This window comes from Leptosomus discolor, chromosome 3 (assembly GCF_034619465.1).
Source record: "Leptosomus discolor isolate bLepDis1 chromosome 3, bLepDis1.hap2, whole genome shotgun sequence".
NCBI classification, from domain to species: domain Eukaryota; kingdom Metazoa; phylum Chordata; class Aves; order Leptosomiformes; family Leptosomidae; genus Leptosomus; species Leptosomus discolor.
The window spans coordinates 46,544,116-46,605,063 of record NC_141393.1 but is presented as its reverse complement, the minus strand read 5'-3'; the positions used below and the strand labels follow the sequence as shown (position 1 = coordinate 46,605,063).

The window sequence follows — 60,948 nt, the reverse complement described above, 5'->3', positions numbered from 1 at the left end:
CTTAATGTTTAACTGTGCAGGTAAGAACACTGGGAGGGAAAAGCAGGGAGGCACGTTGGCTCAGACAAACCAGGCAAGTTCTGGCATCTCCTGCTTCCTCTGCAAGGTGAAGATGATCTGAGGTGGCTGGAGATGGGGCAGCGACACCTCATCCAGCCTTGGGTCCCTTCCCAGCCTGCTCCCTGTGCGCATGGAGAAGCCCGCAGCAGCTGTGTGCAGCAGGGCCCCGGGGTGGAGGGCTGGGGCGGGCGGGGGGGTGGGGGGTGGGGGGGGGGTGGGGTGTCATTGCGCGTATCTGACCCCAGGAAGAGGTGTATGAGGAATTTGATGGCCTCACGCAACCATGGCTGTGTGCTAGTGCTTGAGCTGTTCCTCAGAGCAGTCTCTTTGGGGACCTGTGGGTTTACACAGCAACTGTACTCCCCTCCCATAACTGCTGGCTCTAAATTGAGGATAGTAATTCCCAACCCAGTGAAAGCCAGCGGAAGCAATTTGCCGCCCCACCATGCACATGAGCCTCAACATTGACCATGACTGTGGCAAAGCAAACCCCAGGCGCTTCCTGGGGCAGTGAGCCGTGCTGGGAAGTTATCATCTGCCAGGGTGCATCTCCAGCTGGGTGACCACAGGGCTGGAAAAGACTGCCAGCATGGCAGCACCGTGCCGTGTTGGGAAGAGAGGCATCTGTCTCCCTCACAGGCCTCTACGGCTCTGTGCTCCATCTCAGGCTGCAAGATGGAGAAGAAGCAGAGTAGAAAGAGATGGGCTAATGTTGCCTTCTTTTTAGCCTTGGTTATCTTCCCAGATGTGTTCCCTGCTGAGCTGTGGGAAGTTGTGCCTCCTGCTAAGAGGACAGGAGCAGCCTGAGAGGTGTCTCTTTGCTGGTGCCAGAGTCCCCATCCAGTCCCCTGCCCACGGCAGAACAGATCTGAGCAACACTGTTGACAAATTAGGAGACAAAGGGGTGTATATGTGTGTGTATGTGTGTGTGTGTATATGGGGGTGGGGATTGGAGAAGCCACTGAAATGACAGCAGGCTCTTGCTCTTTGGAAAGGCAGATCTGGTGTTAGAAAAAGGAGCGAGGAGAAAAAATGCCCAGGTTTTTGTGGAGGTGGTGGTGATAGAGGACGCATGCTAACCCAGATGTCACTGGAAGAGGTGCTGCTCCACAGCCTCCCCCTCCCCGCCTGATCCCAGGAAGCAAGGAACTGCTGCATTCATGCTGGAAACACTCCACTTATGTTAACATATGTACTTTATATGCCTAGGGTAGCTAAAAGTGCTGCATTCAGATCCCCGAGGAGGCAACTGCTGTCTGGAGTCCAAGCAGATGGATTTATTTGGCTGGCCCCATGTGCTCTCTCCGTATCTCACGGGCGCTGGGCTGCAACCCTGTCATGTTGCCCAGGAGATAGCGGCGCTGTGCTCCTTCGCTTTCATCCTCAGGGCAGCGATGCTGGAGGTCTTGCGGTCCGGCTCACTGTTCAGCTCGTAGCCGTTGAGGCCGGGGCTCATCCCGGCCGTGCCGAAGAGGCCGCCCATGTGAGTCTGTCCCACGTGGCTGCCGGGCCCGGAGACGCCGAGGAACTCGGAGACGCCACCGGCTGCGTGGGGATGAGCATGGGGGGACATGCAGGAGGGCACCGTCTCGCAGGGGACGACACAGGCGGGCACGGGGGAGGCGGCTCCGTTGTTGCCAATCCAGGAGGGGTTCTGGATCTGGGGGTGGGGGGTGGGGGGTGGGGGGCGTGGGGGGAAAGAAGTGTCAGGGCTGCCCTGCATGGGACACGGCTTGCAGCTGGCCTGGGGGGATAGAGCATGTCCAGCCACAGCCCCTTCCACCACCCCACAGAGCAGCCCTGGTACAAGGGGCAGCCAGTGTGATGGGATGTACACCATCATCTGCAGCTCCCCTGACGCCAGCAGGTCCTCTCCAAAATCTGTATGCCAGCCCGGACAGGGGCAGGGAGTGCAGGAGGCTAACTCACAGGGAGCAGGACTGTGCCCCTCCTCTGCCATGGTGTCTTTCTGTTCATCTCTTTCACCCTCCCAGCCATTTGTCTTTTGATTTTTTTGCACCATGAGTACTTTTTAGAGCAGGGATGCCCTCGGCACAGAAAACCTGGTGTCATCCACAGTGTTTCTGTGGGCCTACCCACAACAGAGGGAACAGACAGAATGGGATGCTGCGAGACTGCCGAACCGCCTTCCTGCCCCAGCTTGGGGCAGCTCTGCCTAGGCAAGGAGGCCAACCACATCCTGGGTTGCATCAAGAGAAGTGTGGCCAGCGGGTCAAGGGAGGTGATTCTCCCCCTCTACATTGGTGAGACCCTGCCTGCAGTACTGTGTCCAGCTCTGGGGCCCCCAGCATAGAAAAGACGTGAACCTGCTTGAGTGGGTCCAGAGGAGATGAATAAGTGGGTCATGAAGATGATTGGAGGCAGGAGCACCTCCCCTGTGAGGATAAGCTGAGAGAATAGGAGTGGTTCATCCTGGAGAAGAGAAGGCTCCAGGGAGACCTTCTAGCGGCCTCCCAGTACTTAAAGGGAAAGGTGGGGAGGGACCCTTGATCAGGGAGTGTAGTGATAGGATGAGGAGCAACGGCTTTAAACTGAAAGAGGGGAGATTTAGATGAGGTATCAGCAAGAAGTTCTTCACTGTGAAGGTGATGAGACACTGGCACAGGTTGCCCAGAGAAGCTGTGGCTGCCCCCTCCCTGGCAGTGTTCAAGACCAGGTTGGATGGGGCTTGGAGCAACCTGGTCTAGTGGGAGGTATCCCTGCCCATGTCAGGGGGGTTGGAACAGGATGATCTTCAAGGTCCCTCCCAACCCAACCCATTCTATGACTCTATGTTTCTATGACACACCCATTGGAGCCCAGCTGCCTGCAGTCCCCAGCACAGGCAGCTTCCCTGCCCCTATACCCAGCAGCACTCATTGCCCACCAGGGAAGCATCGCCCACCCTGCTGCAGAACAGAGCCTTGTGGGGCTGCCTCGAGCAGCCATCTGGGCTCCTATAGCATCACTCATAAAATGGTATTGCAGAAGAAAAGCAGGAGGGCTCAGTATTCGCCAGTGGGAGTAGGTGTGCTGCAGCAGTGGGGCAAATGGGCACGCAGGATGAAAGCGGGGAAGAGGTGAGCAGTTGGCTGGAGCAAGAGAGCAAAGGGCCCTTCATAACACCACCCCGCTGCACTGCTCACCCTTGGGGTCTCTCTGATCTCCTGCCTCCTGCAAATTGCTTTTCATTTTTTGGATCTCTAGGGCTGGGAGAGGAGGGCAGTATGGAGGGAGCAGTGTAAGTTACAAAGGCAAGAGAAGGGAGTGCTGAAAAGGCTGCTGAGAGTGTCCTCTGCATGAGAAGTTGCTTTGGCATCTCTCAGCTGTTTCATAAGGGCTTCTTGTTCAGTTCGGGGGAGACGCCAAGCAGGAGAGAGGTCAAATGCTGTTGGCGTGGCTGCAGCGGAGCTTTGGTGCAACACTGGCTCGGCAGGTAGCTGACAGTCGGGGTGTCGACGGGGGGAGGACTCCCAGCAGATTTGTGAGGACAAGTCATGTTCAGACCATCACACCTGCAGAACTGTGCCCTCGAGCCAATTCTGGGTGGCGGGAAGAGGAGTCAGCAGGATGGAGGGAGTGCTTTGTGGGGGCACAGCCTAGCCCTTGAGCTAACAAATGCCCATCCACCCTGGCATCGTCTGAAGGCAGTGTTGAGAAATGGGAGCTGGCCTCCTGCTTAGGAGGATACTGTGGTGACAGGTTTCCCAGGACAGGAAGCTAGCTGTGTCACCTGCCTCCTGGGCCAGAGCAGAAATGGTTTCAACAGGCCCCGGGAGCAGCCCCAGATGCCCCAACAAGGCTGTTCCCACCCTTCCTTTGGAGCACAAACCCACAAGTCCTTTGGGAAGCATCCCCAGACGTCACTGAGTGCACTGCGGGTACCACTGCCCATCGCCAGGAGACAGCTGTGGGAATTTGCCAGGGGAAAAATGCTTTTGTCCAACTGCCTAAAGAAGGGGCATGGAAATCTAGGCATGTCAACAGGAAGCCTTCCTGGGAACTACTGGGTTTTTAGGCATAAAATAGCCTTTTGGACCTTTTCCAAACCAGTGGGAAGTTAGTGGGCAGCAGCACATGTGATCGGAGAACGACAGCGTAATGGGATGTGCTGAGCAGGGTGACCTGTGCATGAAGGGTCTGCACTATGTCACACAGGGCTGGGCTTGGTGCCTGCTACAGAGATGGCTGCTCTGGACCAGGGCATAAGGGCAGGACACCCAGCTAAATAACTCCTGGCCCTTTAGTGCTTGGAAATATAGCCCCAGCATTCTTGCAGCCTTGCCTAGGGGCAGGGGGAAGAACCTGAGAAGCATAGCATCACTTGGTGGGGGGACTGGGACCAGAGGTGGTGTGTCTAGCAAGCACTGGGACAGACAGTGAAGGGCTGGGGGATGCACTCACCTGGGCATAGTTCTCAGCACGGGTGAGCAGGGGCAGCTCGTAGGCGGTGGAGAAGTGGGTCCGGACCTGCTGCATCTGTCCGAACCGCTCTCGCTTGCGCCATTTCGCTCGCCGGTTCTGAAACCACACCTGGGGAGAGGGCGAGAGGGGGGCTGTGAAGAAGGGATGCTGCCGGCAGTGGCTGGGAGCCTGGCAGCCCCAGGTAGCCCATGGGCAGGCAGGGCTTTGCCAGGCGGGTATGAGATGGCACGGGGACACAGAGCACCCCAGGCAAAAGGCAATGCCCATCTTTTGGTGTCTTGCCTGTCTGGGGACATTCATGGCTCTTGCCTCTCATAGCCCAGTTTGCCCTGGGCTAGCCCATCTTTCTCACACCCCTGAATCAGCATTAGGCAGGTGCTGCCTGCAGCTCTTGTGCTGTCAGCCAGTCCCACATGAGAAGTGTGAATATATCCCTGTGTACTGCTGCCAGGCTGAAACCAGCAGAGCTGGGACTTTCCCCAAGCCTAATCCTGGCTATGACGATGCCATTGGCTGAGAGCTTACGTTTCTCACTGAACTCTCTCACTGAACTTTATTTAACTGTGAAAAGAAAATAAAAAGTGTAACACTCCTTCCCTCCTTAGCTGCAGGAAGGACAAGTGCCCTTCTACAGCATAGTGTGTCCTTTGCTTTACACCTAGTTTTCTTTGCAGAGTTTGTGGCTCTGTGCTTCAGAGTGCTGCTCAGGTCCCTTCAAGGCAGAGGAAAGACCAAAACTCTGTTTCTGCTCTTATTTTTACTGGCTTGACATCAGTGTGGATTATTGCACTGTTGTCAGCACCATTGCTCCTGATTTGCATCAGCCCAAGAGAGATCAGAGCCTGGCCCAGTGTCTTCAAAGCCTCTTGAAGCTTGTGAGTCAGGGAAACACATCAATCAAGAGCCGCTTTGAAGGCACTGAGAGATGCAGGCGATCACCAGGGGCTGTGTTGTGCAGGTCACGCCAGTGCATGAAAGGAGCAGTCCTAGAGCCGCACGGTTCTGCTTCGAGTTTTACACGGTGACTCGGGGTGGGGGACGCATCACTAACAAACAGCCCAGCCCTGCCTGTGCCTGGCCGTGGGGCAGCTGGGGAAAATAGGCGCTGGGTGTGAAGCTCATGTCTTCACAGGATAGCGGGGTGAGAGGGGCACTCGGCACAGGGTGGGGTGGCAGGCTGGCTTTTGGGGAGCAGGAGAGTGGTGGTATTTGCAGGCTGCATCAGCACAGCTAGAAGCTGCTACAGGGAGAGACAGGCTGACTTTCTTGTGCTGGAAGAGTCATTTCAGGCTTTCCTGCTTCAGGTTCCCCCTCCCCACCATGCACGCGGTCTTGTGCTGGTCTCTTGCAGCTCCCCACCGCAGCCAGCCCCATGGTATGAGTGGGCAGCTGAGGGTCTGGCCAGGCACTGTTGTCTGCTCGGTGTGGGGAGCGGACAGTGCAGTGCCCAGGCATGTCCTCTTGACATGGGCTGCGGATGGTGTAGGGTTTAGTGCCCTGCCCTTTGGCCATGGCAATGCCACTGGCATGGGCCATCCACAAGCTAGCCAGACTGGCCACACCCCAAGCAGCAACCTGCCGTTAAACGCCCTGGCCCAAATCAAAAACCCTGTGAGGATTTTCAGTGGGTGTAAAAAGCAGCAGCAGAAAGGTCCTAACATTATCCCAGCTGAGCACAGGCTGCACATGAAGAGCGTCCTACTGGAGCAGGTTTGGTGCCCCAGGCATCGGTCTGCTTTTCTTCTACCTCTTCTTGGCACAGCTGCTCCAGCCCAGCTGCAGGCCAGTCCTAGGGCTGGCCCAGACCGTGCTGCTTTGATCTGCAGATTCAAAGTTAGCGGTGGTGACCCGGTTCCTCCTCGGGCAGAGGAGGCCCTGCTGTGCACAGAGGGGCGGAGAGCAGGTAGGGGATCAGAGCCCTGGCTGTGCGCAAGGCCAGGGCAAACATATGCCAGGCATATGCAGCCGTTCCCCTGCCTGGCGAAGGCACTGACTGGCCTACCTGCACTGCTGTGCAGGGGAGCCCACCTGAACATCCCACCCGATGGCATCCCTCCAAAGCCATCAGCACAGTGTCTGTGCGCTCGGCTTGCCTGGGAGAGGACAACAGCCCGAGGAGGTTTCCCACAGCCAGCCGAGGTGGAGCGGGGTCTCTGGCACAGGCTTTTGCTCTGCTGCTCCTCATTTATGCATTGAATTGAACTGGCACTGGCAGAGCAAAATAGTTTAAACTGGCAGTTCCTAAACTGCAATCCCCACATAGCTGGAGGGCTGGGAGGCTGTGACAAGTTGTTGTGTTGGGCTGAAAAAGAAGAGTGTCTTCAGTCCAGGTGCTGGTGCTGTCAGTGAGCCACTGCTCTGAAACACTTGTGACAAGGTTTGGACCACTTTTTAGAGTTCTCCTTTCTCCTGTGGTCCAAGTCCTTTTAGACTGCTTGGTATCTTGCAGTTAGGTCTCTTGAGGCCTCCACAGTGCTCCAGGGAAAAGAGGGCAGGCAAGGCAATGTATAATGCGAAGATGTCAGCAAAAAACCAATTAATCCTAAGTATTTCCTCAATCTTAGAAGACACCTGCTTTTAAAAAGCAGATCTAAGCCCCAGCAAAGGGTTCATTGCCTGTTGCCTTTCATCAAGGGAGGCTGCTATGGGAAGGGGATGTGACAGTGGAGGTTGCAGCAGCTCGTGCAGCATGTCCAGGTCAGGATGGGCTACTTTGTGCAGGGATAAGCAGTCGCTGTGGCCTGCATCTCAGTGTTAACGATCAGAGTGGGAATGTAGGGTAATGTCATGTATCTGACTCCTGCAGACAATGCTTTGATAAGCCCTGACGTACCAAATCAGCCCTATAAAAATCTACAGAACAGAAAATGTTTCATGTCTCCATAAACATTCAGCCATATGCTGGTACCTAAATCCACATGCATACAGAGCTGACGTGATGAGGGGGGTGGAGAGGCCAGGAACGGCCTGAGACAAAGAAAGCGGGAGGCTCCTGCTCGCTGCCTCACTGCTGCTACCCAGGCGCCCAGCCAGCACTGCCCCTGCCACCAAGCCCCATGTGCCCCACACAGGGCACGGGTGGAAGGGCTGAGCTGGGACCTCACCCAGGCCCCTCTGGACGTGGCTGGATTGTTACGGATTGCATCTCTGCCTATGTCCTTCCCCCAAATTAAAGAAAAAGGTGATTTCCTCCTCTCCTACCCTAGTGCAGTGGTGAAGGGTGAGGCTGGCCTCTGCAGGTGTGGTGGCAGGCTGGTGACAGCCACGGGGCTGGATCTGCCGGGTGCTCAAGCACCCCCTGGCTGTATCGTTTCCTCGATGCAGACAAGAACTGCTTGCCGCATTCGAGCCTCTTGTGCTTCCACTCTCCCCTGGCAGCATCCGTTCTCCCCGTCCCTGTCCTCTGGCCCTGCTGCCCTCCTCCCACCGTGCAACCTTCATCCATCTCTCTGTCTGTCTGTCTCCAGGACCCCATCCCTCTGTGAAAGGCCAGGCCGTCTCCCCTCTTCCTGGAGATGGCCACCAGCCCTTTGCTTTCCAGCCTGCAAGAACAGAGCCAGAATTCATCCTTGAGCGCTGAAACTGGACACCATTTTATCAGTGGCCTGGAATGGGAAATTGGAGCCTGGGATGAGAGAACTGAATAACTCGAGCTTGTTTTCATTTCATGTTTAATTTCCTGCAGGCTTAGCTCAGTCTTTCCGCTCCTTCCACCAGCCTCCCAGGGTTTTATGGGGGAAAAGGGATCAAGATATATTACTTCTTGCTTTGCTTTGCTTTTTTTCTTTTCTTTTTTTTTCCAAGGCGGTGATTTTGCTACAGCGGAGTTTGACATTTCCCTCTCACTTTCAAGCCCCCGCCGCATCACAGGCTCACCGCCGAAAACATTTCATTAACAGGCCCAGCAATCATAAGGCTGGCTCTGAGGGGGGCGGGCTGACGGGTTCTATTCCCTGGCTGCAAAGCCTCCTTCCAGCCCCATCTCTTTCTCCTCTGCCACAGGGCAGGCCAGGAGGCTGAGATACTCCCAACCTAAAAGAGATGAACAGTCGGGACCAGGCTGGCATGGGCTTGGGATGTGTATGCATGTGTGTGTGCAAGGGGAAGGAGCCATGTGTGAACACACATGTTTACCGTGTTTCTGTAGTGCCACCACCTCAGTCATCTGCTGCAGCTCTGGATGGGCTGGAAGAAGCTCAGGCAGTTGCTGGTAACAAGCAGGAGCTCCTTCCGGGGCTCTGCAGCCCCAGAGATGGAAGAGGAGGAGAAAGGAATGGGATATGCATGCTGCAAAGGACCTACATGAACACCGCGCCTGTTGCACACCCTTGCAAGTTTGTTTCTGAGCCCTAGCAGCCTTTCCCCGGCTAGGTGGCTCTGCCTCTGCGCAGGGCTTACGCACGGCTCCTGCTTCAGAAAACAGGGACACGCAGCAGCTTAATAGTACTTGGCAACAAGAGGCCAGGTTGTGGGTGGCAGGCAGGGAAGATGTTGCACTGCATCGCAGGGGGAAGTAGCTTTGACATTGTCGGATGCCAACACTGATGGCTGGAAACCAAGGCAGGCAGAGAAATTGAGCAGGAGAGGGGCCAGGCTGCGGGATGCCACGGCTCCACAGACAGCATGGCCCACCCTGTGGCTGCTGCTGGCATAAGCTCTTTTCCAGGCACTGAGATCTCCGGCAGCTATTTCACTAATGAAGCGTCAGCTTGGGAAAGGGATGGGAAAAAAACAGAGCTGCCACTTGCCTGTCTGGGCTCTGCATCTGCTCCTGCCTGCAGAGTGGCAGCTGGTTGTATCCCTCAGGGAGCCAAGCCTGGCCAGAGGGGACAACCTCCAGCCAAAAGCAGGCTCAGCCATGGGAGGGATCATCACATCTCAAACCTGCTGGACACCTCGCCTTCCTGCCCTTCCGCATTGCATCGTTCAGCCCCGCAGGCAGCTGAAGCTGGCCTCTGTGAAATTATCTCAGGACATTTGCCATCCTTTAGAAGACCATACCTTCCTTGGGAGAGGGGCTGTTGAGCTCCCCTCAAAGCCCATGGGGCTGCAGTAGGTGTATGCCCAGACACCCCACAGCAACCAGAGCCCCTGCCAGCTTGGTGGCGGGCGTCTGAGTATGTAGTGGCTGTTTGGCTTACAGGAGGAAAGCACTAAGGGGCTCGTGTGATTTCCACCCTCTGCCTTGGCCCTAGTTGGGCCCTTGGTCCTTGCAGTAGGCGTTTCCTTCACCATTGGTCTCCTGGGCTGCTGCCCCATGGCATGCTGATATGGTGAGGTCCCCACAGAGCAGAGGGGTGAGAGGCCAAAGCCAAGCCTAAACAAGCTATAACAGCCCAGAGCTGGAGACAAGTGCTAAGGTGATTCACTAATGCCCCAGCCCTGAAAGCCTCCCTCATGGGAAGTGCAACCCTGTGCCATCAGCAGAAGAGCCCCTTACCATCCCAGGCTGCATCCCTGTGCCTCCTGGGGGCTGCTGACAAAATGCTGAGGCTAAACAGCTCACTAGCTGGCAGCCCCAGCCCCCTGGGAACCCACGTGAAATACTGAGCACCTGGGGTGACCCTAAGCCTGCCCAGCAAGCACCCACAGCACTCTGCACGAGCCTGCTGGTTCTCGCTCTCCAGTCCCAGGGAGTCTGCTGTTCTACCGATGGCACAGCAGCCCTTCATCACAAGGCGGTGGCTGGATGCCAGCCCGCAGCCCGAGGGATGGGGTCCTTCCTGACAGGGCTGAGGGAACGAGTGAAATGCAAGTGCTTACCCCTTTCACCCTGTGCTAAGTGCTTGACGGACCAGGCCACTTAGACAAGTCCTTCAGCTGCTCCATTACACGAGCCCTGTCATCGCTGTCCCAAGTGAGAGGTGTGCGCAGGCAGTTGCAAGAGGACAGAGGCTGTTCTCGGCTGCCTGTGGCATTGGGCTGCGGGAGCACTTACCTTGGGGCACGGTGAAGTGTAAGAAGGACATGGACCTGCTTGAGTGGGTCCAGAGGAGGCCATCAAGATGAGCAGGGGCTGGAGCACCTCCCTCATGAGGACAGGCTGAGAGAATTGGGATTGTTCAGCCTGGAGAAGAGGAGACCTTCTAGCGGCCTTCCAGTGCTTAAAGGGGGCTACAGGAAAGGTGGGGAGGGATCCTTGATCAGGGAGTGTAGTGATAGGATGAGGGGTAATGGTTACAAACTGAAAGAGGGGAAATTTAGACTAGATATTAGGAAGAAATTTTTTATGATGAGGGTGGTGAGACCCTGGAACAGGTTGCCCAGAGAAGCTGTGGCTGCCCCCTCCCTGGCAGTGTTCAAGGCCAGGTTGGATGGGGCTTGGAGCAACCTGGCCTGGTGGGAGGTGTCCCTGCTCATGTCAGTGGGGTTGGAACCGGATGATCTTTAAGGTCCCTTCCAACCCATTCTATGATTCTATGAGCCTATAAAACCCCCAGGCTGTGCCCTCTGCCAGATTTCCTCCTGGGTGCCTGGGGAGGTACCCTGCGGTGTTATCCAGTAGTAAAGTGGGGAAAAAAACCCAAAAAAACCCTGTGATCATGGGTCATCTGTAATGAGCTTGTGGATTGCATCTGCCTCGCCTGCCCTGGCTCTGCTGGCCAGCGCTGCAGGCTAGCTGGGTTGTGCTAGATGCACACCCTGGCTCAGAAGAGAGTAGGAGGAACTCGAAGCCCTCCAGCACCTCATTCTCATTCCTGAGCGAAAGGAATGTCAGGCACTGGGCAGTCAGTAACCTGATGCTGCTTCGGGCCTCCCAGGAGACCCCATCAGCGCCGGTTATGTGTCTCGGGAAATCAAAGTCTGAGTCCAGTGGCAGAAGTAAAGCACTAATGTTTGTAGTGCTGCCTTCTCTGCCCGTGCTCAGAACCCTATGTCCAGGACCAATGGGAATTGCGCTGCTTTCTATTGAAATGCAGTCGTGTCTGGCCTGAAGAGAAACAGCTGTGAGGAAGAAGAGCACACCAGCCCTGAAAATCAATTTAGGCGAGCAGACAAGAAAAATCCTGCATCTAGCTGAAAGTGGAAGTAAATGTACAGACTAAAATGGACTTAGGCAAGGATGCTGGCCTGACTGCTTCAACTGTACACAACGATTAAAGGTTAGAGCAGAGGGCGAGCTGGGCTGCCTGGGACCTGGGAGTCTTCTGGTATAAGAGATACAATCAGATGTCTCCACAGACCAGCTATTCTTGATGCTAATGCAGGTTCTGGCGGTGGTGAGCTGAGAAATGCCTGCAGATGGAAGTCACAGGATTAGCTAGTCTGGAGAATGAGAGCCTAATCTTCAACAGGACCTTTGATGGTCATCAAGGTGGATGTCTGCTCCAAGTGATGGTGCTCCTTTTTTGCACATGCTTCTGAGCTCTGCCAGGCCTTTGGTTTAACCTTGACAGAGTAAAGAGTGGCACTCAGAGAATCATTTGCTCCTTTGATGTGGAGTTTGGCTCTGCTGGACCCCCACATTAGTTCAGGGAAGCTAGTTCATGGGAACTGGCACCCGTGTGGATGGAGGCAGTTGAGATGGCACTGCAGCTGTTTGACTCTCCTGCTCCTCTCAAGGTGGTGGGAGCAGCTTTTTGCTTCAGATCACCAGGCTTCGTGCAGTCTCAATGCCTGCTTAGCCAAGCAGGCAACAAGAACTGCCTCTCCTGTATTGCCTCATGCTTTCTGGTACTGAATGTCCTGGTCACCTCTGCATCCCTACCTTGCCAGAAAGAGCCCATACTGTAGGAAACTCCTACAGTTGCTCCTACTCAGACTAATGAACCTGTGTCTCCTGCTGAGTCTCCTGAAGAAAGCAGGTTTTGTAATAGCTTTGTTTAGGGTGACAGTGAGGCTTACCAGCCTGCTGCCCCATGAGCTGAAGGACAAGAGGTATCTCTACGAACACTGGAGCTCAGGACAGCAGCCCAAATAAAGGAGACCATGCTAGCATTGGACATGGACGTGCCTCCCCATCCTGTTCCTGCTGGAGAGGTGTGCCAGCCTACGGCACGGGCTCTGGGTAGAGCTCAGCTGCTGGCAGGCTGTGGTGGGGCTGGAGGGGACCTCAGGCACAGCGAAGCACAACAAATTTGCAGGGCTCATGGTTTCATTCCCCAGAGAGCAGGGTCTTGTTTGCAGCTAGATCACCCCTCACCCAGCCCCAGGCCATCCGTCTTTTACCTGTACACGAGCCTCGGTGAGGTCTGTCCTCATGGCTAGCTGCTCCCTTGCATAGACGTCTGGGTAGTGAGTCTTCTGGAAGACCTTCTCCAGCTCCTCCAGCTGGTAACTAGTGAAGGTGGTGCGGTTCCTCCGCTTTTTGCCCTTGTTGCTCTCTGAGTCGGCCTTGTCCATGGGACTGGGGAGGTCCGTGCTGGCCCTGTCCTGGGGCACTTTCACTCCAGCCTCCTTCACGCTGAGGTAGCTGCTGTCCATTCCCGAAGGGTCAGAGCTCGCCTGCAAGTCAGCCTCTCCCAAACTGCTCTCCTTACCTGTTTGGGGCAGGGGAGGGCAGAGAGGGGAGAGCAAGGCAGGTTTGAGCAGTGTGGGGAGGGGGAGAAAGAGAGAGAGAATGAAACAGATGTAAATTTTTTGACAAATTAATTGATTCAACCAATTAGCGCTAGCCATGGCTGTAGGGGAGCAGTCCCCAAACACAGGCAGACAGGCTGACACCACCCTGGGCAGAGGTGGGAGGTGAAGCAGAGGGCTACCCTGGGTGCAGGAAAGGTGTTGGCCTCAACCTCAGAGATCTCAACCCTCAGCTCAGGGGCAGCACGGGCACCTGGCCGGTCTGCATTCAAGGGAGGAGGTGGCTGTCATGGCAGGAGGGCTGATCGCAGCCCACAGATGCCAGCACAGCCAGGGAAGTTGAGGTTGAAGTGAGCTCTGTTGGATCCTCCCGGTCTGCCTCCGGGAGCCCGGTGGAAATATGGAATGCTTACATGCACGTATACCAGTAAGACCCTATTGTGGGCAGTGGGACTGAACCCCATGGAGCCCTACATTACTTGGTTCTGGCCACAGGGGAGGTCTCTGAGGACAGAGGGGCCCGAACCCAGGCCTCAGAGGGTGGTCCCCAGTCATGAGCCCATCCGTGCTCCCCTACTGAATAACACATGGTAGAAAACCAGGGACACACAGCAGCCCCAACACGTGGCACTTGGTGGGATCTGTTTTCTATTTGTGCATCCCTGGGCAATGGTGGTGTGTCAGCAGAGGTGTTGCTGACTGACACCCACAGTCACCCCCACAGCCTTCAGAGAGGACTTGCATCACTTTTGGCAAAGAGACTATGAATAGCACTTGGTGCCACAGAAAAGGCTGGTGTGATACACCTATGGAAACATGCCAGCCTGTGCATGGGGCAGAGAGCAATGAGAGGATTCTAACAGCAAGCCTGGGAGGCTGTTCCTGCCTGACTGCCCTGAGCAATTAATAATTAACAGGCCATGACATACGAAAACAGTATGGCAAAGCAGGAGGTGGACACTTCAGCCACTGCCTCTCTAAGGCTTAGCAGCTATGAGTAGAACCACCTTTGATATTCTGTCATGGGACATATGTATCCACAGGCACAGGCAAAGGCACTGTGATGGGTCATCCTCTCCTGCCCACCTCCTGTCTCCAGCAAGAGCAGTGTCTCCTTCATTAACCACACCAGCAGGACACTGGTGGGGATCCATGGCAAGTGGCCGTGGCTGTCTGTGCAGCGGGCTGTCCCCAGACCAGAAAAAGAGGGATTTGTGTGGGCAACTGGCCCACTTAGCATATGCTGTGCAGCCCAGTGTCACACTTGCCCACATTTCTGACTGGGATCTTTGGACAAAAAAACGTGGTACCTACTGCAGGGTTTAACCTTGAGCCACCATACTCAGTTCCTAAAGGCCCAGGAAGGAAAGGGTGCAGTGGTACTTCCTAACCGTGCTCTCATTACCAAGCCAAGAGCATGCCAACTGGCTAATCTTTTCTTAAAATTTCACATTAGCCTATTTTTAAATATTCTCAATCCAGCACCTGTCTTTCTGGGAAACAGCTCCACCAGCTAGTGATGTCCGCACCGGGAGCTTTCGCTCAGCAGTGTCATATCCAGGGTCATTAATGCCAACTCAGGCATCTTAGCCTGTGTCTTTGGAAATCCCCATCTTTTCCAGCATTCATTACAACATCCTTTCACCTAATTCATGGTATATTTACAGCTTAGCCCTTCTGTGACTGGCTCTGCCATTGCTTCACAGACAAAAAAAACGTGAACGGCTTGTGAGAAGGTGTATGTATCCTCGTCCTTTTCTCACTCGTGCAGCTGAAAGACTGTGTCGAGTTGACTGGGATGAAAACAAGAGGATGAAATGTAGCTGTCACCCTTGGGCACAAGGGCAAGGAAGGTCCAGGTTTAAGCTTGGGAGGGTGAGATACGAAAGGGATTTGAGAAAAAATTTCCCAGTTAGTATAGAGGCGTGGAAGGCAGACCTGAGGTGAAGGCACAGGAGATGCAGGAGCTATCTGCCACTGCCACCCTACTGTCTTTTCAGATTTGTCACTTTCTCTACTACTGTTCTCAGGCTTTTGAGAAGCTCGCTGTAAAGATGAGCAAAGTCTGATGTTGTCTATCCATCTCAACTCTCTTTGCTTTGATCCTTAGGAACATTTTGCTAAGATGTGTGCTCCCTGGGCACCAGGACGGGTGTCCAAGTCAGTGCCTGCCACCTTGCCTCCTCTGTGCACCTGCACTTTCTGACTGGCTGATCTCCCCCACCGCTTCTGGGGGATGCAGGTGGACAGGCCCATTCAAAGTGGGCTGGGACAGTGCCCTGCCCCACAACCTGGGTAAATCATACGCTACAGCCATGGTATTTATTATTTGCAAAACTACTGGTAATAAAACAGTTCCAGAAAGTCTGCAGCAATGGACTACCACCTATGACAGTCAGTAGAGGCAAGTAATAAATAAATAAAAGTATTCCAGGAATTTGTTTCCTCATTTCTTTCTATTATTTATGATGTCAGGAAGCTCAGTACATTTTCCCCCATGCCTTTGCACTGGCTGCCTCCCTACCTCCCAGGACTCCAGCAGCAGCAAACACAAGACCTGAGGCTTTTCCTTGGGAACTCCTCTGCCATTTCTTACCTGCTTGAGCGGCTCAGCTAGCTAAGGTCTGCACACACACACACACAGACACAGACACAGAAAAGCTCTGGGTCTGATCTAATTTTGTTCACTGCATAGCTCAAACTGCAGCTGGGAGCTGGGCCCAGGGCTTTCAGCAGCGATAGTTATCTCCACCACAAGATGTCAGCCCCAAGGAGCAAGCCATGGTCCCTGCTGTGCACGCAGCGGGTGGGCACTGGCAGGGGTGAGCTGCCTCCGAGAGAGGGGCAGCAACAGTGGGATGGAGGGCAAGAGGCAGGGACCATGGACGGTGGTGGCGTAGGGAGGGGATGGCATGCATCCACCCTCAGTTGAGCATCCCAAGAAGTAACTCTCATTCCCTAGAAACAGGCTTGCTGAGCTGAAAAGAGTCATGCTAACAGATGAAGTGAAACAAATTGCATACATCTGCATATGGATATGCCCAGACTTCCTGTAACTGGAGATGGCCTCAAAGTTTCAGTGCAAAGTTTGGGGTGTCTGTTTCTAATCAAGCCTAGAGAGACCTTGAGTTACATATTGTGAAGATCTCCATGACAAGGAGGTAATGTGAGCATCATTGCACCCTTACAAGCCTGACAGGATCACTTGGTGCCTCCTTCACTGCTTATGACTCTGTCCTTGCCCTCATAGCAGTAGAAGGAGGATATTTTCTGGCTTCCCACACTTTACACTGTGCTCTCCCTGTGCCTTGGCCGCCTGCTAGACCATCAGCACTTCCGAGACCTTCCCTGAGTCACCCTGTGTCCATTGCTAATGGGCAGGGACAGCCCAGGACAGCAGGGCACATGGGCCCTGAGCATCACTTTTGGGCAGGAGAGCTGCCTGCATCCCCAGTTCACAGGGGACATGCCTTTCTGATCTCACCGTGTCTGTCCTAGGAATCCCATGGAGGAGGAAGGGGGTGCAGGAGATGCAGACCATGCTGAACATATGGCCATGCAGTGAGCACCTGGGACAGCCAGGCATCACGCTGCTCTGCTGACACTGTCCTGAAGGTAGCGGCCATTTTAACCATGCCCTCACAATGTTTGCCTTCACAACTCCTATCTCTTTTGTTCCTGACGTCTGCTATTTTGGGAGGGTGATGAAGTAAAATCTTCGCTATGCACAGTATTATCCACGTAATTTAATTTAGAGCAAAGGCAGCTTTGTGCATCTACATGGCCATGGAGAGTGGAGCATTTGAAATAGACAATTTTGGGCCCAGCTTGAAATGGTCAGTCTCCTTTGCACAACACATGCATGACAAGCCACACCTCCTTCATGATAGACTCCTTCCCATAGCTCCTGTGATGGCAGCCCCACAGCCTACAGGGCTGCAAGACAGCTACATGGCCAGCAAAACCCAGGGACATAGCCAGCACAACCCAGGGACGTAGCCAGCACAACCCAGGGACATAGCCAGCACAGGGCTGTTTCCCCGCTGGCTCCAGGCAAAGAAGCCTTCAGGATTTTGGCATTGCTAATGTACTGCTCTGCCAGCATCTCATCCAAGCTATGACGGTTTCAGTGAGGAGCCCCATGCTATCTCAGCCCTGTGGGGCTCCAAATGTAGCCTGGGACACCTGGACACCTACCAGCACATGGTGGCTCACAGAGGCTGCCTGGCAGCAGCCAACCCACATGTAAAGTGTGCGGCATGTGGCTGCACAAGGCTGCCTCTCTGCTCCCACACTAAAAGATGTAGGGGTCTTTTGCCCTCCTGCCCAGGTGCAGGATTTTCTCCCCTGTCCATCCTCAGATCCCTATGGTGTCCTATGCTGTCCATTTCATGGTGCGTGTCCCTGCCTGCACAGCCATGGTCCGACTCTTACATTTCACAGCAACGATGCTTTTTAAGAAAAAACAAACCCAAAACTCTACTGCAGATGCTTAAGATGACTTTTCAAATCCAGTTCTGGCACTTAATGTCATTCTCTCAATTCTTGCTTAAATACCAGTGCTAAAATTTTGCCTAGACAGAGTTTGAGCAACGTATTCTACAATTCTTACCAAGGAAGATTTGCACCACAGCCCAGCCAGCAAACCTCCAGGACTTGGCCAGCCATAGTAACCTTATCCAGTCCTTGTGATCTTGCCTTAACACATGCTGAAGCCATTATACTTGTTCCCAAGTTGCCTGTTGCAGCCTTCTGCCTCCGGTCTGTCACTGCAGTCTAGAAGTCAGCACACGGCTATCATTTGAAAAACATACATATTTTGGGTTATATAGGATAAAACGGAGGGGCTGGATTTTAGACATATAAAGGCCCAAATATTTCAGTTTATTTCTGTTCAGGGAGTCAGCGCTCTTGCAGTCTGTGGATGTAGAGAAGAGTTTAAAGATGAAGAGAAGACCCACACTTTTTTAGCTGAATGTGGCATCACTGATTTTATTAGCAATGATACTTAATAATACTTTCATTCTTGGGCCCAACTGAAGAGTAAAACTGGGCAGCATTCACCTCTTAAATGCAGGTGGTAGAAGTCTACATAAGACCAAGCCTTTGGCATCATTATGGAAGCTGCAGTTACCCTTGCTGCTAAGCAGAAACTGGTTAGAGCATCTCCATTTCAACTCTGGATAAGGATGAACATGTTCATTGCCTTGTGTCCAGACTATCAGCTGGACAGCCAAAGCTGTCTCTTTGAAATAACCCCACTCTCCATCACCATGTGGATGCACCAAGCTGACTTTGCTCTAGCTGGACACCGCACCAGTTCGCTTGAGTTTGCATAAAGCAGAGCCCATTCCTGTACGAAAGCATGTCAGTCCATCCATCTCAGCCAGAGAGCTCGTTTGGTTGATTTTGCAGAACCTGAAGGAAGGCTGGAACATGCTGCAGGCAACTCCTCTGCTCATGGCATGGCATGCACCGACTTCCCCTTGTGCTGAGGAGACTACTGCACGAATATGCTCACCTGCATGGACACCGTCCATCTCTGCCGAGCCTGACCAAAGCTGCTGGCACTGCTGCTCTGCTGCCTGTGGCCTCCTGAGGCTCTGCAGCAAAGAGGGGGGGGAACGTAGTGAAACTCACAGCTGTGAAATACCTGGCCACCTTGGGGAGCTAATTACAGACAGAGCAAATTCCTACAGAAGAGCCTATTTGTAAAAGGATGAAAGGAGAAGAGGAGTGTTTCTTTCCACTGTGCTCCTCCTGACCACACCTCGGGCTCCTTTCTTCCGAGGGACTTATTTTTCTGAGCAAAGCGAACAGCAGGAGCAACGCTAAGTCCTGGACCAGAAAGCTCTCAAAAACTCCTTCTCTTCCTGAAAGGCAGTCTGAGGACAGTGCCAAAGGTGCCACACAACACTGGTGGGTCCATAGGCTTTTGATGGCCCTGCAGCCAGCATATAGCTTAAGTCATTGGCTCTGTCTCTGCTCTGTGTGCCTCAGAGATGGTTCCCTGGGAGTCAAAACCGCCTCAGCCCTGGCTGTACATAACCCTCTTGTGCCTGGCTGGTTACTTTCTCCTGGAATAAATCACTGTGTGGGTTTGGGGACAGACAGCTTGATAAACATTAACTCTAGTGCTGCTGAGAACTTTACATCGCAGCAAGCCTGGGGAACATGTGTGAGTGTGTATTATTCATTTGTGGAAGTTGCTGTTCCTCTTGCTTTTTTTCTGAACTTTTTTTTTCTGGACTTTTTTTTTTCCAATACAGACATCTGCTTTTGAGGGCACATATAGCTTTATTGTCTGAGTAGCTGAATTCACACACCCTGTGGCTACTTGGGGAGAGCTCAGCATCATCTATACAAATGCAACATGCACTGCCTGCTCCTTTTTCATGTTATTAACAAAACTGGCTTTTATATAAACAAATCAATTCTGAAAACTCTGCATAGAAGCTGTAGCTAGACTAAAAAGGCACAGTTTATGCCCCAAGTCCTTTTTCATGTAGCACATTCATTTGAACAGCAGGAAAGAGCTGATGAGCAAATTTCAAAGGCACAAAAATGCTTCTAGCAACCTGCTGTAACTGCAGCTGACTTTCTGGCTCCCAGAACGCGATATAGGAAAAGAGAAAGAGCAAGAAAATATACTGCCATTGCCTCCACAGAGAGAAAATGAAACTGCTCAGTTGCGTACCGTGGCTTCCTCACTACTGAATTTGAAAGGAGATTATTGTTTATGCCAAATATTCTGGAGCTGGGCATCTTGGCTCTCTCTGGTGAACTCATGAATTTCTTAGTGACCTGGGTCTCTCCTCTCTGACACCTAAAAGTCTTCAGTGGCCACGGGGGATGACACAATGCCTTGGGGATATGTTCTGCAGTGCCAGGACCAGCCAGAAAATGGCTTTTTAAGTGTCAGAGAAGGGAGGTGACAGTCACCTCTGTGAAGTTCAGTGGCAGCCAGACCCTCAGTAGACCCCACACAGGCAGCCCCAGGCATGAGGGTAGTCAGTTACAGGTTTTCAGCATGCCAGGCTATATGTGAAGTCCTCCTTGAAAGTATGACGGTCAAGATGGATCAGCTACTGCATTTTAAAATGTTTCTCTTATTTCCCACTCTAGGCATGTCATAAACAGCTGGGAAATAATTGTGGGTTTCTGTTATGTCCTGCTTGTGTCTCTGCCTAAAACCGTGTATGTGAACCAAAAGCTACCTAGTACCTCTGAACTGATATATCCCCAGCACTTGCTTACCAAGGAAGATGGACGAGGCAGGCAAGAACTAGAAGGGGGCTTGAAAGGGCTTTCGGTTTTCTTTTGGCTCTGAATTTGATACCTTTTGGATAAGTAGTCTCCTCCTTCCAAAACAATCAATCCTGCATTGCCTTGCCGTGGCAATGGTCGCCTGAGGGTCTTGGCTTTTCTTAGGTCCCTCAGAACCAGATGTGAGCACCTAAATGCTCTGAAGACTGGGCTTAATGCTGAATAAGTCAAAATATGGGAGCTCATAAGGAAAAAAAAAAAATCAGCATCACTAATATAGGACAAAATATTGAATGGTATAGTTTCAGTTGTAGACTCATACCTACACACAGGTCCGTAGGTCTTCATTGGGAATTATTCCAAAAGGGTCCACAGATCCTTGGGTAAATGAAAGGCAGAACAGGCAGGTCCTCATGCTGTTTGCTGAAGACTTTCCTTCTCCACAGACATGCGCTATAGAGTTTTGCACACACTGATGCACTGACGCAATATGGGGCCTCGTTCACTGACTGGCCATTGGCACATGGGGGAGCATCTGCCTCATCCACCTGTCTGCCTTACTTTAGGATAATCCAGTTCTCTCCAGGTTGTGTTTCCTTTAGAAAAATCTAGATACAGCAAGATTGCTCCTCCCCTTTTAGGAAGTTCTCTCCAGCTTGAAACAAACCTTGAAGCTTCCAAACCCCCTATCAAGCTGAGTTGCATGACAATAGTGTTTAAGGTAGCCAGGATTCAACTACCCTCCTTGCTCTGAGGCATTGTGAAGCCAGGCCCTGTACCTGCAGCAGGGAAAGGTAGGAGCTGGGCAGCTCTGAGGCTGATGGCATACAGTGCCATTCAGTGCCTGTGGAAATGCTGAGGGTTGTTCTGATGTGAGTGACAGACGAGGGTGATGAAGGGCTTAGGGCTAAGCTCTTACTCGGAAAGGAAGACCATAAGCCTTCCCATCGGATACAGATTTATGTATTCGCCTTAACCTCACCCCTGCCCTTTGGCCACCACGAGGATCTGAAAAGATCCCTTTCCTGAGCACTGCAAGACAAAAGGGAGCTCTTCACTGCAAGTTGTCATCTCCTCCAGAGCTTTCCCCCACTGCCAGTCAGCGCCTCCCTCTTCCCTGCAACACACCTGGAACATTTCCCCTACAATTTCCATTCAAGGCTGGACACTGGGTGAGCAGGGCATCCACTCTGTCAGGGCCAGAGGGAGCCATGAGGCACTGGTGCATCCTTCCACAGTCTCAATGTGTGTTGCCTTTCATGTGAACCGCACACCAAGCGAGGCACCACCAGCCATTATGTATGACAGCACGTATAAATCAGTCATCTAGGAGAACAGGGGCACACTCCTTCCAGCTGGTGGGGAAGGCTGGCGAGGCAAAACCACCTGAAGGGAGTTGAGCCTTGCTCTGATGTCTGGCTATGGCACAGTTTAATTCCCTGCTGCCAGGTTGGAAAGTGAATCACCCCATCCTATGTGTCTGTGCCTGCCTGGACAGCATTTGTGATGTTGGTTGGTTCGTTAGTCTGTTGGTCTGTCTCTCTCTGCATTCTTCTGCCTGTCTGCTTTGCAAAAGCAACCTCTTTGCAGCAGAGGCAGTGATGCATTGCTGAAGTTCAGCTGCCTCCCAGAGGTGACTTCCAGTTGCCTGTTTTGTGCTGCTGGTAACAGGGCTGGAGCTGCAACCTGAAGTAACTGGCAGAGCAGAGGGGCAGGAGGAGGGAGGTTAGAGCCATTTTGTCACGAGCTGAGCAAGAGCTCAGCTGCCTCTGCATTATGGAGTCCTGGTTCAAATTAGTGACAGACGAACTTCAAAAGGCTTGCAGGCACCGGCCAGAGAGGCGTCTGAGCGGACTCTGCCTGCGGCCCTAATCCAGCAAAGCATTGCAGCGTATGTGTGTCCCTGGACTACCCTTACACTTAAAGGGAAGCATTGTGTGCTTCAGATGGGCAGTCAGACAAGCCCCAACAAATCCCCCCAGCACAGCTCCTGTGCTGCTCCTCTTGCTTCATGATTTGGGCCCCCAGGTATCCCCACAGAGAAGAGCTGGGGACGTGGATGGGTGAGATGCTGCAGCAGCCCTGTTGCTACCCAAGTACAGCACATCTCAGCAGAACTTGAGTACTACCATTTTTGCTTGGAAATTGGAGTGCAGGAGTGATGGGGAAGCTGGAGTAAAAACAAAAAAACACACAAAACTGGCTGAACCTCACTGAACCATGGAAAGGGTTGAGTTTAAACATTGGGCCAAAGTTTGGGCCAGGTTCCTTAACAAAATTGTTCTGCCATTCTTCAGTTTTACACAGCAGATTAGTAAATAAAGACCCAGATGAGGAAAGAAAAACATTCAGCCTTCCCCAAACCTGCCCATTCTTGGAAGCACAGCTAAAACTTATTTCCATTCTGACTGCACATTGCAAGACTCAAGACTGGCCAGGTCTGGGAATTGCTAATGTTCCTACGAGCACTAGGCTTTTAGAAGTAGTCCAGAAAGAAATTAGGTTTTCAGCTACCAAACCCACCAATTCACAGTCCCTGGGGCCAGGTGACAGACTGGCATCAGCTTTTACTGGCAGAGAGAAAGAGGGCAGCAAAATCACAAACTGAAGCAAGAAGCAGCACAACCAAACTGGGAACTTCCCAACCAAGAAGGAAGACAAAATAACTAACAGCAAACCTGACAGTTGGCAGGTTGTTTCCCCCAACCTCTACACTCCACCTCGCTCCCTTGCTCAGGTCACCCACTGCAACAAATCTCCCTGACATGGGATCATGAGACTGGGAAAGATGCTGCAGCCCCCATGGGGTTTTCCTGACTGGGAGATGCTCGTGCCGAGGGAGAGGGGAGAGCCTGGACTCCCGACAGGGTCTGAGGGCAGCAGCTATCCCTGCTAGCCAGGGGCTGTCAGCCTCGGTCCCCATGAGCCCCCCCCAGGCAGTACAGGGGGTGGACAGTGGCCTCAAGGTCTCACTGACCACAAGAGCTGTTTCGAGGCATTGGGGGGGGCATAGCTGTGTTGCAAGGCCTGGCCATGAACTGCAGCATGTTTATGCTGTTGCTGGGGAGAAAGGGCACAAAAGAAAAAATCTGTCTAAGATTGCCTTGCCTGGAAATTCCAATTGCCCCTTACACAGTATAAACAAATATTTATTTAAGTTATTCAGCACACCCCAGTCTTCTTATACATATCCCCAAAGAGTGTCTTAAAACGTCTACAAAAAGGACTCCATTAACCTCTGCCACCCTGTGTTAGAGACACATATTTCAGCTCCAGTTAAACTGAAGTTTAATAAACTCTTGGCCTCTGTAGGATCCCTCCAGCCTCTGCAGCAGCTGGTCCTCCCCTGCCCGAGGCTGGGTCTGGGTCTACGTTCACCACTGGCATTTGCCATGAAAAGCAGCCACCAAGGTGGGGAACCGCCAGTGCCACTCCAGCCTCCGATGGGAGCCCACGATCAATCGTGGGTGCTACGCTCAGACACCTTGCATTTCTTTCTGTTGAAGCAACAAGGAGGACGGAAAGGATGTTTCAATCTCTGCCTCATGTCTCCTCGGCCCCGAAATCTAACCCCAGCTTAGTGCACTTTTATCTCTGGAGGGTTAGCTCCACGTCCTTCGTATCACAGCACAGAGAAGGTACATGTTCCCCATGGGAACCAGGGTAATCTAAATCTTTTGAATGATACCAATCACTGATGCAAGTTGCTGTGGTTAGGAAAATACTGGGAAACCCTCTTGCTTCATGGTTTAAGCGCGATGCTTTCTTCAATCAAAAAATTATATATGTGTAGTTCAATAATCTCCTCTTAATGAATTTTTGTCATCTTATCAAGGAGTAAAAACAATACTGCATGACTCGGACAATTACTCTCATGAGACATTTGTTCAAGAGCATAAGCACACGGTACACAAAGGAAAGGCATGAAAACGATTTACAGAAGCAGTGAGGCAAAGGTTTATTGATAATGAGGCACTAAGAGGAAATGGGATGGATGTGCCTAAGATTCCTCTGGCAAATGAATAATGAATTGTATTCACAGCCAGCAACTAAGGTTTTTCATTTTGAGTTGAGAATAGCAAGATGCAGGGCAAATTGAAGTTATTAAGGAAAAAAAAAATCCATTAGGTAGTACTGAGTAAGGAAAACATCCACAAAAGTGTGCTCTTACTTGCAAGAGGGGAGTCGTGAATTGCTCAAAGGGTAAACTGTGCTTGTCAAGCAATTCAGCATGCTATGCACTCTTAGCTCGGAGAAGGGAAGGGGGATTTCGTTTCACTTGAGGACCACTTCACCTTGCAGCACATTTAATTGTCACCAGGGGAAAAAGAAAACAAACCTGAAGTAGGTTTGCATGAGCCAAGAGAACTTGATCTTTGCTTGCTTCTCCACCTCTGCGGTTCACTTCTCCCCCAAGCCTGCCCATTCCCGGTGAGCCGCACTCCCACAGCTTCTGCCCATCCTGCATGGACTTTCCAGCCACTCAACCCTGACCACTGAAGTTACTGGGGTCTGGTCACCGCACTTGGTGATGACCGAACCAGGCCAAGACATAGATCTCCTACCATCACCTGAGCACTGAATTCCTTTATAAAACCACTCCGGGACCAAATTTTTCAAAGATGTTTGCCCCTCGTGCTGTTGTGGCCGTGGGTGGCACCCAGAGTGGTGTGGCTCCACCAGCACTGATGGACTGGGGATGGCCCCTAGCTGCTTGGCACCACGATTGCACTCAACACCAGGACCAAACATACCTACTGGACACAGGAGGATGAGCAGTGAGAGCACTGTGTGAAGGGCTTTTGTGTCTTTCCTCTTATTTCTTTTCTAACATAATTCTTGCTTCATGGGTATTTGAATCATGTATACCTGACCCCCTACCCCTGGTGAACAGGTCTCCATTTTCTTCTCATTGTCCAGTGAAGGCAATTCTTATGTACTGCATGACATCCACACTTGGTTCAGCAGTGTCCTCTGGACTTCCCACAGCATTCACTGAGCCGTATCGAGACGAGGCACCACTGTTGCTCATGTTGTACTGGCGGCAAACTGAGACAGAGAGGCACCAAGTGCACAACAGCCACTCTGAGGTATCTAAGCCTGAGTTTTAGAGAGTACTTAGCATTGTCTAATATTTCTGCAGCTTGGAGATGAAGGTCCTGTTGGCCTCAGCTGATGCCCCGAATCATGCAATACCTTTGTATCTCCATTACCCACTCATAAGCCCTTGTTCAATGCAACACACTCCCCAGTCTTCAGACAAAGTTTCTGCCACATCCAGATTTCTTATCTCAGACTTATGCTGCTTCCCCAGATACTGCTTTTCTTGTGGCTGTAGTTACATCAAACAATGTGCTCCCCTACTTTGCCTGGGCCCAAGCAAGGCTGGACCATCTACCGGGGTAAATGGACACTGCAAGAAGAGCGAATTCAGACCTGGCTGGAAACATGCCCAGAACACGTGAAAGCCACAGTGTGTTTAGGTGTGAAAATCAAAGCTGTCACTACTGAGCGAATGAGAGCCACAGCTCCTTAAGGCTTGTTCTTAGATAATTTTTCAGAGGAAAAGCATGAAGCATGTTTCCTACCCAAAGCCCAGCTCCACTACAAGGCTGATGATCTTGCTCCACAGCACAGTGCACCAGAATTTACAAAAAAAAGACATCGTTAGTTTTTTTTCTGACATGGAGAAAACAAAAATGTGCTTAGTTTTAGCTGCATTCTTGGAAAAAGATTAATTGATTCAGATGAACTTTAAAAAAATAGTATTATAAAAACAGCCAGAGGCAAAAAACTGCTGTGGGAGCTTTTAGGCCAAATCATTAAGTTTTGATTAAGTTAGAAGCAATTGGAGGCAGGATTTTGGTAGGAAGAGTCAGACAGTAGACACAAACACCAGTGACTCTGGTAACACACTTCCTAACAGAGAACAAAAAAATTACGACTCTTGGAAACAATGAAGCTCCTGGAACATCACTAATTCTCAGCAGAACTGGATAATTACGTGAAAGATGATGACCATGAAAATCAGCCTAAATTAAAAACTGTATCCACATCAGCTGAGCTCATGCCCACTTTTGTGTTTGTTTCCAGTCAACATTCCAGGACGGGATCATATTGACATGAGTGACTGCAAATGTCAAGTAGGAAATATTTGCAGAAATCATCTTTAGGAACTTGTGAAAAGGAGTATTTGCCCCAGAAACCTACTTCTGCCAGTGATGCTCATCCAACCCAGGGAACAGAAAAGGCTCTTATCTCACGTAGTCACCGTGTACGTAACTTCCACTCACAACCACAGATCACCTTTCAGCTGCCTACTCCTTGCACCTGTTGACACACACGCACAATCCTCTGACTAAAGATGACTCACAAACAAAAATCCTGGGTCCCAGACAGACCTCAAAAAATCATACCTTGCTCACAATTTGCAAATAGATTGCAAGGGGCGCTCCTGCCCTCCTGTCTCCCAAAATACTCCTTTAGGGAGCCCTTGTTTTGGGAGATTTCTGATCTACCTGTGGGTGTCTGTGTGCTGACACAGCCCTCTGCTCAGGAGGGCTCTGCCTAAAGAAGATACCATCCCTATGCCAGTGCCACAACAAGAGCTCTGGTGTTTAAAAATTGCCTTTTCTAGCTGGGTGGGAAACGATGGGAGGCCTTAACAGCACATGGAAAGAGTGACTGCAGGCAGGATGGCTTAGAGAGGAGAATAAAATACACAATTATAGAACATGGACTGGAATCAATACATGTTGAAAGCATCGGTCTGAAAGGTACGTACTCTTTCAGAGTTTCCTAGCTGACAGTAAGCAAGACACCTTTTCACCGACTCCGTCTTCTTCCACTCTTTAGAAATAAGCCTGTCTGCAAGGGTCTGGAAAGAATGACATTTGGAAAGAAGAGCGAAACGCTTCAGTTTCCAGTATATGAGGGCCCCCAGCACCAGTGGGGCTAGTAGGCACCAGCTGGCCTCTTCTTCCCAAAGCATCTCCAGCTCTTGGGCTCAGAGCGTCTGCAAGAAAAGCTGCTGGGGGCTGCAGCGGGTTGCTTTATCCTTCCTTCTTGTCTCTGACTAGGCTTTGTGCATGCTGTTTCTTGGATTTACTATCTCACCGTACATTTGGGTCATGATTTTGCAGACTTCACAAGAGGCAAACATGCCTGTACGAGAATGTGTGATGTCTGCTGCAATTCATTTTGTTCATAAGGCTCTCAGGAGAAGATATACACTAGGACATAAATAACGGGGCTTCAAACTACAAAACTCCTTCACGGTTACGAGGCTGTAGCTTCCAACAAGCTAGGGTTTTAGAGCCAAGGTTTTAGTGCTAGAGGAAACTGTGGAAGCTCTCCATCCCAAAGAAGGGGTGAGAGAGCCCTTGTGCTGTGCCTGCCGATACCGAGAGGCTCGCCTAGACTTCAGGACTCTCTGAGTATTTGCAGCTTGGGTCCTCTTTTTTCCCAAGCAAAGATGCATCTTCCTGAATCAACTTAAATCACACTGTTCTTCCCCACTGACACCTCCTACAGCTGATGAAACTGAGGCTTATAAACGGGGATAGCACGACTGCTATACAGACTAATTTCTTCAAACTGTGGTACATACTGGTCTAAGTCACCTTCCCCTGTAATTAACTCCTTTGTAAAATAACTCCCAGCTGAGAGGGATGGGGGATATGTGTGTGTGTATGTGTGTGAGGCTTTGTCAAGAACATGATCTGACATAAACAGAAAAGAAAACTTTGGTGCTCCATCTCCTGTCAGCAGATGGACTGTGATGTTCAGATGCTACAGTAAGAAGCTCTATAGATTATCACCAGCCAGGGACAGTCTGGAAGCCGGTGTGTCATCTCTTTATTTAATGGGTCTTGTCCCCAGGAGAAAGCTCTGTCAGGATAGCTGGGGGCTGCGGAGCTGAGCAGGACACAAGAGGGCAAGAAGTGGGAAGGGACAGCCCTGCTGGGCTCAACCATGGTGCTACGCCGCTATCACTGCCACACTTCTGTGTCCACTGCTTACCCCTGTCCCCTGCTTCAGGCATACCTAGCCTGCTCTGGGGTGTGCTTTGAGCAGTCTTTGGTGCCTTCATCTATTGGTTTCGTCGGCTTTCCAACAAGCTAGGGTTTTAGAGCCAAGGTTTTAGTGCTAGAGGAAACTGTGGAAGCTCTCCATCCCAAAGAAGGGGTACCTCTGGCACAGGGCTGAGCAAAAGGGAACTGCTTCACTCACCACCACCAGGCATCCCTGCAAAACCACCCCCTGCTCAGCCTCCTGCAGCAGAACCCAGGTCCATGGACCTGCTTCATCTCAGACATACAGGGAGGAAGAGTGTCAGAGCAACCAGTTTAGCTTTTTACACGCTTGTGCCACATATTCCCATTGGGCCATTTTCACAGAGCCAGCTCAGACCAGCTCTGCTCCCACTGGGATGCTGCCGCAGGCTTTCAGCTGCTGCTTCCTTTCCTTTTGACCCCCTGAGAAGTTCTCAGGAAAGTTTTTGGTTTTAATGAAATCTGTGGGCTAAACCAGGCCAGTCCCTATTTTTCCCCAGTAGGGAACCAATTTCTGTCAGACTTGACATCCACAGCTGTATACCTGGCTTTCAGGATCCACTCAGTTCCCCTCATAACTCCTCCTTGGCCAGGACCCACTGGCCTCTTACATGTTAACGCATGTATGTAGTCACTGCTACACACCGTGGTTTATCTGCTTTGGGCTCCTAATCTCTCCATCTCCATAGGATGCAGAATCAGACAGGTTTCCACACTCATCAGGGAACTTGCATGTTACCTGAGGCAATACTCGCGGTTGTTTTTCTCTAGAAAAACCTGAGCCGTTCCACTTGATTTTTGCAGAGTCCATATAGGACAGACCAGTGCGTCCTAAATGGCCCAAATTTACGAACTTCTTGCAAGGAGTGTGCTATGTTTCCTGGCTAACATCTGAAAAGGAGAACTGGGGTCAGACTGCACTTTCCCTTTCTACTTTACTGAAAATCATTAAAATCAGAATAGACAAAAGGGCTGGACTAGTCCTGGTCCCTTTGTTGTTCTCTTGTAAAGTATCTGGGGGGTGATTCAGTTGCCCACTCACAGGTTTGTGGTGCTGTGCAAGACATGCTAAGGCCCCTCAGATGCCGACATGAGGCAGGCAGATACCAAAGCCTTGAGGAGCAGCACTGAGAGACCAGGCAATGTAAATCAGAGCATCTAGGCCAAGTGTCATGCAGCTGGCTCAGTGCCTCCTCCCAGCACCAGCCAAGCTTCCCCTCTCCACCATTCGTAGGACACTGAGTACCTTCTATTGCATTTACTAGCATCTGACAAACCTGCTGAAATACTTTGGCCTCAAAACCTCTGCCTCAATGCACGCTCTTCATGCCTAGGTCCCCAAATATGGTGAAAAATTCATCCCTTAGAAGCTTGGTTGCAATCACAGCCTCTTGGTTCCTTTTTGGGTAAGCTTCAGGTCATTTTCTAAAGAAATCCATAGCTACCAACAAATATTGTCTGGCAGATTCCATCTCAGGCAAAGGCCCAACAACATCAACAGCAATGAATCGCAGTAAGGTCCCCAGGAGACACTGCTCAGTAGGGTTTCTCCACATCTTTGGGGACCCACTTTTGAAATACAACACATGCAAGAAATGTATCACATTTCCTGTAGTTATTTTCCATCATCTGTCTGCATTTTTCTCAAAACCATCTCTCTCTTGGCTTGACTAAGGATTTTGCAACCTCAAGATGTCCAATGGTTTTGACATCATAACGAAACCTCAGAACCTCCTTTTTGACTCCTCTGGGTATAATGAGCTCTCATGAATACTCATCACCCATTGTTTTATTTCCCCACCTCCTATATAACATTTCATTTTTAAATTCCAAGCTTTCCCATCATGACCAGAGAGCTTTTGCCCTGCTACTCTGAAGAGAGCCTATACCCAAAAGCAGACACGGTTGCCAAACTGAGGCTGTTTTTTTCCAATCACACCTTGTTTTGATACCTGGAGCCTTTTTGAGGGACACTTTTAGCTCCTTTAAATCTGCTCTTGCAAACATACATCTACTGGATGAAGCAGGAGCGCTTTCATTCCTGCAGACTGTGAAAGAAAGGAGGGGAAAAAAAAAAAAAAAAAGGATGCTGTCTCAATCTTTTCTTGCTGTCCTGATGAGGGAGGTGTCTGCCCCCCCCAAAAAAGGCGTTTGAACGAGGCACTGGCAGAACTAGCCTTTGGTGACTATGGTCTCATGCCAGTGCTGTCCCCATGCCACAGGCACCCCCAGCTGTGTTCAATGGAAACCGCTTCAGCTCTGAAAATGCCCAGCCGCTGTCCTCCAGCCACTGAGGTAGCTTTCTGTTCTCACAAGGAGCATGTGGAGCTGTTGCAATCCTGGCAAAGCTGCAGCTGAGCCTCCAGCAGCAGGATCAGTGCCCTTCAAGGCCAGGCAGGCTGACAGCGCAGTGCTCCCTTCCCTCGCATCGGGGAAGTGCTGCCCCGTCATCCCTGGCTGAGCGTTTGCTCCGGGTGCTTGTTATGCCTCTTCGCAGCAGCTCACCTTGCTCTGGGTTCAATTTCAAATTGTCAGCATCAAGCTCATCACAGCCTGTTTATGATACATTATCAGTTCCTATTAAAGGGTCTCCTATATGCTAGGATACCCTCAACTATAAGGAAAGGACTGGGTGGCTGCCCATGCAGTACCTGCTCTGTTGGTCTCTCAAGCGAGGGCTGCCTTACACAGATGATGGGAGACCCACGCTACGGTTTGCTTTGGACTTGTGCTAACATGAAAGCTATTTTCACCTCCAGATATCCACTGTGGAACCAAAATGAACCTAGTAAGGCACATCCCAGATATTATCTATCACCCTTTGATTACTATACTACACAGCAAATCTCTTGCTGGCTCTTTTTTCTAACCAGGACCACAGAGGAGGTCCAAGAACTGGCTACGAGCTCAAAGAGACAGCTCAGGGGCCTGCCTACGGACACAGGTGCCACAAACAGATTGCCCAAACCTCTTTCTTTTCACATGAGCCATGTTTTTAAAGTAAAACACTGCAGGCTGAAAGCCCTGGTGCTCACTCAACAGGTCCCAACCACAGTGATTTACACGCTAACTGTCTGTTCATCTCCCACCTTGGCTACACTGAGCATTTTCCTGGATCCTGGCAGTCCAGTCTCCCGCATGCATTTTTCCCCAGCAAGGACATTTTCCCAGGCCCTGTCTTCCCTTGTACCCATGGGGTGGCTCCGTTTTGGATTGTCCCATCAGATCCCTCTCTGTCTAGTTTCAGTTACCAATTGCAGCACCGGAACAACCATCTCTGATGCCTATAAACTACACAGGAGATAACCCCCTCTCTTGCTGCTTGGCTTCCGCCACAGCCCTACGTCTGAAGTGGACTGCTGCCAAATGGATGCAAATAGGTTGTTCAACCAAGAATACCATTTTTTGCCACCAAGGCCAAGAAAAAGGGGATTTCCAGTACAACCATCCACAAAAGAACCCTTCCCAAAAGGAAGCTAACTAAAGGCTACAAAGGAAGAGCAGGGTTCTCGGAACACAAACTTAATATGCTCTGGGCACCACAAAGCCTTGCTACAACCTCAACTCTAACTTAAAACCACCCAGCTTTGCATGTGCAGCTTCAGTCCTCGTGTTTCCTGAGTTGAATTTGAGCCTTTCAATAGATTTTTATGAGGCTCTGTCCTGGCCAACCATATATTTATAACAACCCTCTCTGTGGATATTCCCCTCCCCCATCAGAGCCATACTTAACCGAACTGCTGCACTCATGTTTGATGTCGTAGCAAATCACCCATTGCTTTCTATCCTGCATAAGTCCCTTTTTCTAATACCTTGAAGTTGTATGAACTGGGTGGAAATACTCTTCTCTCTAGCACAGGACTTTATACCTATGTAAAGCAACCAGCTTCCCTCTCTTCCAGTAGCAGCTTTCCAACTTCTGTTCAAGGGCTGAAATGCAATATTTGAGCTCCGTCATAAATCCTGCAGCTTCATGGAGTGTTTCTGGCCTCCTGTGCAATCTGCCTAAGTGTCTAGCAGTTGGTCCATCGGCTATTTATCTTGGAAGTCCTTACTGGCATCTGGAGACGTGAGGAACACAAAACGTCTGCAGGTCCTCTGCCAATTTAGGTGGGTCTCTTCTTCCTCTTGCCTTCTAGCATTTGGCTGTGTCCTGTCTAGCTCAGACTGATATCTGGCTCCAATCTGCTTATGAAGTTTCAGACCAAATCTTGATAAGCCAGGTTATGTCTATAATGCAGTGCTTCTCAGCTCTCAGGTATGGGTCCTTGCCACAGCTGTGCTCCTGACTCTGCTCCAGGCTGAGGTCTGGGCATGCACTATCCCAGGGAAGGCTGGAAAAGAACCACATGGTGCTCCAGAAGGTCTTGCAGCCTCCTGAACTGGAGACCAGCACCCTGGTCCAGGCTACAGAGCATACTTCTGTCCCAGCATTTGGCCTCAGGCTCTTCTCTGTGAACAAGCGCTGCAGAGCAAGGCGCCAACTGGCTCCTCTTTCCAGCCAGCCACACAGTGGGAACAGCCTTCCATGGGGTCCTTTCTCGATTGGCATCGCTGGGGCTAGAAAAACCTGATGCTGTGGGCCTGCCTCCCTGTGCTTGCATTACAAGGCACACACATTGGAAATGGCCAGTCCTGTGGGTGACCCAAGCCCTGCCTGGCAGACCCATCAACCTGAGATCAACTTCACACTCAGCAGGCTAGTGAGCCTTTGGTTTCCTCTTTGAGATGGTTTCCTATTCTTTCAGAAACCCTGCTGTGGCTCAGGCCTCCTATTAAGTTTCAGGCCGAATAACGTTTTCCCATTCCCCCTGGTTTGTGAAACATCTTCTGGCCTGTGTCAGGCACGTTCCCCAGCACCTCAGGGTCTTCAGCTGGGCCTTCAGCTCTCTCTGGGCACTGTTCCGACACACAGGCATTCTCTGATCATTTTCGACCCTTTCCGGGAAAATTCCTGATATTGCCCTCTCTCCCTGAGCACAGTTTACACCTTTGTTTTGTTTTGATTTGATTCTGGTGTGAATTCCTTTCACTTTCCACTGCTCCTGAATGGGTTAGATGTCTGCAAGCACCTTTGTTATCTGATCCCTCATGCATTAAAAGAATGAATACAGTTCTGCATTTCCCTCTTTGGAAACTTCATCCTACCCTGACACCAGTGCTACCGCTCCAAAGCAGTCAGCTGATGTCCAAAGTCCTGAGAAGGCAGCTTCCACTACTGGGGGGAACCAAGAAGACCCAAGGTATTTCTTTTCTGCAGCAGTGCTCGCACACAAAGCCCTATCTCCCTAAACACAACAGCAATCAGATAGGAGTTATTATGAGACAAGTTTCTTTTATTTCCCCCTGACAGAACCCTGCCCAAAATGTTTTGTTCTGTCTCTTCCTCATTTCCCACTGATAGCACTTCTCTGATGGGCCTTGATTTTCTTTGACTCCCTTGCTTTGGTTTTATAGTGTTTTCAGACTTCTGCTGAATGAAGACAGTTGCTACCTTCATCAGCCCCACAGAGTTTTCACCCAGCTTCAGCGTACAGCATGTCTATCAGTGACTAAACCAGCTTACCTTTCAGGCTCCGTCACTAGCTGAAAACCCGTGTGCCTTACAGCTAATGAACACGGCTCTTGCTAATAAAGAATATATTCAGAAATAATACTGATTCAACCATCTGCTTCCAGCAAGCCAATTAACTACAACAGGATAAACCCTTAAATCACATCTTCACTAAAAAAAAAATTATCAGATGTAAACAGGCATTTAACTGCTGATCTAGGCGATGCAGTGGTCTTTGCTCAGTGCAGGTAAAGGAGAGACCATAGCTTATGACATACCAGCTTGTCATGGCTAAATCCTGCTGGAACCTGAAGGCAGCAGCTACTAAATGTTGAATCACAGCTATTCTCAACAGAGAGATAAAGAATTTGATGCTGGTGGATTCATACCTATATAACCCATAAAATCAGTTGCAGACCACCTTCCATAACAGCGCTGATTCTGCCACTGCTTATCACCCATCCGAGACATCGCCTCTTCTTCTTCCCCTGTCTCTTCTCATCCACCTCTGCTCCTTCCTCCCACAATGACCCGTCTCTCTTTGATCAAAAAACAGCCCTAGAAGTATGGTGGTGATCACAATTGCTCTTTCACATCATATCTACTTATGTGACAGACAAAATATGAAGACAATTTGCAAGCATGAATGAAAACGCAGCCAAGTAGATTCACCAGTATGTGTAATAACATTGATTCATCTGAACTTAACGCAGAAAATAAAGTGGAAGTCATTTATTTGATATATGTAAGTAGCTTTCCTCCTTTACTTATGAACTTTCATTTACAAGTTGAGGCAGCTGAGAGACATGTAACTATGGTAAATGACTCTAACGCATTATTCATACGAACTGTTCCCATTCATCTCTTAGTAAATGCTTCTTGAGTCACAGGGGTCCTCTATTAGCTGCACTACTGCTCAGGCGTCTTCTCATCCAGAACTATTTGTCTTTCCTTTTAAAAATGTACCTACATGAAGATATGCTTTCCAAGCTGATTAACAATTGAGATTAAACCTTCCCCCCCCCCCCCCCCCCCCAATAGTGTAGGAGGAACACCTGAGAAACATACGACTTTTGGGGCAGGGATTTCTCAGCATTTTCTGAAAAGAGGTGACCAACCCATATCTAGCTTGGCCAATATAGGTTCCCCATGATGATGAGTTGCTTTTTAAAGATGAGACCATCAATGTGGCTTGGCAGGTTGAGCCTATTTTATGTACTGAGAGACCTGAGCATATGAGAACAAGTTAATTGCTACAGCATCTTGCACCGAATAAGGACCTGGCTGTCAGGAAACTGAAGTTCAGTCCCCTCTAAAATCAAAGGCAGGACCTCTACTCAGTGAGTTTTCTGACTTCAGCAGTGGGGTCCTTCCCCAGCCCACTGACAGCCTCCTTCTGCCAGAGCCACGGCCCTGGAAGGGTCACACAGATGCCCTGGAGTGGACACTGCTTCACCTTGCACAAGCCACTCACAGGTTCTAAGTCTGTTTTCCTGACTGCTAAATGGGAAAAAAAGTCTCTTACTGTCACAGGATGCGTCACACTTTTTAACCCAAGAATTGCTACGGCTACCCAAACGCCCTGAACAAGATAACAACACTGCTTAAGGACTCCAGGGAGCGAAAGTGGCCAAGGAGCAGAGAACTAGGGCAACACGGCTGCGGCTGGAGATGTCCTTTAGCAGCAGACCTTGGCTCCAAGCCTCCCAGACACCACCTCCCTCTTACAAGGGAAACTCATCACTGCTTTGAACGCAGGGCTTGGAAAAGGAATAAATCTTCAAGATCTGAAGGACTGAAGTCTGCATATTAGCTCCCCTTAAACCCTGAGTGCGTTTAACTTGGGAGGTTAGAAACCACAGCCAAAGAAATCTCTTCTGATTCACAACTTGTTTTGAGCAGTCACCCATAAAGCAGCCAGTGAATCACTCCAGCCAGTTAGTCATGCAACCACACTGAATGTGCACTCAAAAGGCTGCACAAAATAAACAGCCTGCAGCTCCAGATAACACACACACAGCTCATTTGCGCTATCTGGCATCAGCATACACTGTTAATAGGACTCCTACACCAAACCCTTAGGAAAAGACACACTCGGCAAGCATCTCCAAATATCTCTCCCCATCAGTATTTTTCTCGTCTGCTTCGCGCCGTGTTGCTTTCAAAACAGTCAAGACTAGTAAGAAGTTTTAAGTCTCTTTCTCTTTCCGCACCCTTATTGTTGCTGGTAACGTCCTGCTGGGGTTACAAGTGTGCGCTGCAGCCGTGGAGGACTTAAACCGGCTTAATCCAAATCAGCAGCGGACAAGTCGAAAATAAAGAGCTCTAGTGCGAAAAGAAACCTTCCTACAAGGAGGGAGCGGCAGGAATAAAGGGGGAAGGGAGCCTCCCGGTCCTTTGACACATGAGCGTTATCAACAGCTCGGGTCAGGAATCCCAGAAAAGCCTCCAGCCAGATCCTACCGTCCAAGACAAGAGAAGCGCAAAACATCTTTGGAAAGAGCCGCGAATAAATCTTCCTGGGCAGCCGGGGTGAGGAGCGTGAGCCCTACCTTCGCCTCCTGCTCCCCGAGGAAATCCCGCAGGTTTCCGCGGAGGAGATCCCGCACCTCCGAGCGTCTGTTCAACTAGAGGCTTAGCCAAACTCCTGGCGAGAGCTCCCTCCCCTCCCTGGGAGGCTGCCGAAGCCCTTGAATGGCAGATCTGGTGGCCCTATTGTGGAAAAGAGAGGCCGATTGCCAGGGCGGCGTCAGCAGCACGCCGGGAGCCGGCGGCCGAGCCTCGCCGGGCAGCCGGCCCTGCGGCACCCGGGAAGAGGCAGGCCCCGCTGCCCGCTCCCCTCCCCTCCCCTCCCCTCCCCGCCGTCGCTGGCCCCTCTCGCCTGCTTCTCCTGCCTGGTGCCCTCCAGGGTGCCGTGTGTTGTCGGCTCCCCCCCTCCGCCTTCGCCGCCTTTCCCCGCTTCCCCACCCGCGCCTCCCTCCCTCCTACTTCTCCCCTTTATACTCTCCTATTGCCCCCCCCCCCCCCCCCCCGCTGGAATCAGGGCAGCAGCATCTTTCCCACCCTCCCCTCCACCCCAGCCTCCCCACCCCCCCCATATCTCCCCGGAGCTTTTATCCGCGGAGAAGGAGCCGAGATCAAAGCTGCGGGGAGAGGGAAGGGTAGGCAGGAGCCGGACAGCCGCCGCAGCCCGGGACCCCTTCCCAAAACACTGCACCCGGCGCCCGAGCAAGAGGCAGCGACACACACACCCCCCACACACACCCCCGGGGCGGTGGTGGAGAGGTTCCCGCGGAGATGCGCAGCCCGGGGAGGGCCGTAACACTCCCAGACCCCGGTGTGGGGAGGTTCGGCATCGCCCGGTGTGGAGGAGCCCTGCAAGAGTCCCGGGGAGAGCACACGTCCCCGCGTAGCCCCTCCTGCCCCCGGCTCGGGGTTGCGGCTGGAGCGGGGGGAAGGGGGGAGATACCGCCAGCCCTCCCCGGCACACGGTGAGGTCCGCAAAGCCCCTGACCATCGGCGGGGAGCCCCGAGCGCCCGGCAAAGAGCGGTCTCTCACGGGAGGGGGGACCGCCAGCCAGCTCGTTCCTGCCGTGCCTGCAGTTGACACTATATTAGGGGGAGGAGGAGGAGGAGGAAAAATGCATTAAAAGTGTCAATTTAAAAAAGCACGCAGCGAGCCTCCAATTCCTACGACAGTTGCTTTCTGCACTTCTATTACTAACGCACTTTAGGCTGCGCGTTTTATTTGCCCGCTAAATAAAAGAAATGGTCGTTATTTGCATAACCCGGCACTTAAAGAATTTCCTCTGTTCGAGAAAGCCTGTTTCCTCTCTCCTGTTTCCTTTGAGCAAACATCCCCATCACATTCGCCTTCGCTCCCAGAAGGATTTTTTTTCCAGCCTGTATTTCTAGACAGCGGTATACGTGTATGTTTGTGTGTGCGTATGAGTGTACGCATGCATATGTTTCAAGCCATATAACTTCAGCTCCACGCAGTAGAAATAGCAAGTCGGATTACTACAGCACATAAATCATTCGACAGCTTTTTTCCTCTCCTAAGCCAAGATACGTAACCTGTTCTGCGGGCTTTTATTGAAGATTTCGGCTTTAATTGCCGGTGCCGGTCTGCGGGATACTCCGTAACCCTATTTACGGGGCACGGACGCCGTGCGAGGCCTTGGGGCAGCGCGCAGGCTTGGGGGCGAGAGGCGGGGAGCCCCGCCGGGAGTGAGGGCCGCACAGTGCCACCGGCCTCGCCAGCAGCCGCGCTGGAAGCGCTCCGGCGACTGCCGCCGTGTCCTTCTTATGTTCACGGCCGCAGCTCCCCCCGGCCTATATTTATCCGTACAATGCAATGGCAGGGCTTAGGTCTAGAAATAGAAGCCGGGAGCAATAGATGGCAGGCACGGCCTTTTTATAACTCGAAACGACTTGTTTATTAAAGAATTGGAATAAAATTAAACAAACAAATAAAAAAAAGCGGGGTGGGGCGGGCCACCCTCTCCCGCCAGTCTGCCGTACTCGCCGCCGGCCCGGGCCCCGCCGCACTGCCCGGCCGCTCCTCTCCGAGCTCTCCTGGGTGCTCCACAGGCGAGAAGAGGAGCGGCGAAGGCAACAGCCGGCTGCGGGGTCTCAGTGCGGAGACCGGCCGGAGCGACCGACCCGCAGCCCCTCCGGGCGCAGCCGGCCGCCTGAGCACTGCCGGGCGGCAGAGCCTGCCGTTTTGTCGGCCTTGGGCTTTTTTTTTTTTTTTTTTTTTTCCCCTTCTTCTTCTCACCCCGCCCCGGTTTTGTGTTTTTTTTTTTTTTTTGGGGGGGGGGGGGTGTGTTGCTGTTTTTTAAATTGAAGGACTTACGGGCACGACGTCCCACCACCCCAGCATCCTCATCAGCCCCGGGCAACCAGCAGTCCCTGCCGCCTCCTCAGCGCTTCTTCCGCGGCTGCACAACGCGCACGGCAGTACCAGCACCGGCGCGGCAGTGGGGGCTCCGCGGGCGGCGGGAGGCAGCGGGGACTCCCCGGCTGCATGGGCAAAACCCTCCTGTAGCTCTCCCCACCCGCCTTGCAGCCCGCCGGAGCGTTAGCCGGCCGCGCTTATGCCAGGACGGCTCTCTCTTCCCCCACTCTCACCCACGCCGTGGGTATTTATCCGGGCTCGGTGATTTCCCGGCCCCTTTAGCCGGGGGGCACAACGCCTGCACCCGGCTCGGTGGGTTTAGCCGTTTTGGGAGAAGGCGAAGAGGCACTTACGGGTGCTGCAGTCGCTCTGCGAAACCCCGATCTGGCTGTTATTAGTGAGTCTCTCTCTTTAATCATTAACCATTATTGTTATTATTATTGCTATTAATTATCCTTGTGGATCCATGTGTCTCTTATTACAGCCCATCGTCCCTAGCCACATCACAAGGGGCTCTCAATGAGTGCGGGCCCGGGCTCCTATTGAAGTCAAGACCCTGAACCCCGCTTGAAAATGAATCGTGGGGGACCCCAGCGGCGGTGAGGAGGGTGATAAACTCATTTGGCTCTACCGGGGGTTGTAATGGGTCATCATAGGCTAAGCCGGTACCCTGGGCTTTGCAACCTAGGAAAATAAGAGAGCTGGTTAGCACGGAGAGCAGAGCAGGGCAGGGCGGCCGGGGAGGCACCGGGGTCTCCCCTGTGCTCCTGCTTCGGCCGGCGGAAGCGGCGAGCAGGTCCTCACCGGCCGGGGCTGCGCGTCTCCGCGGGGCTCCCCGGCCCCACCGTGCCCTTCCCCGTGGGCCCCAGCCCAGCTCTGCCGGCGGCTCCCGGACCCGGCTTCCTGGTGAGGACTTGATGCCGTTTCTCCGGGGAGTCACCTGGGAGCGGGGACAGCGGACCGGCTTGTGGAGCTGGATCCAGGGACAGGGAGAGGTGCGGGGACCCCTTGGCTGCACGCAGAGGGTGATGGACGGCGCCTGAACGCGGCCTGGCACGCCGGGGTTTGGGAGATGGGCAGAAGGAAGGCGCCTCTGCCTCCTTTTAAGCCTGGAGATAGGGGACAGGGACAGTAAAGAAGACACAGAACACCCAAAACGGCGGCGAGAGCCTAGAGGTGGGATCGTCGGCCTGGCCCGGGCCCCTCCCGGCTTCCCTGCACCCCGACTCCGCAGTCACCGCCCGTCTTAGGGGCTCCCTGGAGACCCCAGTACGGCCCCCTCGCTGTCCCTGCCCGGCGGGGTCACGGTGGACCGGCGCACGGAGGATGGGGACACGGCCGCCCCCCGCCAGCGGCCACGCGCTGAATCCAGGCCGGGGCAGCCTCTCTGCGCCTGTACCGACATCACCGGGTGGGAGAGATTTCACTTCCACTTTCTCTTCTTCGGGAAAATAACTGGGAAGGGGCGGATTTTATTTCTTTGCTTGTTGGCTTTTTTTTTGTTGGTTTGGGTTTTGTGTGTTTGTTTGTCTTTTTTTCTGGGGGGTGTTGGGTGTTTTGTTTGTTTTTTTTTTCTTTTCCCTAATCGACTCGATACAGCGGAAACCTCCCGAAAAAGCCTTTTAAACCCACTCTCGGAAACGACACGAGAAGCGACCCCGTTCCAGGCTGTCCTGCCGAGCGCCAGCGCAAGGGAGTGTCTTAATTGCCGCTAATGACCCGGGGAGAGGATGCGAGTGGGTTATCTGCAGCCGCGCAGAAATCAATTAGGGGAGTGGCAGTTAGGGGAGAAAGTGAGAGACAGGAAAGTGAGAGAGACCAGTACAGCGGAAAGTGAAGATTTCGCTGAAATTATCTAGAATTTCTCCCTCTGGAAGAGGGTCTCCGCAGAGAATATTTTGCGCAGCCCGGCGGTCCGCTTGCTCTTTCTCTTTCTATCCCTGCTTACTGCGGATTTCCATGCATTGCTCAAGAGCTTTCAGGGAGCGCATCGGCCCGGTTGAGAAATTACGATTAAAATCACCGCAAAATGGGCCAGGGAAGGAGGGGGAGAAACGCGGCTTCCCGCGGGCTCCTGAATAAAGATATTCGGGGGCCCCCAGCCCCGCACCACTGTGCGCCGCTCGGCGCCGTCCTGCAGCCCGGGTAAGGTCTCCTTGACACCGGGAGGATTTGTCCTGCCGGACATCCACCCCACCCCCCCGCCCCGGGAGGCCCTTTTCCAGCCCCTGACTTCTCCCTCCGGTGCTTCCCCAGCAGCGGACTCACCGTAACAGGAGACCTGCAGAGCTCCGTTGTGGCCGCTGCTCTCTTGCAGCTTGAGGTTGTTCTCCGGAGGCGTTTTGCAGGGGCCTCGCTGCATGTAGAGGTGCGGGGGCTGCTGCTGCTGCTGCGGAGGGTATTTGTTAAAGGAGGCCGGAGCGCCGGCGGAGCCGGGAGCCTGCACGCTGCCATCCAGGGACTGACATTCCTGCTGGCTGTAGCGGCTCCGGCACTTAGTGCTGCTGTCACCAAAGCCTTGTCCTTTGCTGGCCAGGAAAGTAGGGCTGAACTTGTCACTTGCTTGAAATGCCCTAAAAGGCGAAGAGCCTTCTGTGCCCTGGGAGGCTGCGTTGTAGTAGGAATCCATGGCAGCCGGATCACAATAAGAAACACAAGTATCAGCATTCATTCCTAAAATTAAAAGGCCCGAGTGTCCTTAATGCGCTTGGAGGGGCACCAGGAACCTCTCTTTCTCTCTCCCTCTCGCATAGACACACACTTACAGCTGGGCCAGGGAGCTCTAAGAGGATTCAGATGTTCTTGAAAGCTGACCAGATCTCCAAACCCCCTTAAGATCTCGCACAGTAAAAGGGGTCTTTTTCTTTTGCTCCCTCCCAATCTCTCTCTCTCTCACACACACACTTGCCCTCCGTCTCTCCCTACAAACTATCTACACTCTAAAGAGATTCTTCTCTGCACTTTCTCCCCCTCGCATAGGAAAAAACAAAAAAAAAGAAAAAGAAAAAAAAAAGAGACCTCTCCCCCAATTAATATGTAGATGATGACAGTGGAGGGGAGGGGGCCCAGGAAGGGAGGGGGGTGTATGTGTACGGGGGAGGGGGGGGGTGGGGGTGGGTGGAAGCAGAGGGGGGTAGAGGTCGTATCTTTTGCGTTTAAAAAAAAAAAAAACACAAAAAAGCCCTAAAAGTTTTTATGAATAAAAAATAGAAAAGCAACCAGATGACACGAACGCCACGAAGGGATGGACGTGGGATCCGCGCAGGCGGAAGCGCCGCGGACGATTTAGTGGCCGTGACACCCTCGCTCCGCTCCGTCCCGCTCCGCTCCGTCCCCCTCCGCTGCTCCCTGCCCCCAGCTGCGGGGACCCCCGTCTCCGCGGCCCCCTCCTCTGCATTAAAGGCAATACGGATTTCCCCCTCAGCTATAAGCTTTTAAGCCTCCCTACTCCCCCCCCCCCCCCCCCCCTTTAAACCCTTCAGGGTCGGCAGTTCCCCCAGCGCTGCTGGGAGCCGTTTGCATCCCCCGGCACGGCGGTGCCGCGCTCGCCCAGCCCATCGCCAAGCAAACTCTCCGCGGCGTCTCGCCGCAGGTATATCACTGTCGTTATTTATTTACCTCTAAAAACGCACTCTCTCCAGGTGTAAAACAACTGGATCAAAAGCGGGAGGGCGGCAGGGGGGGATTTCAACAGGGTCGCCAAGCACACAAAATTGGCCCCGGCTTCTGGGACTGCCAGAGGTAAACTTGCAAAGGGGCAGAGGTTGGCAGGAGCCCTTTTTGGTTTGAGGGGTCAACTGCAACCCAAAAAGGGCTTAAAAATAAATCAACACTCACCTTCCGTCCCCCCGTGTCCCCCCCTCCCGCCATTCAACCTGATTCCCCTCCTCCCCCGGTTAACTCCTGCTACCCCCTACACTTACTCTTACCCTGCCTTCCTCCCATCCCCACATCTGGTTTCTATTGCTCGCTTACCTTGAAGTTTTCAGTAATAAAGATATTACGCAAACTACATCCACAGTTCTTCAGTTAGAAAAGAAACGAAAAGAAAATAAAAGAATAGAAAAGATAAAACAAAAGAAGGAGAAAAAGAAAGGAAAGAGAAAAAGAAAGGAAAGGAAAGGGAATGCAATGGAAGAAAAGAAGGCCCTTAACCCCTTTGGGAGCGAGGGCCGCGGCAGAGCCGGCTGCGGGAGGGAAGCGGGGGGCACCGGCGGCGGCCCTGGGCTGCCAGCGGGCTCCCCTCGGGGCCGGCCCATGTGTCCTCCCTTCTCCTCCCGGTTCCTCCCCGCCCTCCGTGCAGAGAAGGGGGGAGACTCGTGGCTTTCATCTGTGTATCTGGGTGCGCGGGGGGGCGAGCGGGATGCGGGTCGGGTGGGAGCGGGGCGGCAGGGCCGGGGTGGGGCCCCCGGGGCAATGGATTGCGGGGGGGGGGGGGGGGGGGGGCCGTGGCCGCCGCCGGCCCCCAGGGTTTTGCTCCAGGAGCAGGACAAGCACCGACGTTTTCATTAACTCCGATCTGACAAGAACATCTCCCCCGCCCTAGATGAAGAAGAGATTTCTAGCGAGATCGTCGTTAAAAACAGCCAGAGATGGATTCGTTTCCTAGAATTCAAACCATTTTGCGAGTCTCCCTCAGAGCAGCGCTGGGCTCGCTCAGCTTTCTGGTCCAAGAAAGCTTTCAGCGGATTTGCCTTCCTTATTCTCTTTTATTACCTCGCTTAATTCTTTCCTCGTCGTTTCTCTCTCCCCACCCCAACGCAGCCCTCTCTCTCTCTCTCTCTCTCCCTTGTCCACGACTTAATAAAAAGTAAAGCAACTCAATGCACGAAAATCTTTCTAAAAACCACTTCGTGGGCGGCCAGGGGAGAAGGGGCACTGCCGGTACTCCCAGACTGCGAGTAACGACAGCACCCCGTCTGCCCCATCCCCGGCTCCACCGTAGCGGACTCGCAGCCGCGCTCACGGAGGAGGATATTTGGGGGTGGGAGGGCGTCCAATACAGGCTTTCCAGCCAGTTACTTTCCCAGCAATTATTTTGACGAACGAAGAAGCAAGCCTGAAAGAAATTATGTGAGGGCAAGTCCTCGATGCTGCGGCCTCGGCATTTCTGTTCGGCAAAATTAAATAACAGCAAGAACAAAAACCAAAGGAAAAGATTCCGGGATCGAGAAGGAGATAATTTTTATATAAATATATTTTTTTTTAATTTTTTTTTTAGAAGCGCTGGTGTGCAGGGGCTTGCAAGAGGCAGTCCGGCTTGGCCGAGTGGTGCCCGGGGGCTGCTTCGGTCGCAGCACTCCGCCAGCCCCTCCTTGCATTAAAATCTGTAACGAAAAGTCCATTAGTTACCAATCAGGGTTAATCCGCAGCTCCGCGAAAAGGACCACAATAAACCCCTCTCTCTAATGGCCCGATTTGTGTCCCTGGAAGCGAGAGGTTAATTCGGGAATCGTTACCGGGGGAAAGGGTTCTCTCAAATACCTGGCGATATGGCGGGGGTGGGGGGAATAACGGGGCAATCACTTTTCTGGACCGTTTTGGTTTGGCTGGATTGGGTTTTGCGTTTGATGGGGGATTCCCCCAGCCCCCGTTAGCTGGGAGCGGAGCCTTGTGGACGTAAAAGCAAAGAAGGGAGCCTGCAGCCTCTCTCCCCGTTAAATGAGGCGATGGGGCTGCGTGTCCGGCTGGCCGTTCTGCCCTCCCGCTCCCACCGCAGCTCCACCGGGAGGGCTGGCGGCTGCGGGGCGAGGGGAGCATCCCCGCCTGCGGGAGCGACGGTCGTCAGAGCAGGGGCAGAAAGGGACACGCACCACTGGAAACCCGATCTCACCAGTTTTCCTCCGAGTGACCCCAAACCTGCCCTATCTCTGCAACAAAGGCGTCCAAAAAGGAAGGGCGAAAGGTCCGCGCTCCGCAGCAACTGGCTGCCTATTCCTTAAGTATATGTGCTTTACATCGAGACCGTTTTCAGGTACAGCCGCTGTTGGGATTGGGAGGGGTCACTCCCGAACGTCCCTGCCCACACAGGGTTGCGGGGAGCCTAGGTGGGAGCCAAGTGGTCCCGCGTTTAGGGACGGCAGCTCCCACCCAGCAAATCACTGCTGGGAGAATCTCCCGGCTCTCCAGCTCCGGGCCATCCAGGTGTCCCCTTCCCGACGGACACCCTAGGGAGAGGGGAGCACCCCTGGGTATCCCTGCCTGGCTTGTTTCCGAGGAGCCGTTTCCCTTCCACCGTGGCAGGAGCGGGCATCGCTCCCGGGTGAGGACCCGGTGAAAGGCGGTAGCGGGCGGATCCTGCATCGCGATCTCTGCAAGAAAAAAATATATCTTTATTCCCGTGCGATTTAAACACTCAGGCTTCTGTCACGTCCAGGGAAAGGTGCCCGCTGGTCCCTGCACACCGGGGGGCTGCGGGGAGCGGGCAGCCGGGAGGGCGGCGGGGACGAGCCCGGCTCTCGCAGGGGGCCGGGAGAAGGAGGCAGCAATGCGCTTCGCCGCTTTCCCAGCCACCTCTGAGAGAAACCCGCCGTGTCCCCCGCAAGCCTCCATTGTCCTCCCGGGGCTCCAGCCGCTCGGGGCAGGCTCGGAGCTGGTGCCCGTGGCTGCAGCCGGCGCGGCGGCGGGATGGCTGGGGCGAGGCATAGCGGGGCTTCGGGGTGCCGGATCCAGCACCCCGAGGTCCTCCCCCGTCCCTCCGGGCGGTGGCAGAGTAAATACCTCGGTGCAGGGAGTGGGGTCATTTCACTGAGGAGGGAGGGTGGAGGGGGAGATCTTTCACACGGTTTCCTCCCATCTTTTTGGCATAGCCCTGCACTTTGAAACTGCCTGCAGTTTGTTTCTCCATTGGGTTGGTTTGTGTGGTCACTTCAGAGCTGCGGGCTCCTTTTATACTGGGCCGAGATCTGAAGGCGACGTATTTATCACACCACTGCTAGGCGGAACAGAGAGGGAAAAAGTATTCGCGCTAATCTCCACAAACTTTGGCGGGTTTTGGTCTTTTTTTGGTTGGTTGGGTTTTGGTTTTTTGGTTTGTTGGGTTTTTTTGTGTTGGTTTTTTTGTTTGTTTGTTTGTTTTTGGTTTTTTTTTTTTTTAGATTTCCAGCAAGACGAAGGTTCGAAGGTTGCATCTTTATTTCGGGAGCGGAGCTTGCCTAGCGACAGTCCCGCTGGTACCTGCTGTCTTGCGCTGCGTCTCCCGCCGCCCGCCGGGGCCTGAGCTGCGCCGGGGCGGGGGCTTTGCTCCCTTTTCCTCCTCGGGGCAAACGTATAGGCGATGTATATGTAATGTCAATTGTTATTAAAACACCTTCCTTCGTGTCCTGAAGAGGCTTGCAAAGATCTGGAGCTGACCCCCTCTTCTCCTCACTGGGGAGAAAACATATATATCTATATTTTTTTCACCAAACGCGGGCACCTGCTCGATCCCTCGGAGGCTGGGTGCGGGACAAGCCGGGCCCAGGCTGCCCTCCGCTCCCGGTGTCCGGGCTATATGGCGCACGCTGAGGCCCCCGGTTCCCCTCGGGGAGGAGGTGGCGAGGCGGGGGCCCCTCGGCCCTCTCCCTGCGGCGGCAGGAGAAGGCCGGGGCTGCCAGGCCCGCTCCACTCGCACGCCCCCGGGGCAGCCCCCGCCTCCCCAGGCTGGTCGGGCTTGGGGGACCGCTCGGGGCTGCAGGGGCTCCGTTCAACCTTTCTAGCCAAGCTTTTTTACCTTATATTTTTTCTATTTTTTCCCTTATAGTTTTTCTTTTTATTCCCTCCTCCTACCTTTATTTTTTATTTTAAATTTCTTTTTCCTTTTATTTATTTTTTCTTTTCCAGGAAGTGCCGCGCTCTCTTCAAGCTGCGGACGGCGGAGAGCATTCATTCACCCCCTTCTGCATGCAGCTCCGAGGCCGGCGCGGCTGAAGAAGGGAGACTGGGCCGGCTCCGGCTGGGGAGGCAGCAGTGCCCGGGATCCCCGGAGCAGCCCAAACCCCTCGGTCCCGTCTTCCCCGCACTGACCCCAGGAAAAAACAAAACAACAACAACAAAAAAACCCCAACAAAACCAAAAACACCCATGGAAAATCACTGCTTTTGGCTTCGGGCTCGCGGGGCCACCGGTGACGCCACTACGTGAGAGCCAATGGGAAGGCGGAGCAGGGGCGGCTCCGGTGCCTCCCGTGCCCCGCTCCGCTCCGCTCCCCGCTCCACGTCCGGTCCCGCCGGGCGCGGCGGAGCGCATCCAGCCGGCACCGATGCCCCGGTCCGGGCTGAGTCAGGCAGGGGAGGCTCAGGCCCGCGGCCTCTCCCGGACCCTAGCTGAGCTGAGGCGATCGCTCCGGGGTGGGTTAAAGCCCTGCCGCACACTTCGTCCCGCTTCCAATTATCCCTGAACGGGATTTAGGGGGGTGTCTATATTTAATATGCCACCCCAGGACTGAAATTTTTAGTGGCTATCTGTACATTCCTTCCTGCGGGGAAAAATACACTTGCTATTAATTTCCTCGATACTTTCCGTTCGCGTGTGACCTTGCCAGACCGCGGTCTGAAGTCAGGGGCTATTTTTTTGCTGGAATCAGAAGCCCCGGCGCAGGGAAGGCAGGGCGGCTCGCAGGCTCTGCGGGCGGCACGGCGGGCTAGCGGCCGGGGTCGCCCCGCGGCTCCTACCGGGGGCTTCCCAGGACGGTGCACTGCAGAGCCCATGGGGGCTGAGGGAGGCGGCGGGCCGGGCGGCCCGGTGGGGCCGCGGAGCCCGAGGAATGCGGCGCCGCGCTCTGGGTGCCACCCCTGCTGTCCCGGGGGGCTGTGCTACGGAACCGGGAGGACTCACCGCCCCCAGCGCCCCGAGCGCCCCAAGCGCCGGGCTCTGATCCTGGGGAGAGGACACGGGCAGCCCCCGGCGCCGGTGACCTTTGGCGGGGGCCAAGGCCACGATGCCCCGCGGGGGAGGCATTTCTCCGTGGGGTGCGCCGGCCTGGGAATGTCCTCTTTGCCCTGCGCACGAAACAAAGAGATCGGGGAGGAGGGGGCTCCGAGCCGAAGGCAGCCGGTGGCAGTTGGTGCACCTGTCAGCGCGGCGAGAGCGGCCCCCCCTGACCTTTCCGAGCCGGGCAGAGCCGGGACAGCCCGCGGTGGGGCGGGGGGGACGGACGGGCACACACACACAGAGATAGGACACGCTGGGGCAGGCGGGGAGGCCGAGCGAAGGGGAGTTCGTCCCCCGTCCCGTCACGCTTGGTGCTGAGAGCCGGCCCCGCCGCCCGGACCCCGGGGACGCCTGTGCTCCAGCTGGGCGACCCACCTCCAGCATCCCTCGGTGAAGAGCAGCTGGTGCCTGCTGCCGAGGGCGGGTGAAAGGCGCTCCCAGGGAAGCGTGGATATTTCTAATTACAAGTATGAGGCACTGAGGGCAAGGGGAGCACAGGCCTCGGAGGGGCGGTCGCAGATCCGCGCCCGTTTCCGCGCTCCGCTGTGCCCGGCTCGGCGACCCCCGAGCCCCCGGGCCGTCGCGATGGAGTGGCCGGCTCAGGCCCCTCCCTGTTACCGCCCGGCCGTTAAATTTCGTTTGTTACTCTCTTTGCCTTACACTCTGACAGATATTTCCACCCCGGGCCGTTTGTAAAAAATCCACCTTTCTCGTTGTAATCTCCAAGCAGCTCCCCCAAATCATCCCCAAACCAAACAAGAACAGATCTCCTCAAATAAAGCAACTCCTGATCCACTGCTAACAATAATAAGTGTTATGATTTTTGTCCTGATTATAATCGCGTCCCTATTACAGATACCATAGCAACAAGTTAGGTGGTCAGCGCACCATGCACAGTTTTATTTTCCGTGTGATTTGCGCCAAAATCTACTGACCCACCACGGTTAGAGCTCTCAGGGCAATGGCTGCAGCATGTCTCGGAACTCCTGGCCCGGGCGGGGAGCTCTCCCACGCGTGTCCCGGGGCCACGGCAGCCGCTGCGCCCCCATCCCACTGCTCGGAGCGCCGGTTTCCAGGGCAGTGGAGCCGGAGAACCACCCTCCCCTTTCTTCATCAGGTTCATACGGGGAGGGGTACAGGAAGGGGAACATGTTGGGTTTTTTTTGGGGGGGGGGGGGGCAAGAGAGTTCAGGCAAGCCGTGGAAAAGTCCCTTGCAGAAATGTCCCGAAAAGGGAGAGGAGCAGGACAAGGGGGATTTGCAAATAACGCGCTCTGTTTCTTCTCGCAGCTTCTTCTCTCGGGACACTCGGCAGCCCGGCTGCCGCCCCGCCGCCCCCGGTTCCAGGCGACCCCGCCGCGGGCACACACCGCCCCGGCTCTGGGGCTGCCCGGCCCCGCCGCAGCTCCCCACCGGGTTCCGCTTCCCAGCACCGGCGGGTCTTGCAGCCGCTGCGGCGGCATCTCCGAGCAGATAGGATTCCTAGCAGGGGCTTAACGCTGCTCTTGGAGTCTCCTGGACCATAGCTGTGACCTTTTCTTTTCTGTTACTCGTTTGCTTGTTTATTTTTTAAGCCTTCCAGGAATGCTATTCTTCCTTATTTTATTTTTGTTTGAGCTCCCACAAAAAATCCAATCAAGGCTGATTGTGTCGGAGCTATGCCTAATTAAGAGGGAATCGGTTCACAGGGTTTGCAGATTGCCTCCACAGGATTGCCCAGGATTGCTCTTATAGCAAGCATCCAAGATATTTTGCAAGCAGTGAGCAGGCTGAGGACCTGGATGTACCTCCCATGAGGATGCCACCTATTTATTGTAAAGTCTCACACTGTGGGAGGCAGCCTTGTTTTAAAGCAGAGAAACCAAATTTCAAACAAGTGGTTGCCCGAACTCTCACTAAGCCACAAAATCTGCTATCTACTGGGAGCCCTGTGGGTCTCTGCTACTCTCTCCAGTGAGCAGCTCAGCAACACCAGCCATCCTCCCAGGTGAGTGGCTTAGCCAGTCCCCGAGTTTCAGGCAGAAGTACCTTATCTACTGACAGGCACAGGGACATAAGTGGCTGGGATTTCACCAGGTCCTGAGCTTCTTCAGCTTCCCCTGGAGCCAGAGAAAGCGTAGCAGCTCAGACAGAAATCAGGCCACTGCAGTTTAGACTACTGAGTCAGAAATGCTGATGATGCGCACCCAGTCTCCAAGTTGCATGGCAAGCAATCTTGCCCAGCCACAGCGCGAGACCTCTGCTCAGCAGCCATCCTCAGCTTTTAAGGGTCATCCTCCCCTGAAACCTCCTCATCAGGACACAACTGCAGTCAGGACATGAGAGAAAGTCACTGAGGAAGTCCAAAAGGGAGAAGTGTCTGAATAAGATCATTAGGAAACCCACCATCCAGGCAGGAGCACTGTGTGTAACTTATTATCTTTGGTGGCTTGAAGATCAGAAGGACAAAAAAGAGGGAGTAAACCAAACAGTGACAACAATTACAGCCATGAAACAAATTCAGAGCCTCCACAGCCATTGCAGTCTGGGATGGAGCCAGCCTGTGGCTACGCTGATGCTGGGACAGGATGGAAGGACAGTCAGACAGACCTTCCCCAAGTCAGAAATGACAGTCCGGTCAGCTGAGCCCCACGGCCACCTGTGTCCTCCCTGCTGCTCAGATTTATAGAGTGTAACATTTTAATAAAAAACACACACACCTCTCCACTTTGGTGCATTAAGAGATTTCTAGCAAAACACGGTAATGTTGCTATAAATTTCCCTCCCAGCACCCTCACAAGTAATAACTCAAGCCCCAGCATTTTGTATTTAATGTTTATTTTGATGGCTGCATTCCAGAAAGAAAAGGGAAAAAGAGGCAAAATCTACTCAACCACTCTCCCCATTGCGATTAGCCTGATGTTTTCAATAAAATTTAGTGCAAACTGGGAAACAAACACTTGGAAAAAGAAAGGAGGAAAACAAGCACACTTGGGCAAAATTCTCCTAGACATCTGCCAAGGCCTGGGTTCAAATCCTGGCTTAAATTACTGATGTCCTGCCATGGGTTCTCATTATGTCCTTCTACCTTGGCATGTTTGAACAGCACTCCAGGGAACTGTACCTGGGTTAAGCAAGGCTCAGTGGTGGGATGCTCCTAAGGACTGAGATATATGGAGGCTTGAGACTGAAATAGCCAAGCCTGGAAGTTAAAGTCTGAGGCTTCTTGGCCAAATAACGCAGGGCAGAATACTAGGAGTGCTGCCAGTCATGCCTGAAGTACAGGGCAGAGCTATTTAAAGCTTTCAGAGCACCTGCTTCTCTGTGAAGCCACCAGTCCTTCACGTGCACCAGCACTAAGCTCACACTTGCCACTGAAAAAGGACGAAACCATGCAGACAGATGGTGGTACACCCAGACAAGCCACGGGCATTTCCTAACCCGTGTGCATGCTCCAAAAGATGACTCCCGACACTGGTGGGAGTAGCTTAAACCTCGTACAATGGTGAATATTTACCCAGATGTGATTTAAACTTCTAATTGCTTACCCAGAAGTAGCAACCCTTGAATTTGACTTGATTCAGATGTGGTTAACAAAAATGTGCTGAGAGCAGCAGCACTACGTAACCAGGTTGCTAACTAATGAGAGATGTGTCCCAGACTCGCGGTGAGCACGCGTGTGTGAATTCTGCACGGGCTAAGCCTGGAGAACTGCACATCCAGAGCATGTGAAACCCATCTTTGTGCATCAGACCAGAAGAAGCCAATGGGCTTAAGGAGTAACCAGATTTAAATGTTGCAGAAGATTTTGGGTTGCCCTTTCCACAAGGCACACTTCTCCTTGCATTCCCTGCCCGGTAGCCTAGGGAGATGCTGGTAGGGCTCTGTCTCCGCCTTTGTGTCTATTAATCCAGTTGTGTCTGGATCTGGATTTTCCAGACTTCCTTCCTTCCCCAGATCACTCTAGACCCTGAGCAGATTCAGAGACTGACCATATTGCTACTGTGAATTTCACTGAACCGTCAGTGACTCCACACATTCACTTAAGACAAGCTGCACTGGTTCTTGAAGGCTCAATCAGCTCAATCAGCGCTCCCCTTTCCACAGGGTTTCTCTGTTCTCTGAGTACTTATATACAGGATTCACTTCTCCCCACTTTTCAGCAGAAATCAGAAAGATTCACTGCCCTGGGTCAAGGGGACTGAATCGCCACCAACCCATTCTGCTATGGTGGCACAGGGGTGATTGTAATCCCTTCTTGCAGTCAGGCCAATCTCGCTCTTGAGTTTGCGTCCAACACTGAGGCTTCTATGGACAAAATTACTCTGTAGATTTCACTTCTGTTGTGATGTTTGTCTAACGACATTAGGTTAATTGGGCAAGTGGTATCTAATAAATTACATGGTATGGTCATGTCTTCCAGAGGTAGATGGCTCTATCATCTCACATTAATTCTTAAATTTTGATGTAAATGACAGATGTGTGAATAAGTGTTCACAGCACCTTACTAGGAATGAGTCCTGCTTCTCCTAAAATGATCTTTGTGCTGGCTGTGACTCTCTGAAATTCCTATGCCATCTGAGCGGACTTATGCACTGCATCCTGTCATATCAAGGAATCAAAGGCAAAAAACCCACCAAATCACAGAGGGCTAAAATATATTACTTCTGCCCACGGTGTCTTCCAGTGGGCCTCTGTTTTTTTTCGGTGGTATGAAACTAACATCAGGTCTTGGTCCTGAGAACACTGATCAGAGTGAAGGTGTCACTGCCCATAAGGGTGAATAAGGCTTTCTGATCTCTGTTTTTGAGCTAAAGGGATTATTTCCATCTGAATTAATCCCAGTCACACAAGTGTCACACGAGGTGTGCAAAAGGTCCATATGAACTCATGCCTACTTTACGGGAAGCAACAGGCTCACGGCGATGGTGAGCTGCCCACCAGCAAGCTCTCTGCTCACAGGAAAGGGGATAACTCTTAGCTCCTTGCCAGTGACGGTCAAAACCGTATCTGCAGCCAGAAGAAGGCTAGAAAACATCAGATTTTTCCTCCCTTCAAATTGTTTGCTTTATTGACTTCGGAGCTGATGAGTGGTTTCAATGAGTATAACATTAGTTTTACACCCAGAAGCTGGCTCTTTGCTTTCTTTTCACTCTTCTCGTGAACAGAAATTCAGTCAAGCAGCCTACAACTCTGTAGGGCAAGGCTGTTAAATATACTGGCATTAATCAAACATGTCTTTGCTTTTACTGGAGAACATCTGCTCAGTGAGTAGTATCTGGGACTTTTAGACTCATTTTAAGAAACGCATCAGTCTGTGACCCCATGGGTCTGAAATAGGAACCTGCTGTTTCCAGAGGAGTTAAGACACATCTTTTTACCTGCTCTGTATTTTCCCATCTTCCTTTCCAGAAGAATTCTCTAAAGCAGGCTTAGCACATTGAATACCCAGGCTGGTTTTTTACCTCACAGAAATTGGCATGTCTCTGATGATATCATGGCGATTCACACAAGGCGTTTGACTCCTTGGTATTTGTTTCAATTCCCCAAAGCAGAAATCTAACAATGTTTAAAAAAGATAATGCTGCTTAGAAGGAGGCCTGCATGGGTTTGGGTTGATTGCGTTCGAACAGTCATAATCAGCAAGACTCCCAGCCAGGCTGGACACGAGGAGAGAGTCCAGGGATGTGTCCATCTGATTTCTTTTTTTATACAACACATGGCACTGCAAAACATTGGAACAAGTATAGTAATTCCTCTTCAAGGCCTTGAGCAACATGAAGGAAATATATTCACTAAAAACCTTAAATCGACCCAGTGGAATGATAGCCAGTTCCAAGAAACTCAGCATTTTATTCTGGGTTGTTTGTTTTTTTTTTTTTTTTACTAGGTTAATATTCTTTTTATAAGGAGAATGGGAATAGCAGTCCACTCTGGATCACCAGCATGATTTACTTCAATTGCATCAGCACTCTTCCAGCTCATATTCAAGGCAGCTCTTAGGTGATATTTCCGGGAGGGCAATGGAGTTGTGTGATGCCATTTAAACAAAACAAAAAGCTGAAATACGATTTTCTTAGATTTCTTGAGGGACGAGAAGAGATTTGTTTTAAAAACCATCAGTCACCTTAAATCCATAAATTTATTTTACTTCGGGAAAAGCGGCAAGGATGAGATCACTGAACTGCATGGTTGAACAGAGACCTCACAGATACCACAGAAACAAGAGTCTCATTACTTCCACGGTGAAGGATGAAGTAAAATTCTATCCATTGCCTGGTGTCCAGCTCCCCCTCCCCTGGGACACCATTTCTGTGTTACCCTGGGTGCAAGCCTGGCAGGCTGAGTTGGTGCCCTGGCTTTGGCAATTGCCTAGGAAACCTGCTGCAAGAGGCAGTGGGAATGATTTGGTGGTGTCCTCTTGGACATTTGGCCCTGACCTTTGTTTCGTACCTGCACATGTCAGGCTGTTATGTGCTCTCTTGGTTTGTTAACAGAAGCTAACCTGAGTTTGCTAAGCTGATCCTTTTAGATTGCCCTCCTTTGAAATCCCTAAGTGACTACAGCAGTGAAAGAAAGATGGTATGGTTTTGACCAAAGCTGCAAGATTGTGGCCCTGTCCTCTGAGCTGCAAATACAGCCATGAGGAACTGAATTTATCTGGAAATTAAATTAATCCACTGAAGAGAAAAACCCTTCAGTAAAGCTCAATGCAGTGATGTTGCTATTCAGGTCTGCTAAGCATACCCCTCTTCTGTTGTCTCCTTGCAGAACCAGAGGCCAATTCAAGACCCTTGTACTGACTTTTGAAACTCTTGAGAGATTCCTCTGGTAAGGGTACAAAAGGCCACATACTGCAGTGTGGCCTCCCTACAGCAGTGGCTGTTCATGGAATTAAACCAGTGACCTGTAAAGAGGTACCTGAGCTGAAGGATGCAAGAACAGACAACAGTTCTGACAAGTGTTCAAAAAACTCATTTCTCCAGCCCGTCTTTCCAGAAAAAGTACACATGCACATACATACAACTAGTATAGGCACGTGGACTTTAAAGTTTGTTTTTGCTACCTGCTAAAAAGAGAAATATATACATTTTTTGGAGCTGTCCAGAAAACTTACGTCCAGGTCTGTGAGGGAAGTTGTTTTGGGAGCTGTCTCCTTCTCTTAGTCATATGAAACTCCAGCACTTCAAACGTCTGGGTGGATGTGTTTCCAAAGGGAAATCTTCTCCCTAACCTCCTGAGACTGCATGATGCTGGCTCATACAATCTAGATAGTGACTTGCCCTAGTTTCTGTGTGCCTGGGCCCAATCTGGTCTGTGCTAAAGTCAATAAAGGTTTGCTGTTCAGCTCCTTGGCAGCAGGATTAGGCTTTCTGTTTGTATTAGTTTTTTGTCTGTGGTTTAGTTTTCCTGCCAAGGCCTTTAACCATTGATGTCAACTGATGATAGGGAAGGCAAGAGGAGAGGGAGAGATGATATTTTTTTACTTGAAATACTATATGTTGAGCATTGAAGCATCTTATCAGTTGCGTACAAAACGTACAGTTCTTTACACAACTGCCTAACTTCCCAGATTAGAAAAATTTGGCAATAACTCTGTAGTTCACCTTTGCACAATAGATATTTGTACATCTTAAGCCCTTTGAGTATTATGCAAATTATTGAAGAGCCAAGAGCAGGAGCATGCCCATGAGTTGTTCTTCAAAAACTCAGTAAAAAATATTCTAAAGTTAACTTTCTTTTCTCTCTCTCTCTGTGTGCCTCATATGGGCCATAAACCAATATCCTCTATTCTCCAGAAGCAGCAGGAGCAGTGCCTAGTAGCATAAACACGCAGATATTAAAATTTCAGCTCATTCAACCATAATTGACCAAAAAGAAGATGAAGTGAAAACAAAAAGCTTAGTTACACAGCCACGAAGTAAATAATACGTTTCCTGAACACATAAGTGTACCATTCTCTCTCTCTGATTAGAAATCCTCAGGAGATTTGTGTTTCAAGTGGGGTTAAAAGCTTTATGATTTGTTTAACCAATGCACATAAACCCAAAGGCTATTTCTGACCGGGAGCGTATCCTTGGAGAAGGGAGCGTTTGCCAACAGACAGTGACACTGTCCCCTCTGTGCTGCTGCCCAGCTGGTACATGAACATCCTTTCTGTGCTGCGCTGGGAGGCAATGGCTGGAAAAGCAGCCTGGGAATGGCAGTTGTGGGAGTGGGTTTCTGTGTGACATGGGCGAAGATCAGGACAGCCAAGAGCTCTGGCAGTCACTGAGAGGACACCGTGTGCCAACCAGGGCAACTGAGTTACCCCTTGGACATGCATGGCAGAGAAAGGAAGACCAAGTGCCTGAGGATCACTTCTGGCTCCCAGTCTTTCCACCCTCCTGAGAGGGAAAAACATCATGGCCAGTCCTGGGCTGGAGCCTTAGTGCAGCCCGGCTCCCCAGACCTTTGATAGACAGATGCTCTTATAAAAAAAATAAAATCTAAGGACAAACCCAATTTTCTCTAACAAAGTAATAGATTCAGAGGCACAGGAATTTCTTGTGGGTTTGGATCACTGCTGCAAAATACTACTGTGAAAGTATCCTTGCTATGCCCCTTCTCCAGCATGTACAGTTAGACAGAACTGCTCCCTGTTGCCTAGACTGGGCTCTCAGTTGCACAGAGGTAAACCTAGGGCAAATCCACAAGGCTCCAAGAATAAACAATACAAAGTCTGGGACTGAAAGAGAAGATTCAGGGAGCTATAGACAGAGTAGTCTGATATTGGTCATGGATTAAATAGTGCAACACTTATGGCAAACAGCATGGACAAAAGTCTTTTGCCAATACGTGGCTTCACAGGAACGGGTCTTGTAAGAGGAACTGCTTGTCTTTTTCAAACAGGGATACAGCCTGCTTGCTAAAGTCAACTTACATTAGATCTGCCTACTCATATTTCTTGAAGATGCCTGTCTTAATACTGCCAGATTAAAAACTTGTAGTATGTGGAATTAAGATGGAACTTTTTAAAGTAGAAGCAAATTTGTTCCTAGATTTTAATGGAGACACTAACACTGTGACACCAGTAGTAACTCTCCATATTTCTGGGAGCAGAGGTTGTACAATGCTTGGTAAGGCTGCTACTTAAATGTTGCATGCAGTTCTGCTCTCCTCTGGCCATGCAAGAGCTGGAGGAGGTTGAAAAGATTTTTAGCAAGGACAGCAAATAAATCTCATGGCGGGAGGCTGTGTAGAACATGATCCAGTCATCTTATTGGAGAGAAAAGGTTGAGAGATCATTGGCTGCATGCACTTGCAAACAGAAATGTCTATGTACTCGGGGCTTTTCCACCCTGCAAGTGAAAATGCATTATCAGATGCAACGGCTGGATGCTGGAGTCAAACAAGTTCAACCTTGGTGCAAGGTATCATTTCATCGCCACCGAAGGCATCTCTGCCTGTCCTAGGGGCAGAGTGGCTTCCTGGCTCATGAAGGCTTTAAGCTTGGGCAGTTTTTGGAAAGACATGCTTTATCCCAGCTTCTGGGAAAAAACTATTGCCTGTGTAATACAGGAAGCAAACAAGATGATCACAGTCATCCCCTCTGGTCTGGGAGGATGGGGATAAAAGAGTGGAGGCGCTTTGCTTTTGCGGTGGCATGGTGATACGAAAGCTCCTTGGTCATTTAAGCATTTTGGGGTCTTTATTTTATAGGCAGGGATAATGTCTAAATACACACGATTTTTTTTAATATTGCCACCCCCTCTTCTGCTTTGTAGAGTCCCAAGCTACAGTTGCAGAGCTGTGGTCAGGATAAAAGCCAACAGACCAACAATAAATCAGCCAGAACCGAGTTCCTTAACCTTTCATATTAACCTCTTGCATTGACTTGAGTTAGGTGCTACGCTTTGCTGCTATAAATCATCCTGCAGTGAATTTATGAGCTTCAGCACAATAAAGGGGTTTTTCTTTATCCCCCTCACCCCTTTCTCTTAGTGAATTTTGAAAATTACGCAGGAAAGGCCTAATGACTGGGATCTGTGAATATTGCAAACTCTCCTTCGCTACCAAAGGGATCTGGCAGGAAGATGTGGGGGTTGGGAGTGGGGGGAGAGAGACTCTTAATTTCACTTACTAGTGACACGATCAGGAAAGCCTGTTCTAAAAAACCCAAGAAACCATTAGCTGCCCCTTGGAATAGGGGGAAAAAAAAAAAAAAAAGCAAAAAGCTAGTAATGAAACCCATTTGGGGGTTAAAATAGCAATCTATTCACTTGGATGCAGTCATCACCCCGCTTCCCCCTCTCCTCAAAGCACTTGGTTCGTGAGGCTGGTGGGTTTCTTTGCCCTGTGGGCCCTGAGCGCTCTGCTCTGGGCAGCCCTGCAAGCTCCTTGGGGGCAGAAATGCTTTGCTGGGCCCAGCCCTCTCTGTGCTCCTGAACTGCAAGCGCCTAAACAAGCCTGCAGCAGCACAAGGAGACCCCCTTCGAAAATCCCCTTCATCCCTGCATTTCTTCAGCGAGGCTGTGACACTGAAATGAAAGCCAGCAAGGTCTGGTGGCCCCTGGGGCAGCCGTCATGCCTTGCTGCTCCCAGTGTGGCATTTGGGGAAAGGACCCAGGGCTGGCACCACTGAAGGAGGGCACGCAGATGGGGATAGCTCTGCAGTTTTCTGGTGCTACTGGGAGGGAGAAGATAGTTTTGCGTGGACACCAAACGCCGTGAATGCCTTTCAGTATGAGTGGGAGCCTGCCAAATCTTTCCTTCCTGCTGGTCCTCTGTAATGCTCCCGTTTGCTGTTTGCTGCCCTCCATCCCAGAGCTGGCTGCATTTCTGTGTTATTCAGAGGTTTGGAAGTATTTGAAGATGTTTATAAAGATAAAGTATGTGACTCATATCTGCATCCTGGCATCTTTCAGCCTGTCTATCTGCAGTATTTTCATGGTGCTGGCGACTGCAGCATCCGAGTCAAGAGCTAAGGAGTTCAGTGTCACTACTGAAGAGTTCAGTGTCACTACTAAGGAGTTTGGTGTCACTACTAAGGATTTTGGTGTCACTACTAAGGATTTTGGTGTCACTACCACTGAGTTTGCTCCTACCTCTAGCTCTGACACTGCAAGGCAATTAATGCCGATGAACATAATGTCACAGGGATGCCTAAGACCTGCTTGGCCTTGCAAAACCAGGCTTTCTGACCCCATGCCAGAAGGCCACACATTAGGTCATCTGAAACCTTTGGGGACTTCTGCACCCTGGTATTTCGATGCCTGACATAGGAGCTGCTCTCCTGTGCAGGGTTACTGTTGGGGCTGGGAGGGCTGGAGGCATAGCCTCATCGTTTCCAAATCAGCACCCCTGGGCCCTACATCATGAGGTCGTGTGTATCACTCCGACACAGCTATCTCGAGAGCACAGCATTGACATCAGCATGGCTTGCCGCCTTCCTGAAGTATCTGCTTTCTGCGGTCCTGTCAGAAATGAGCAGCCTTCTGTCCTACCTGTGGGACACTACGTTTCAGTGGCTCTTTCAAAGACAAAATGGCCACTTCAGTTAAACATAACTGCTGAGCTCCAGAAAGCCTTCTTTTTTTTTTCCTGGTGGAGGTGATTTTATTTTGTTATTTGTATTTATTAGTACAGCTGGTGCTCCCTAAAACCAGAGTGGCTTTGCTGAGGTGCAAAGCAAATACCCTGTAAGGAAAAAACCAAAAGAGCAGGTTTCCTGGTTACCTGCAAGGCGGGGGCAAGGATCTGCATATTTTTGTGGTTATTTTTGTGTTGTTGTTTTTTTTTTTTTTTTTCCTTTTTCAATCTGTGAAGAAAACTGAAAACCGTTTGGCCAAAAGTTTTCTTGTGATTTCTGTTTCTCCTTCCCTTGCCCCTGCTCCTGTGTTTCTGGGTCTATCCGTGAACTTGCTGCTTCTCAGCAACCCCAGTGTGTGCCCTCTTGTCTCTCACTGGGATGTGCAGCATGACTGAGCTCTGTTCTGGCCCCTTAGCCCGCTGGGGCTCCTACACCTATGTGGGGCTCCACAGGCTTCCTTGGGCCCTGTCGAAGCCAGAGGGTAGGGGAAATACCCCAGATTGTGAGGGTGAAGAAATACTCCTATTCCCCCCTTATACAGCAGTCTCAGTTTACGTTATCCTCCTTGGAGTGCTAAGGAGCATCTTGCATCTAGAAAGCTGGGGTGTGCTGGGGCGATCCGCATGTCATCCTGCTTTGGGCTTCTCCACGTGGGGGCCTGCCCTGGGGGTTCCCAGCCCCAGGAGCCAGGGAGAAGGAAGCGGGAGCCCATCCCGCACCGACAGGCTGCTGCTGGGCTCTGGGACCTGGCCTCTGCTTGTGTCCCCATGGCCCCTGGTGTGGTTGGCACACCTACCTCCCTGCCCTGGCGCTGGGGGAAATAGCACCGAAAAAACAAGGTAAGAACAACAAAAGGCTGGACCCCGACGGCCAGAGAATTCACAGGGATATTTCTAGTTCCCCGTTTGTTTACCTTATAGAAAAGTTAATTGGCTCCTTTTGATCTTACAGTGAAAACCACAAAGGAAATTTTGTCAGAGTAGGAGCAAACCAAAGTCTACGAGTTCCTCTGCTAGCTCTAGATATTCATTAAAACAATTCTGTTTGAGTCTTAATTTAAAGAAAACATTAATTTTTTTCCCCTTGTCTGTTATTAAGAGACCACTACGTCCCTAGGCTAAAGCGCTTGCTCCACAAATAACCTTCCCGACAGCTGCCAACTTGGAGCAGTTTATAACCTGCCTTTAGAATATATATGTATATATATGTTTGTGTGTGTGCATGTGGATACAGAAAGAGCTGTGTTTATAGTAGCGTCATTTTTAAAAATTGCCAAACAGGCAATTCAAGGTTATTAGAAAGCTTAATGAGCTAAAGGAAAATCATGATAAGTTTAGAGAATGCTATTTTATTTTTTAAAATATGAGATTTCTCAGTGTGCTGGAATTAAACCAATTTTTAATTCCAAGTTTGAGGCAATTAAGCTAAAGATGTGACAAGAAAATATTTCTTTTTTGAGGTTGATTTAATTAGCAGAGCTATATTAGGAAAGCAAGTAATGCAATCTATTTATGGACAGATGTATCTCTACATAATAATAAACAATAAAAATAAAGAGAATCACAAGGCAAAAATAGCTGATGCTTTTTCTCAAGTCTTTTCTAGCAATGTCCTGGGGGCAGTAGGCAGCCGATCTCTGCTGCTTGCATTACTTTTGTTTCAAACAGAATTATTCCCTCCTCCTTTTTATGGAATCTCTGTCTATTTTT

General features: G+C 51.6%; 1 protein-coding gene across 1 annotated transcript; it reads right to left on the bottom strand.

The window, feature by feature from the left end:
* Nucleotides 1–1,396: 1,396 nt before the first annotated feature.
* On the bottom strand, nt 1,397–41,450 carry ALX4 (ALX homeobox 4). Its single transcript, XM_086463226.1, has 4 exons — nt 41,048–41,450; nt 12,655–12,965; nt 4,465–4,593; nt 1,397–1,720 (listed from the first exon to the last, which is right to left on the bottom strand). The coding sequence occupies exons 1-4, from the start codon at nt 41,448–41,450 to the stop codon at nt 1,397–1,399; spliced, it is 1,167 nt and encodes a 388-aa protein (XP_086319352.1).
* Between the last annotated feature and the right edge of the window lie 19,498 nt (nt 41,451–60,948).

Excerpts from the sequence above, each read along its gene's own strand:
- ALX4 (XM_086463226.1), bottom strand. The coding sequence starts at position 41,450 with ATGAATGCTGATACTTGTGTTTCTTATTGTGATCCGGCTGCCATGGAT. Across the intron at positions 12,966-41,047 it reads TCTGCAGGTCTCCTGTTACG|GTAAGGAGAGCAGTTTGGGA; the intron begins GTGAGTCCGCTG and ends TGCCCCAAACAG. Across the intron at positions 1,721-4,464 it reads GTGCTGAGAACTATGCCCAG|ATCCAGAACCCCTCCTGGAT; the intron begins GTGAGTGCATCC and ends CCCCACCCCCAG.